The sequence below is a fragment of the Adiantum capillus-veneris genome, chromosome 6, assembly GCF_014529385.1.
Source record: "Adiantum capillus-veneris isolate H3 chromosome 6, ASM1452938v2, whole genome shotgun sequence".
NCBI lineage: Eukaryota > Viridiplantae > Streptophyta > Polypodiopsida > Polypodiales > Pteridaceae > Adiantum > Adiantum capillus-veneris.
In genome coordinates, this window is record NC_140936.1 from 40,480,711 (window position 1) to 40,552,799 (window position 72,089).

Below are 72,089 nucleotides of genomic sequence, written 5' to 3' on the forward strand. Positions count from 1 at the left end.
AAAGTGTATTATGACAGGCATAGGAGACCATTGTCTTTTGATGTAGGAGATCTGATTTTCTTAAAGGTTGTTCCCAAGCGTACTAATTTGATTCTTGGAAAGGATAGGCGATTGTCTCCTAGGTTTGCTGGTCCTTTTAAGGTGTTGAAGCGGATTGGGTCCCTTGCTTATAAACTTGAATTGCCTGCGCATGTGAAAGTTCGTCCGGTTTTCCATGTAAGTTTGTTGAAGAAGTATGTGGCTAATCCTCGTCATGTTTTGCAGGAGAGATATGATCTTCGAGATGATGGATCATTAAAAATAGAACCAGAGACAATTCTTGATCGTAGAGTTAGACAGCTTAGGAGTAGAACTCTTGTTGAAGTTTTGGTTAAGTGGGATATGTATCCCATAGAAGATGCCCCCTGGGTAGATTTAGATGTTTTGCATGCTGAATACCCCTCCTTCCAACTCTGAGGACATAGTTAATTTTGATAAGGGGAGAATGTAATAGGACTTATTTTGCAAAGTTTTGATAAATATTTTTGTTTGGAGTAAATTTTGTTCATTCCAGTGTTTTTCCACAGTACATGACTTCATTCTACTCGTTTTCGTGAAGTTTCAAATTTTAACCCGGGACACCACTCGGGAGCCAGTTTTGAGGGTGCTATGGTCAAAATTTGGAAAAGTTTTGTATTTAGCACTTGTAGTCCTCAACACGAGGAAAAATATTTGCTTCTTTGATTTTTTACAAATTCTTTCATTTTGATGCCCGTTTCAGCCCGTAGATTAGAGAAAAAGTGAGAAAATGCTGTTTTAGGCTGTTTTTGTGGAAATTGCTGACTTGCAGGTAAATTTTCGGGCAAACTGAGCAGGATATGGATTTTTTGCATCACACAACTTTCAGAGAGCTCGACAAGACGAATGAGATAGTCCCAGTCAAATCCTGAATCGTTTGGGAGTTACGGCTCACTAAAAATGGCCAAAAATTGTGGACTTGAAAAAAAAACTCTAAATTTGCTAACTCGCGAGTGTGGGTTGCGTTTTGTGGTTTTTATGCGTTTGAATGCAGGACGTCTCTTTCGGAGCCTATTTTTGGGCCGCTTTGTAAAAGACTGGAGGAAGGGCGAAAATAGCCACTTTTTTTGGCGTGATGAAGACAGCCCGTATGCAGAAGGAGGCTATTCTACTGTGATGGCGCCTTGAGATTGAGAGTGAGAGTGAGATTGAGGGTGATAGTGAGAGTGCGATTGAGAATTGTGCACAAGATTGAGAGTGAGATTGAGAGTGAGATAGCTCGGGGGTGGTCGGGAGGTTGATACGAGCTACGCTCCTCTTGTACCCGTGAATTGATATCAATACAGATCTCTGATTTCCTGCGTCTACTCTGTGTACTTGCAAATTTCTGTTATTCAGTTGTTATACTCCCGTGTCTCGTTATATCGGTGATCCTGCTGATGTCACTCTTTTTCAAAGTGATGTTGGATGCCTTATTTATGTATGCAATATAAGGCTGGATATTCAGTTTGGAGTCTCATAGGTCACCAAATCTATGCATAGTCCATGGTCTAAGCATTGGCAGGTTGATATGCAAATCTCTTTCTACTTGAGTGGCACTTTACATCTTGGGTTGTTTTATCCCAAAGGGGGATCATTGCCACCAGATTTACATGGTTTTTCAGACTCAGATTGGGCTATTTGTTATGACACGCGAGTGTCCACGAATGGTTTTTGGTTCATGCTTGTCGGCAGCTCATGCAGATCATGATTGAGCAAGAAGCAACCTACTGTGGCTACTTTCAGTTGTGAGGCTGAGTTTAGGGAAATCTTCACAGAGCAACAATTGAGTGTGTATGGATCAAACACCTTATGGATGATTTGGGTTTTGGGCTGGACACTACCAACATCATCTACATTGACAGCCAAAGGGCATTGGCGGTTGTGAGGAACCTAGTTTTTCATGCTCGCACAAAGCACATTGAGGTGCATTATCACTATGTCAGAAAGAGACTCTCAACAGGAGAGATCGGCTTGGCTTATGTGCCAACACAGGACAACCATGCAGATCTTTCACAAAGGCATTGTCTCGTGAGAAGTGAGAAGCTTTTCAAAAAGCTTTGGGCTTACTCTCCTTTGTGGATAGATCATGTCCTCAGGGCATGGCACTTCCCTATACTCTATTTTTTATTTTTGCATCCAGAGCATAGCACAAAGCAATGTATGCCATAATTATCTCCGAGGAGGTTGTCATGTGCAATTGTACGAAGTTTAGACCCTTGATTTGGAATGAAAATCCAAATTCTAAGACCACTTCAAGGCACAATGGGAGAGCAAAGGGAAAAATTCACTTCAAAGGGAGGAACATTGGCAATAGCAGCTGCACTAGATCATTTTCATCAATATAGTCCATTGAATCATTGTCATCTATGTGGTGTTGCCTTCGTGGCACCATAGTTAGTTGAGTTGTTATAGCATGTGTGGTCTGGCCTTCGTGTCAATTGAGATCTTTGTAGTGGGTCACTAGTTAGTCCAAAGTCCAAGGGGAGGTTTGTTGGGATTGGGGCCTTTGGCCTATATCAATAGCTTGTGTATGAATTGCTTCTTCTACATTCATAGCCCAATCATCATATGAGCATGTGAGGGCACATGGTCTAGTACACTTGGTAAGTTAGTTGCACAAGAGTCCAAAAAGGTATCTCCGTCACCCTAGCTTTCCACATTCTATGGAGCCACTGTTTCTCTTTGGGAGTTTTCTCTTGACCCTTAGAAAAATTACCTATGTGACCCTTGAGAGGTGCACCTAGCCACTTGCAGCTACTATATAAGTAGCCATTTATTGTACACTTCGTTGTTAGATTATCATCAATCAAGTTATCATTTGAGTCCTCTCTCTCTCTCTCTCTCTCTCTCTCTTGCATTGAGTAATTAATGTAAGAATAAGTGTGATTATCAAGTATGCTACCATAGATGCCATGCTTGCTAATCCCCCCTAATCCTTTCAGAAGATATGCTAAGGTAGAGGAGCCAGTTTAGGGACGCCAAAATCTCAACGCATTTAGCAAGAGCTTTGGTTAGCCATTTTGAGCAGGGAAGGGTGCAAAAGATGCACCATGAGCGCGTGCATCTGCATCAAAAATCAGCAGCTCGAATGGTGCTCGCTACCTCAAACGTGATGCAAAATACGATTTCTGTGTAACAAAAATGGGGGTGAGTTGCAAACTCATCAAGGGGGTAATTAGGTACAAAACTGCCAACAAGGCTTGAACACATGATCCAACGGCCAAGATTCTCTAAAAGCTATGCTAACCACAAAAGCATTCAAGCTTTCTTGTCTCTAATCTGGTGCAGTTTGGTGATATTTTTTGGGGGTAGGAAGGGTTCTAAAGAGGGGCTCGTACTTTTACTGGCACCTCTTCCCTATGAGTATATGTCAACAAGAAGCTAACAAATTGGGAAGATTGTCTTTCCATCTTGAGTTTGATTACAATTGTAAAAAGCATGCTACCAAGTTTAGTCCATTTATGCTTATGTATGGCTTTTAACCTGAGTCACTAGTTAGCCACATAAAAACTTCAACATGTCAAAGACTTCGTCCAAGCCCATATGGATATGTTACGTACGGCTCACCAAAATGCTTGGTGAGCCCAAAATGTTGGGGAAAGGCAATGTGCCTCTTACCTTGGTCGGACACGCCAAAGACATTCGATCGTCTTTCACTTGTACACACTTTGTTCTTTACTAGATAGTAGAATAAGGGGCTCTCTCACACATTGTGGTGAGCTTCTCCACCCACTTCCTATGTCTCTCTCTCTCTCTCTCTCTCTCTCTCTCTCTCTCTCTCTCTCTCTCTCTCTCTCTCTCTCCGCACACGCACCGCATTTGTACACTCAAAATTGGTATCAGAGCGCATGGTTATTGCGGAGAGCATGGAGGTGTCAAGAGCTTCAAGGCGATAGCTTGCTCGCTCTTGGCGGTGGAGAGATTCGAAAAGCTTGAAGGCTTTGTGAGAACACAATGAGAGCTCGTGAGATTAGCTCTGAAAGTGATGTATGCTCTTATGGAAGCTCACAAGAGAATGTGGAAGATAGTGTGTAAGTGAAGGTGTTGCCCTAAAAATTGTGTGTGCAGTAACATTTCTTTCAAATTTCGTTTTCTCCTTGGAGAGAGAAGATGTGAAAATTATGACCGTACGACTCCTCTGTTTTGACGTGGTCTATAGCTTTGCAAAAAAACTTTTTGCAAATTCCTCACCATTTTGTTGATATTCAACTCAGATTGACTGTATACAAAAAAATTTAGGTTTTTTATTTTTGCACAGTGTGCAAGTTTGATGCACTTTATGAAGCACGATAGGTGCTTGAATATTCCCTTTTGCCAAAATGTGAACTTGTCTACATAGGGGTGGCTATACACGAGTGTCTCTCATGAGAGAAGACAACCCATTTTGGCCTATAAAAGGAGGCCATTTCTATACACGAAACGAATTGAAGGGTGTGTGAGTTGGTGAAGTGTGAAGTGGTGTAAGAGAGTGAAGCAAGGCGGGAGTTTCGTTAAGGATTGTTGATCCCTTTGTAACCTACTTCAAGATTGAAGTGTAAAGCTATCAAGTGGCTGCTTTCCCATGGACGTGGCCCACACTTGAGTGAACCATGTATATCGCATGTGCTCTTTCTCTCTCTATTATCTCTCTTGTGTGTGAAAATTATCTCTCTCTATTAACTAAACCATTCTAATCTCTATTTAGCTATGCCTTTATTCCTAACATTTTGTGCGATATTCTTTGCAGGTGGGAGATTAGTGCGTGTATGCCTCGATATCACACTGGGTGGGCTTGGCGATTAGCTCATGTGGATATAGTCCCTATGGATGATGAGGCAGTGACGACTACCCCAAAGTCAGGCTTGACACGTTCATACATGACTAGTTTTGGTGGTGATCTGGTGATAGATTGACAGAGGTCACTGCACATGGCGTTGATGCGATAGACATGGATATGCTCACAAAGATTATGCATTTATCATTAGCCTTCGGGACTCACATGTACGACTATCATCTGTAGTGGCAACATTTACAGTTGGGTTTGTCAGTCGTTTGCTGATTGACACTAACATGATGCACCATTGAGCAATGCAGGTTATTACAGGATACCTGTAGGGTATGCATGCTGATTCTAGCAGGGATATACACTTTTGCATATCTCTAGAATCTATACAACGATATTCATCGACTTCAAGAGAGCCAATGGGTGTAGGCTAAGACGAGTTTCCTCCCTATACCTCTTGTACATACTGCTAGGTCCTATAGTAGTACCACTTGTCAACACATTTACCTTTAAGTGGAAGATTGTTGGGGTAAAGGCGGTGTGTCTCTTACTCTGGTCGAACATGCTAGAGACGTTTGAGGTCAGACATGCCAGAGACTTTGACCGCCCATCACTTGTACACACCTTATTCTTTACTAGATAGAAGAATAAGGGGTTGTCTCTCACAAATTGTGGTGAGTTGCTCCATCCATATCCTTCTCTCTCTCTCTCTCTCTCTCTCTCTCTCTCTCTCTCTCTCTCTCCCCCCGCATGCACTACATTCGCTCACACACAAAACGCTACAGAAAAAATGCAGATGAAAAGGGACATCAGGTCACTTTCAAGGAAGGTGACGAGGTCTTCTTGAAGGTTCAAGAGCACTCAAAAAGACTAAAAATTGGACCCACCCCTAAGTTATCTCCAAGATATTGTAGACCTTTAAAAGCACTCAAGTGTGCATGCCAAAATATATCTTCAAGACACTCTTGCATCCCCTTGGACTTTTATGTTATGCACTTTTATGACAATGCTTACACCAAGACAACAATGTCGTTAATGAAGATATCTTGTTTGATTTCATTGAACCTCTGTGTTTACAGCATGAACCCAAAGAATTGTGAATCCTCACAAGTTATGAACACAAAATTACGTTAGTTCGTCAAGTACTAGTTAAGTGGAAAGAAAAACTTGAAGAAGGTTCCACTTGGGAAAACATTGGTGTTCTTAAGAAGAAATTCCCACCTTTGTTTTCGAGGACAAAACATTTCTCGAGGGGGGGAAAGGGGACGTCACAACATGAGTCATAGGGAGCACGACTCCAAGATGATATGCATGGGGACCCTAGACATAGGTTCTACCTATATATATGGGTTGGACAAGAGGAGCTCATAGGTCATCGGCCTTTGTTCTCACAATTTTAGACAAGTGATTGTTTAAAATTTTCCCATTCTTCAAGAGATATATTAAAGTTACTCTCACTTGCTTTATCATAGGTTGCTCTTTTATGCCCTCTTCCTATGTTTTCCCAAATAATGAGGGTCTACCCTTCGCTTTCAAGGGTGGTAGGGGTGGTTGGTGTTAACTGAGTCAACGTCAGTTAACAGGAGCTGCTAAAGACCGAAGACATATGAATGCACATCAAGGATGAATACAAATAAGCAATGAAGATTGGAGTTACACATTTTCCCAAAATGGCCATGTATTGTAAATTCCCGATTTATTTCAAGCCATTGTAATATTTTTAATGTGTTATGGGCTCAATGGGAGTTCCAAGCTATAAAAAACAGGTCAGTTAGTGTGCCTAGGTTGCAAATTCAGTAAGTGGTGGAGTCCTAAAGGCCTTGGGCGCTCGGACATTGCATATTTTTATCCTAAGTATGTAAGGCAGTGTGTAAAAGAAATTGGTGTTCTCAAGCTCATTTGTTGGTGAAGTGGCTATGGAGTCCTTGAGCTTCTCCTTGCTCATGTGACTTGGTTAACACTAATCAATGCTTAATTCTCTTTCACTATGCCTCTCTCATGCTTCTTATGATTGCCTATGATGCTTTGATTAGCTAGATCTTAACTAATTAGTGGTTAATCTCTCTCTAATCTTGTGTGATTGCCCTCTCTTGCTTGTGTGTGCATGTAGGTTTGGTTGGAGTGTGGTGCTCGATAGATCTATTTGTGTGTGCTTGCAATTAGTGTGTTGCATGATAGGATTAGTGTTGTGTGCGTCTTGCAATCGTTAATGTGTGTGATTGGGTTGATTGGAGGTGAAGGAAAGTGGATGTGGAGATTGCCCATCATTGTGGCTTAGCTCCTCCATAGGCCAAAAAGCTCACCTCATAGAGTCACCATTCATGTTGCCATGATTAGTTCACTAATCGTGTGAGTGTTTCCATGCCCTAGCCAGGTAGCTTATCCCTCTCAATTGATAATTTTGTTGGTCATTGGAACTATGCAACGATGGAACTCCCAACATTTGGCGCCACTACAGGGGATGATGGCCTATGCTAGTGTAATTGTGGCATAATCGGATGTGTTTCCTCACTAATTTCATTTTTCATGAACACTTTTCACCAGTGCCCGAGGACGGGCACTAAAATCGGAAGGGAGAAATGTTAACTGAGTCAACGTCAGTTAACAGGAGGTGCTAAAGACCGAAGACGTACGGATGCACATCGAGGATGAATACAAAGAAGCGGTGAAGATTGGAATTACACATTTTCCACATTTTTCCAAATTGGTCATGTATTGTAAATTCCTGATTTATTTCAAGCCATTGTAATCTTTTTAATGTGTTACGGACTCAATGGGAGTTTCAAGCAGTAAAGAACAAGTTAGTTAATGTGCTTAGGTTGCAGATTCAGTAAGTGGTGGAGCCCTAAAGGCCTTGGGCGCCGGACATTGCATATTTTTACCCTATGTATATAAGGCAGTGTGTAAAAGAAATTCGGGTTCTCAAGCTCATTTGTTGAGAGCACTCTTTGGTGAGAGCTCTTGAGGGGTGTGGCTATGGATTCCTTGAACTTCTCCTTGCTCATGTGACTTGGTTAACACTAATCAATGCTTAATTCTCTTTCACTATGCCTCTCTCATGCTTCTTGTGATTGCCTATGATGCTTTGATTAGCTAGATCTTAACTAATTAGTGGTTAATCCCTATCTAATCTTGTGTGATTGCCCTCTCTTACTTGTGTGTGCATGTAGGTTTGGTTGGAGTGTGGTGCTCGATAGATCTATGTGTGTGTGCTTGTGATTAGTGTGTTGCATGATAGGATTAGTGTCGTGTGCGTCTTGCAATCGTTAATGTGTGTGATTGGGTTGATTGGAGGTGAAGGGAAGTGGATATGGAAATTGCCCATCATTGTGGCTTAGCTCCTCCATAGGCCGAGAAGCTCACCTCATAGAGTCACCATTCATGTTGCCATGATTAGCTCACTAATCGTGTGCGTGTTTCCATGCCCTAGTCGGGTAGCTCATCCCTCTTGATTGATAATTTTGTTGGTCATTGGAGCTATGCAACGATGGAACCCCCAACGGTTGGTGGTCAATATATTTGTGGTTTTATCTCTATGGACCACGTTCCCATCTCTCTAAATCATTTGGCAAAAAAATATACTTCTAAAGTTTCTTCCTAGGTCACTTTGATTTTTTGGAAACATAATGGAATCCTTGCAAAAGTAGAGGCATTTTCGAGCATTTCTCTCTTTAGTTAAAGGACAACAAATCACATATTCATCCTCAAACTTTGAGAAAAATGATATTATGAAGATTTAGAATTAACACACACTTGCTAGATAAATTTTTGGGGTGTGTGTGTGCATGTGTGTGGAGAGAGAGAGAGAGAGAGATCACCAACATGGAACAATGTGCCATTATTCATAGCATCGAAGAGAAAGAGACAATACCTTGTTCGTGTGAAGATTAGAGAGGATAAAATAGAGAAATCATTCATGGCATTAACATAGTAAGCAACACTTAATTGCACAATAGAGATTGGAGTAGAGTGTATGCTCAAACTTGATAACAGATTGATTCAAATTGAGTACAAAGAGATTCATTATATAGACCTAGAGTATGTTAAGTATGGAGTGTGATTTACCTTTGTAATTTTTATACTAGAAACGCACATTTCTAAGGCTCCTTTGTTATGAAGAGAAGACATTGTGCATGAGAAAAATCATTCACCAGAAAACTAAAAATTCATACCCATCGAAATATTCCTTTTCGTCGAAATATTACAATCGAACGACAATAAAAAAAATGATCGGAGATGTAGACACATGGTCAGTGGTCTATGTCTAGTGGCCGTAATTCAATGGCTGTTGGTTGGCGTTCAAGAGCCGATGGTCAATGTTCAACGGTCGGTGGTCGGTTTTATGGTGGACTCGTCTACACATGGGCGACTACCTCTCATGAGAAAGAGAAACCCATAGAGGCTCCTTTGCATCTATAAAAGGAGGCCTTTTCTACACATGAAAATAGAGTGAAGCAAGGAGTAGTGAGAAGAAGCAAGAAGTGCAAGGTAAGGAGAGAATCAAGCGGGATGAGCATTAAGGGGTTTAAGCCTTTTATAATTACCTAAAGTTTGAAGTGTGAATCCATAGAGTGGTTGCTTTCCTGTGGATGTACCCCGTACTTGGGTGAATCACATATATATTTTGTGTATGATCTCTATCTCTCTCGTGTATGTTTTATCTCTCTCCATTAAGTACACCACTGTAGTTGCTACTTAGTAACTTATTAATTCCAATAGGGTAGCAATTTCATATGGTATCATACATGATATCATAAACAACCTCAAGTCACTTTAAGTCCGCTTGAGAGTACGTGGGTGCTCTTTTAAGCCATTTTATGAACCCTTTTACTAAGTCTAAGTGAATTTACACCCTCTATTAATGCTCCTCATGGGTACCTACACCCTTTAAGTGTCTTTTCCTCATGCTACCACGTGATTCGCCATTTAGGTATTCAGTAGACAAGAGGCCTTACACACAAGCATAAAGAAAAGTCCATAACCTAACACCCCAAGCCCCCCCCTCCCCGCCCCCCCAACCGAACCGACATATGCCCAATGCTACTCAAGCAGTAGACAACGTCAATTTTTTTTTTCCTCAACGAATAACATTTTAAATTGATTTTTCTTCAAAAACAAGACATCTCAAGGACGTATGATAGTGCCAGAGGCGAGATGAAGAGAGAGGAGACTCAATTCATATGAAGATGCAGCTTCAACTTTCGAGATGGTGAGCACACTAAGAGAAAAGCCCCCCCCCTCCCCTCTCTCTAACATGGAGACAACAAGCACATTGCTCAGCAAAAACACGACCTCACGAATAGAAGAGAAGATGGGTTGTCGTAAAGGATAATTTCTATAGATTCAAGGTCACATTTTTGTGCATTAGAACTCGTGCCAAAATACATTCTGGGCGATTAGCAATACGTTCATTAGGTATTGAACTCTAAACGTCTCACCCCCCCTCTCTCGCTCGCACACAAAGCCCTAGCGTTCGTTTTCATTTCTCCTCTTACACCAATAGTCGAACCCCCGGAGGACACCCTGCGTGAGCGATGGCGGACGGGTATGTGCATTTTCTTTTGCTTCAAACATACATCTGTGTGCTCCAGCTAAACCCTCTTTGATCAGCTGTGAATTCTCGTTTGCCCTCTTCATGGGTGTAAACAACGACAACCCTAGGCTTACCTTTTCTGCATATCTGGTGGAGGCGAATTCACACCCTTTAGCAGAAACACTCACGCACTTGGAGCATTGTGCTTATATCTGGCGTTTTTCGAGTTTATTTAGGAATTTGACTGTCGGTGTCTGATTGATCGATTGATCTCATGGCACTGACGGACCTAGTTTGCCTCACGTAAAGTTCTACGACCACGCCCTTCAAGCAGAGCGGCAACATTACTGAAACGGCTCGCTTGCGTATTGTTCTCATCAGCAGATGCTGTCGGCTGCCTTTGTTAAAATGCCTACACTCGTGCTGGCCCAGTTTTGGTGGTGTCCGTATGCCCATGTACTATGTGGTCTATCTACTAAAGAGAAATCAAGCTGGGCAGCTGAGCTAAAGCAGTGCTTTTTTTTGGGGGTATTTCGTCGTTTGAGCCTTGCATCTCGTGTCTTATTACCCAAAAATGTGCTGTTTTTCTGTCTAATGTAGGAACGATAAATGGTTGTGTGTGTGCCTAGTTCACACCCACTATTCGGCATTGACAACGCTGGTGTTGTCGGAGTATTTAGTCAATACTATGCATGATGGATCTGATGGCTACATTGTCTTGTGGATGACTACCATGTGTCAATACCTTACACTTTTTCTCTAAAGCTGAATCTGGGCTTAACCTGGATTCATCCAGGCATATAATGTAGTAGATAAAGGGTCGATTGGATTTAATGGTGACTCGCTCCTAAATGTTTCATAGTAGAGTAAGCTACTAAGCTGTGGGGCACATGAGAAGCTTTACTTTTTTCTCCCAATTTTTCCCTTTAACTCATTCATCCTATGTTTTTGTCAGCAGCATTTTTTTGTACCATTATGAGGATGAAGCTTGTCCAGAAGTCATATTTGTTGTCTGCAGTACAAGATTGACTGAATTCTATATTTATGTACTATGTGTGTAGAGCATGCACTTCTCTTTGATGGTGAAATTGAGTTTTTTGGATATATTATGCATGTTTGTATGGGTGTGTGCGTGCGTGTGTGTATATATATATATATATATGTATGTATATATATATGTATATATATATATATATATATATGTATGTATGTATGTATGTATGTATGTATGTATGTATGTATGTATATATATATATATATATTGTATATATGCATACATATATATCTATATATGTATGTTATATATGTACTCAAGGTGTTTGTTTGATTCTTGCTGATAATGATATGCAGGGCTAGGAATTTTCTCTGCTAATCTTTTCTCGCAACTGAAACAGGGATGTTTTGGCTGAGGCTCCAACTGCGTCTGGGCCTTCACTTGGAGAGCCCATGGACATTCTAACAGGTCTACAGCATGTGCTGAAGAAGGCACTTGCCCATGATGGGCTTGCCAGGGGACTCCATGAGGCTGCCAAAGCTATTGAGAAGCATGCAGCGCAGCTGTGTGTATTGGCAGAAGATTGCAACCAGCCTGATTATAGTAAACTAGTGCAAGCCTTGTGCTCTGAGCACAATGTCAACCTAATTTCAGTTCCCAGTGCCAAAAAGCTTGGTGAATGGGCCGGGGTAATAAGCCTTGTCTGTTTCTTTGTATTGTTGTTAAGGTCTTTTTCTGCTTTTGCATATGATGACCCCCTTCTTTGTACATGCAGCTTTGTAAGATTGATTCCGAAGGAAAAGCGCGGAAGGTTGTTGGCTGCTCCTGTGTTGTTGTAAAGGTACTATGAAATTGGTTTATATGCTACTTCAGTTGCAAGTCTTACGAGCTTTGTGTCTGAAAAGAGTTGCTTTTGTGTCAGGACTATGGAGAAGAGACAGAGGGTCTGAATGTCGTCCAAGAGTACCTGAAAAGTCATTAGTCCACTGGAGTCTGGACTCTGCATGTTACATTTTCGAGGCTGTGGTTCTGATGGATGTAGAGAGAGATTCCATTTATGAAGGAAAATTTTGCAGAGGTTCTGTTCGAACCTTCTAGATTTTGTGTTTGATTACCTTCGCAATTTTGAAACTGGGCTCTAAAGTTATGTGTTAACATTGAAGCACAAGCAACTAGCTTTTATGAGTTTGCCGAAGATCGCAGTGTGCTGCCCAATACTTTTTTTCTATTAAAACAGACTTTCTACTATTGTGGTCTAGCTTGGGGTTTGCGGATTCTTTTGCCTGTGGGTGGTTATTCCTTCTGGTATTTAAGGTTGTTGAGGTTGTTCTTGCTCTAATATATGAGCCACTATTTTAATTAATTAGTTAGCATAGTGGTAGAGAAGTGTGTAGGTGCATTGCTTGAATCCTCTCTAGTTAGTGCCTTTATGGTCATTTTTCTCTTAATTTGAGCTAATGTCAATTGTGTGTGGAGAGTGGTCTTCAAGAGCTTTTGATTGAGCCCGTAGGCATCAAGGTGACCTCAACTGTAATGTCTTTGCTCTTCCTCCTTGTACAGCTTTCCAGAATGTGTTATTGGCATTGTGGTTGGAAGTTACTTCTAGTGAAGTGCATTTCGCCTGGTGCTTGAAGTGGACTGCCTGATTTCAACAGGGTTTTCTGACGTAAATGCTCCGGCAGATATTGACTTGGTTAGTCTTGTTCTTGTTGCTCTTTGCCCAGTGAGAAATTCCGACTCTCGCCTTTAAAACAGGCCAATTGAATGATTTTAGCACTACTTACACCATCAGGAGGTAATCTGCACTGCCAGCAGTATGTCATGTGCAGTGCATGTAAAAGCATTGCCAATCTATCATCTGTAGAGTCCTAAGAAAGACAATAGTTGTGTAGATTACCTCCAAATATGTGGGTATAGGTAGCTTTACTAGATGGTATGCCCCCACATTGCTAGGAGCCTGGTACAAAAGGTGCCTATTTGATGCTGAAGTCACACCTGGGGCGATGCATGCAATTGGAAGCCATGTAGGCTTTTTTCTCCAGTGGACACCAACAGTTAAGTTGGCTGTGCCACCCATGATAAAGCCACAATCACCCACTAGCTCTAGCTAAGGTTGAATAGCCCAATTTTGAAGATTATTGTAGAGGTCTCTATCCTGAGCAGTCTTGCTCTATATAACTGGCTGCCTAGCACGGTCACCTTGGAGGAACAGCAAAGGAGAGGATGGAACGAGCAAATAGTGGTTCTCTTTTGACTTGATTCTACCATTGTTAACACTCTGACTATCTTCAAGTTGGAATGAGCAATTATTTCAAGTAATCAAGGAAGACTACTCAATTGATGCGCCTCTCAAGAAGATTTTAAAATAGTGCTCTCTCTCTCTCTCTCTCTCTCTCTCTCTCTCACACACACACACACACACACACACACGCACGCACCCACCCATGCCCCTTTCGTAGATTTAGATTAGTGGATACACACATTGACTATTTGCTTTGAATTCTTTGGTTTCACCTAAGTTTATCTTACTTTGCTGCTTATTCACATTCTGTGTTACTCTCTTGTTTCAGTTTTAGACATGAAAGATGACTGGCTACTCTTGCCAGCCAAGCCCTCGTTGTCAGCTTTCTTCCCTTGTAATTTCTGTATATGGCAATTTACTACTTTTGGACGATTCTTGATTCGGTCCACGTGATAGGTAGTGGTTATAAGTAAACCTGCGTTGGGGGTATGAACACATTTGCTGTTTTTAAACGTTAATGCTCAATTTTAATTAAAATTGATGAAAGGACATGAAAACTATGAAGATCACCAACTTCACAGTTCTATTTGGTCTTCTAGAGAATGAACTAATGGATTTACTTCAATCATTGTTCATGAGATCTGTCCTTCGGTGACTAACAGTGAACACCGGTGTACGTGGTGCTTTTCTTTTTTCAAACATCTCAAAATATCACCTCCCATGTAAGGGTTCTGGTTTCCTACGATGAGGAGGTGGTGTGCAAGAAGATTTTGTGATTCGCACCTATGAAGATTCTTTTCCTTTAGGGTCTGCTACAATCTCTGCCATTCAATGATTACCTAGATGTATGAGCTTTTTGTAAAGCTAGTTGGTGTCTTGCATCTAATTTTAGCTATGAGACACACTATATCCCTTTTCATGCTCTATTTCAAGGAAAGGCCTAGGGGGGAATTAACATCTTCAATATGACTTCAGTTGCTGTGGAAGATGTTGAAAGATTGTTGGGATGAAATATATATTCTTGAGCATCTCTACTCTTCTAGAGATGGTACCTATTAAATATAGAAAGGGTATGCAAGTGTAAACCATCTCCATGCGCTTATTAGCAAGATTTTCTTGGTTTTAAATACGGGTATCCCTTTTGACAATAATTCTTGGGGATAGAAGGAATACAATGCTTTTCTTTTTTTGGGTGGGGTGGGGTGGTTGTTATTAAAGCTCCTTTCCCCACATCCTTTCTTGGTCTAATTAGGTGTTTTCACAATTTGGTAAGAAAAGGGCCAAAGGTACACGGCTTTTAGAAAGGCAAGTGTAGAATATTACTTTGACGTGTATGGAATGTCTACATACAGTGCTTTAAGTGTGCCTTCAATGTTTTGGATGCTAGGACCTTTGGTGAATCTAGCAATATTTGGTTTGATCATGCAATTTGGTATGGAATATTTATTCCTAATAAACCCTCTGAATTCCATCTACCTCCTTTTTACTCCTTATTGTGGGAGAAACCTTGCTATTCCCCAAATTGCCTTCATTTTGTTTCAACTTCATGGTTGAAGTACTTAAAGTACTCTAGGGAGGCTAAATGTGCCTTACTTAATCCATGCATTGATTGAAATACTACTTCAACTACAAATAGGTCATCTTTGGAATTGCTTCTCTCAGTGTCTACATGTACCTCTTCATCCTTTCTAGCTTTTATTTTGATTTAAGAGTGCAATAGGTGAACAGGTGTAGAGAGAAATATACTTGTAAAAATCACAATTTTTTGTCAAAGCTTATTCCACCTTGTTGAAGGAGCTACGATGTGTGTATGAGGATGCTTTGTTGTTAGGAGGAACGATTGCAAGAATTGTTTGTTCGTTTTCTCTTTGCCAACAAACGTGGCCCCAAAGACTGGCGTCCCTTCCGATATTTCTTTCTTATTAATTAAGATGGTACAATTCCCATCGAGTCCAACTTTTAACTTGATCACCCTGTATACTCTAGGAGTATGTTTTGGCAATACTTAGGATTTGAAGAGGATTAAGTTTCTCTTTACAAAAAGGAGCCGAGCTTCACTCATAGTTTTCTAAGGAAGGCAAGGATGCCATATGTTTATGCCTTGAATTTTTTTATGTGCAAGAGTGATTTTGGAGAGATAAAGGAATATTTGTGCACCTATGAACTTTATCTAATTGATAAAGAAATTATTAAATCAATGGGTGATGTGAAGGTTGCATTGCATCCCCATGAAACCTTGTAACCCACATAAAAAAGTTGTTGCAGATGGTGAATTTTTAAAAAATTGCTAAGAAAATTCCTGTTTTTAAAAAAACTTTTTTAAAAAGTAATCCTACCCCCAAAGCTTACGTTGTGTCCTTCAAACATCATAGACACATCTTTTATTCTATTGATTGTTAGGGTGTCTATTTATTATTTTGTTAGGATGGACACTCAGACTTTTAATTTGTAGACAAATTGCATGAAGAAATCATCTCTCAAAGGGCGATTTCAGATGCTCCAATGGCCAACAATTGTAGATCTTTACATTGTGGCATTGAAGTCCTCTTTGACAAGGTTTAAACATATTGAATTCTAATGAGGTTGTAGATCTTTACATTGTGGCATTGAAGTCCTCTTTGACAAAGGTTTAAACATATTGAATTCTAATGAGGTTGCATTGAAGAAGGTCAACTTGCATCAACAACTTGTATCACAATAGAACAAACTTTGCAAGTGAAAGGAGTAACATAAGGGAAGTTGTTCCCAAATAATTGTTCAAGTTTGGGTGAGTGACATATTTTAAGTGTTTATCAAATTATAGGATACAATGAGAAGGTTGTATGATGGACAATAAAGCATTGGCAACAATTTTTACAAGAAAATCTAGAAGAGCAAAGACTTCTCTAATGCTTGTACACACAAGTCTTTATGGAAAGTTGAAGAACATAGCCTTGGCCTAGTTCATGCTCTTGATTCTTTCTATCTGTTGTGGTGCATATGCCCTATCAACTACCTTATTTTTGTGCTTATTTTCCTATTTTTTTGCTTCTTCTTTATTGTGGCTAAGTCTGCCCTGCATCTCTAGAGTTATAATAGAAACTCATTGTGCAAATCTTTGTATTGATGTATGCTCATGTGTGTGTGTGTGTGTGGGAGCATATATTGGTACCTAGTTCTACACCCACTATTCGGCACCAACGACGTTTGTGGGGATGTCATAGTATGTAGTCAATAATATGCATGATGGAGCTGATGGTTGTATTGTCTTATGGGTGACTACCACGATTCAATACTATATTCCTAGTTCATGCTGCTAATTGACACAATTATGGTAGAGGGACATGCATATATTTCTCGAAGAATAAAGATCAAGCTCTTGCAAAGTTCAAAGTATGGCATGTCAAGAAACGTATATCCAATAGAGGTGGAAAATTTGATTGAATGAATTCTCTTGGTACTGCAAGGGCCACGTGATTGAGCAATAACTTACCACAATGCATACATCACAACTTAACGATGTAGCTAAATGGAAGGATCAAGTAATTGTTGAGATGCTATGGTGTATGCTCAAGGGAAAAGGTCTATCTAACACATTCTTGGCCAAAGCAATAAGGACCGTAATGTACGTCTTGAATTGTACTTGCACAAAGGTAATCACAGGAATTTCTACACTTCATTTGTGTTCTTGTAAGAAACCTCACCAAATGCTGCTAGAACCAAATGGGATGCAAAACCGAATATATGAGTAGTGTACATGGTATCGCTTTCGCAAGCTACATTTACTCTTTACACCATAAGAACTTTGCAAAAGACATTGAGAAATTCATGGTGCATGGTCTACCAAAGTAGCATACAAAAGTAAGTGGAGAGTTTGCACATCATCTCTCCAAAAATGATAAGAAATGGAGGTTGTTTCCTTCATTGTCAACAAACTTTTCTCGATTGTGTCCTTGAAGCTAGCTCCATTGGGAGAACAAAATTGCTTCATAAGGAATACTTGATGCTCAATAAAATAGATGCAAACAACAAAATCTCAAATGATATTATTTTCCAACTCAAGATTATAGTAGTTTGTCCCCAAAGAGTTGGTCTAACGCTAAGGATTGGCCTTTCAACCTACGAGTTGTGAGTTCAAATCCCCCGTTGGGTCACCTCTAGATGGACACCTTGTGCTCACGTGGCGTTCACGTTGCTAGGGCTCTTGCCCTTGGAAACACTAGAGTGCATCCTTCTCTTGGGGTGGGTCACACGAGGAGGAGGTTCCTAGCTGGTTCCTATGAGTTCTCTTTGTGATTCGCAGTACGTGGTGCATCAACTCGATGGCCATGGTGACGATCTATGGTTGTGTTTTCCTTTGTTGCACAGGTTGTTTACAAGCAAATAGTGTAGTTCTTCAAGGAATCCTGCAAAGAAGTCTATATTATATTGCAACCAGCCAAAAACTACTCCAAATCATAAGAGTCTCTTGTGGACCATTAATCTTTAACCAAATTCTTAGATAGCATCTTGAGCTTCTTCCCTATAAGGATCTACTTATGAGCATCAAGAATAGACCATCCCTATGAGGATGGTGTCGGTGCACATATCTGGGACCGAACAAGGGAAGAGCCTTGTCGACTTCTTTGCCCTACAATAGGCTGTCAAGCTTGCATAGGTGAGCACATATGGGATCATTCCCTCTACCTCTTTCTTTTGGACATGGCTAGAGCTTTTTTAATCTCTTTGATTTTTAATCTGTGATCTATCAAGCTATTTCAATGATTGTGTTTGGGGTGCATCCTTGTCCATCTCAATTATTGCGGCAAGAGCCTTGTCAAAATTTTTGGCGTTTAACAAGCTATCAATCAAACTGGTTTTATTGCGCAAATTTGGTATGCTTCCCCTGCTCCCCATCTTTCAATCAATAGGGCAAGAAGAACCTTGTTGGTTCCATTAGCCTTCAACTTCCAGTGCCATGGTTTGAAAGTTGTGGAAAGCTCTCTATGGCATGAAGCAAGCCTCTTGAGCGTGGTACCAAACGATAGACTCATTCTTCCTATGGCACTTCTTCGGTTTTTAATAGGCCGTCCCCTTTTCTCCAAGTGAGCGAACATGGCAAAATTCTTGTTGTCTTCTTTGACCTTGAAGAGGCTGTCTATTAGGCTATTAGGTGCATCAATTGGGGAATAAGGGGAGGAGGCCATGGATTTCAAGACGAACATGTCAAGAGGCAAGGAGGGAGAAGAGGTGCACGCCTACTAAAGGTAGGGCCATAAAGGTTGGGCATAAATTTGGTTCTCCCAAGGGATCAAAATTTGTAGTATATGATATTGATGTCCCTATTTTGGCTCCTAGAAGGATCATGGCAAGCACTATGCAAAATGAAGAGAATGGGAGTAGCGATAGGTCAATGAGACCAAGATGCTGGCTGAATGTTGCCAGGGATGATACTAGGGTAAAGGGGCCAATAAGGAGACAAGTACCAGAAAAAAGCTGCACCTCCCCCCAATTTAGAGCCAAAAAATTGGTGGTGTCCTTTGATTTGCTGAAAAACTGATTATTACTAGGCCTTGCCTATCTCTAAACGTGAGAAGCTTCATTTTGCATTGGAGAATGCGCTACGCTATGTATTATTCTGCAATCGTAGGCAGATTGCGCTCAGATTTTTGCGATGAAACCCTCTCTTCACCGCGCATCTTCTGCGCCTCCTCCGACTCAAATCTGATAACAGGGGAGGGAGCTATGGCCAACGCCTCTTAGCTGGCCCACCACTGGCCCCTTTACCCTAATTGAGGTGCCCAAACTTGTGACAGAGAATCCCGGAGGCTCCTCTCTGTTTGAACAAAACAACTGTCGCTCTGTCTTGTATACCCTTGTATACGGTCCTATTCAACGACTTGAGAGTGCCTACCAATATGCAAATTATAGCGACCTCGTGTGACTGATTTTTTTTTTAAGTTACAAAATGTGCTAAAACATTTAAGGAGTCCTGTTTGCTAGTTGCACTGATCAACAAGGAACCTATTATCCAAAAAGTAACTTACTTTGCTGAAAGACAAACCCTAGTTCATATCGATGATTGAAAAAATATACAAATGACTAAAACCCTTTCCAAATAGACGACTTTTGGCTTGATCATAACAAGGCATCTCCAGACAGACTTAGGCACTGGTGTTCACTCAAGAGGGAAAAAAAAATAGGAATAGCAAAATCAAAAGTTTTCCGCTATAAACGGGCTGAAATTTTCTCAGCATACACCCAAGCCCCCTTTCTGTCAGAACGAAGTGCCAATAAACAGCACACAAACAATCACATCCCTTGGTACTTGCATAATGGAAGAACACCAAAATAAAGCAAAAGCCTGTTACATGGTCGGAAAACTAGAGATCTGTTTACTCGACAATTTTCCATAAAAACTACATCCCCTCTCACAAGAACAATGTAAAGAAGTAAAGAGTTGAAACTTCCTACATAATCTTATGCAACACAAGCCATGCCATTGCTACCAATAACAATGGGTCACCAGACTTAGCAGACAACTAGATACTGAATTACAACCTCTAAAACCATTGCAACGACTTTGTCCTGCCCGGGAATAAATCATGACCATTTTGCTACGCCTTCATGCTTGCATATCTTGGGTTCTTTTTTGCTCATCTTTTGGTTGGCCAATTTCAAAGAAACTAGAGGATTTGGCTCATACTGCATTGCTTGAGCTAATGCACTGAATTACCAATTTACAACCATTAAAGCCTATGAAGCCTCAACCAATAAACACAGGCAAAGTATTATGTATCAATGCATGTGCTTTTTACAGCCCTTAGCTTTATGAAGCTGCACCTTGTTCTTTGAGAGCCTTCTCCTTCTCAAATTGCTTAATCGCCGCTTCCATCTCATCATTTCCCCCTACAGCCTTCATCGTGTAAATGTACACTGATCCTACAAATGTGACGAGGCCAGCAGCCACTGCAAAATTTTTCATCTGCAGGCGAGAGTAGTTCTGTCGCATTCCTTGCATCAGAGAAGCCTTTGTCAGCTTTGCCATTTCCTGTGTAATAAAGACAGCACTCCACATTAATCATTTTGGACAAGAAAGTTTTTATTACCTCCTTTCACTCCACTCTCTAAATGTGAGAATGGCCCCTTTTGCACGAGCGTAGAGAGAGGAGGGAGTTGCAGTGTAGAGAGAGAAAATCCGAGAGCGTAGAGAGAGAATAGGTCTGCTCACGTAGAGAGAGAGAGAGAGAGAGAGAGAGAGAGAGAACTCTTCCTCTCTCTGGTATCCCCCCCCCCCCCCCCCTTTGTCGCGGCCTCTCAATCATGAGAAAGCCGAATAGCAAGGATGACCCGGTGGAGGATGCCATCCAAAAATGCAAAGAAGAACTGAGCGAGTCCATCTGCAAGATCAACCGCCACCTCTTAGGTACTATTAACGGCCTCGACGCACGCGTGGCAGCACAGGAAAGCACGATACGTAAACTCGAAGATCGCGTGAAGGCCCAAGATGAGGAAATCGCACTACTCAAGAAAGAGCTTGCAGAGGTGCGATCGCAGAATGTCCTCGAAGAGGGAGAACTTCAACCCTCTGTCATTGAAGAGCTTAACACGATCAAGGAACAAGTACGGGCCATCAAAGGTGGTGGGGAGCAACAAAAAGAAATGACGACCTCGTGGGTAGATGTCATCACAAAGACCCAACAGAAAGCAGAAAAGGCCGAAAAATGGATCGAGATTGTCAAGAAAGGGAAAGGCAAGGAAATAACTCCCACCCCCACACCAACCATCATCAACCTGACACTCGAAGAGGAGCAAAGGAGACGTGTGCGGGCCTTACACGTAAGGGTATGTGGCCTCAGAGACCAAGATAATGTAGACAAAGAGGTGAAAGAACTCATGACCTTGGTGGGGGTCAACGAGCAGACGCATACAAGGGCTTGGAGAGTGGGCACTAAGAAAAGTGGGAGCAATGGAGAAACCTCGAAGGAAAGGGCACTCATTCTCCGCTTCCCCTCCATGGAAGCGAAGAAAGATTTCTTGAAGAAGAGAGCGACTCTAAAGAAGACGGGCATCTTTCTTGGAGATGACCTCACCCTCTCGTAGATTGCTCATATGCAAGAAGTAATGCCGGAAATAAGAGCAGCAAGGGAAAAGGGGAAGATTGCCTTTTACAAGGATGGAAAGGTGGTGATATTGGAGTGACGCCCCGCATGACGGTGCGAGACCTATGGGACCACACTAAAGATGGCAACCTGGAATTGTAACGGGTCACTCCGTCTTGATGTAGGGGCCTTTGAGGATAGCTTTATGGGGAGAGACATCATTTTCTACTCTGAGACGCATCAAGCACCGGGACAATCCATGCCACAGGTGAGCGGATATAGATGGGAGACAGCCTGCAGACAAGAGACCAGATTGGAGCATCGAGGACGGGGCTCGGGGGGAGTGGCAGTTCTATTCAGGGAGGAACTGCAGCCAATGATATATATAGCACGCAAGGATGAACAGGCTACGTACATGTGGGTGAGGCTCAGGGCAGAGACGGGCAGATACCTCTACATTGCTATTTGTTACTTTCCTCCTAGTACGTCAGTATATGCATCACCTAGAGGACAATCCCCCTTTGCTATTTTGGATAATGACATATGGGAGTTTTCCAAGGATGGTGGCATTATCATACTAGGGGATTTCAATGCTAGGACTGCCCACCACCAGACAATATTCTATGATACTTCCGAAGAGATGCTCAGGGAGCTGGACGTCACAGAGATGGGTCTATCCAGACTATCACAAGATGAGGAATACACTGAGTATGGTAGATACTTGAGATATGGGAACCGCACACAGATTGGCCATTGTGAATGGCCTACAAAGATTTTCGACAGCTAGAGGTTTTACTTGCTTTCCACACCGACATAGTGCAAGGACAGTGGATTATGTTATGGCCCAGCCAGGTCTCATCCCATTCTTTCAGGATTTCATGGTGGGCACTAGGCCAGTTGGAGTAGTAGTTGATCATGCTATCGTGTCTTTCACCCTGACCTTTCAGTTTAGCACAGCTCCATTAGGTGGGGTCCCCATACACACTCGGTATACCTTCATGAGGGAGACGGATTCTGTGTATATGGATGAGATATACAGGCAGCTATGCACCCAGGAGCCGGGACGGCCACTAGATGAACTCACTCAGATTTTGACAGAGACGCTCCATGATGCAGCATCAGAGGCATACCCCCACGGCCAGCCCACATGGAGACGATCTGGGAACATGCCCCAGAACAGTTGGTATGATGAGGAGTGCAAAGAGACGAGGATCAAACTACAGAGGGAAGTGCTCACGGGTATTACCACACATCGACAGTCACGGATTATCTTTCGCCGCCTAGTGCGACAACATAAAAGGGCCTATCTATCTCAGCTAGAGCGGGATCTATATCAGCTATTTATAAGTCAGGACTCAGGCGAAGCATGGAGGCTATTCCACGAGCATTCACCACCACCCGCGGTCACCTCAACTGAGACATGGGGGGAATATGCCACATCTCTCTACACAGCATCAGGGCAACCACCTCTGCCGGACCCACTAGAGACATGCCCAAAGAAATGTTCTTTCTTTACTGCGGAAAGGGTAAGGAAAGCCATTGATAGGATGAAGACAAGGAGAGCGCATGATCATGATGGTTTGGTAGTAGCAGAGCACTTCATCCATGCGAGGGATATGCTTGCAGAGCTCCTGGCTATGATGTTTAATCGAGCCATGTATAAAGGCTTCCCAAAGACCTGGAGTATGTCTACGATTGTGCCTATTTTCAAGTCAGGAGATCCCATGATTCCCGCGAATTATCGCACCATCATGGTTGGCCACACATTAGCTAGGTTGTCTGCATCCGTCCTTGAGCAGGAGCTGAGTAGATGGGCAGAGCGAGAGGGAATAAGAGCACTAGGACAAGCAGGTTTCAGGAGAGGTTTCTCCACTCTTGACCAGATTCTGACACTCAGAGCTATTATTGAGGAGGGTAGACACCATGGCAAGAGAATCTATTGTAGCTTTGTGGATTTCCGCAAAGCTTTTGACACAGTGCCGAGAGCCAGACTTATACACAGACTACAGGACATGGGTGTGCCTACAGAGCTGATATGGGTTATTCAGGCTCTATACAGGATAGTGATGGGACGGGTATGCACCACTGAGGGAATGTATGACATGGTCCACTCCACTATTGGAGTAAAGCAGGGATGCCCACTATCCCCAATTCTTCCCCAATTCTTTTTGGGATGTATGTGGATGAGTTTTCAGACTATGTAGAGCGGCAGGGAGATAGGATGCTCAGCTAGCAAGGACATGGATTCCACTGTTACTATATGTTGATGATATTGTGCTGATTTCAGACTCCTTAGAGGAGATGCAATGTCATTTGGTTGCTCTGCATACATTTGCTCGTGACAGTGGATTGTCGGTCAATCTGGGAAAAACCAAGGTTATGGTGTTCAACACCACACCACAGTGGGTCAAGAGGTCGGCACCCACATTTATGTATGGCCAGGAAACTGTGGAGTACACAGATGCATATACCTATATTGGGGTAGTATTCAGTGGACCGGTGTTTTCGCTAAGGAGAGCATCAGAGACTAGACTGACGAGAGCATATGCAGCTTTGGGAGGACTGGAGAGGATGTGTTCGCACGTTCAGTTTCAGGAACCGCGAACAAAGCTATGGCTCTTTGACACTCTAGTGACTCCAGCTATGCTCTATGGAGTTCAGGTATGGGGACCCTCAGTAGACCACAATGGGAGCTCTGGTAATATAGATGGATGGAGATGTGTGGAGAGGCCTCTGGTCTCTATGATCGCTCGGATGATTTGGGCTAAGGCCTCAGTACCACATGAGATTATCCGAGCCGAGCTAGCCGGCCCTCCCCTCGTGGTGGAGGCACTGACGAGATCAGTGTCCTTTATGCACGGTTTATGGGATCTCCCCAGAGACAGATACGCTCGGCTTGCCCTGGAGTCATCTCGACAACTAGCTCTACAAGGCGATACAGCATGTTGGTATGGACAGATGGCATCATGGTTCTAGTCGCATGGTCTCAATATGGATAGATTACCTCCGCTTCAATACTCCTTGGATGCACCCTCCTTGTCTCTCACACGGACAGAGATCACCAGGCTCATACGTCAGGATCTGATTCAACTAAATACCAGGAGCACATGGATACAACCGACACAGGAGTTGGGCACGAAGATGGCCTTCTACAGAGAGCATCTTCTCCAACTCACGGAGGACGGATTTGTGACTAGGCCACCATACATGGATACACACTTATCTCATGGAATAAGATGCGCTATTGGACAGATACGCACATCCTCACATAAGCTCTAGATCGAGACTGACCGATTCCGAGGGGTGCCGACGAGACAGGAGCCAGGATATGTCACCTATGTAACTCAGAGCCAGAGACAGAACTGCACTACACATGCCACTGCCCGGCATACTATGAGATACGCGGACGCTTCCACTGCTTGTTTAGAGAAGGGTTCGGACCTTTTTCTAGAGTCATGAGATACAAGGATTAGAAGTGTCTCGGATTGTTCCTGCTAGAGCTGCGCAGACTTCGGGAGAGCTTGCTGAGGACATTAGGGGAAAGACAGTCTCAGAGACGAATCACAGAGTTCTTTACACCAGACAGAGGAGAGCAAACAGAGCAGTCATTACAGCCTACTCATACTAGAGGTACACTGCTTGACAGAGCCACTGAACTTGGCAGATCCAGACGTCCACGACCTCGGGGGTGCAGGGGATCGGGGAGCACCACAAACGGAGAGTGAGAGAGAGAAGGAGACAAACGACACACAGATATGGGTGGGGAGACTCAATGAGTGAGCAGCCCCCTATACACTTATGCTATGTATAAGGTATACAAGTCAGTGGGCGCCCAGACTCTGGGCGGCCGCGCAAGGCACATGCACCTATACCCCAACAACCTCCCACTTAAAGACGACTGTGCCTTTAAGCAAGGGAACCTAGTCTAAAGACTACAAAAGGCGAGAGAAAACCGCTCTCAACCGATGCCTACTGGCTGGCTGTGATCGTGTGCATCCAGCTGTCCTGCTCCCGTGTATGTCCATACACCACCAGACGTACCGCACACGTACCGCAAGTATGTACGCAATACCTGCATATCTCCCTCGTGCACTATGCCATCATCAGTCACCAAACGACTGACAATCCCAACTGCAAATGCTTCCACTGTAGCTGCGATATCCGGTCTCAAGATCAGCATCTCATACATGAGACCACCGAATGCCGATGCAATGCTAGCGGGCCCTGCTAGCTAGCTCTACGGAGCATGCATCAACATATATATCAATGGCAATAGGCATCTCTGATTGACAAGGCGTGTCAGCCACATGCATCTCCTGACTGTCCGCAAAAGACGCATCAACCTGTCGTGAAACCTCAGAGCAAACCAGCAGCTCTAGGTGTCTGCTGGAAGACATATCCTGCACAACTATATCCCCATGCTCACTGTCAAGCATAGAAAGGAATGACTGCATAATCGTTGACATCTCATTCTCCTCTGCAATCATCCACTGCAAACATGACCACTCAATCTGCTGTGACTCACTAGAGCTCTCATGCTCTAACTCCTTATGCATAGACTCTTTCACAACGTCCTCCTGTCGTGACTCACTAGAGCAAGACTGCTCTACCTGTCTATCCTGCATAGAAGTATCTCGCACAACTAACTCTCTGCTTTGCTCAGTCACTAGCAAAGCATGCATGTCTGACTCTGTCACCTCTCTGTGTGACTGCTCAAGTCGTGCCCCAACTGTGTGCACAACGAGCTCACTACTCTGCACTCCATGCAAAGCACCATGCAACCCATGAGCAAAAGAGACTGTCCGGGTCTCTCGCTCTCTGCATGGCTGTAACAAGATTGAGACTCGACCATCTCGCACCAGTACTACGTGCAATGGGTACCATGTGCCAACTCTAGCACCTCTCGCAATCACCAACGAACCCAAATGCAACGCAAAAGATCGCTCAAGCAGCGATACACGACATCCACTATCCCTGAGCTGTCTGATTGAGATCAAATCCCGTCTCAGATCTGGCACATAACGCACGTGACGCAGGGTAAATCTCATACCACTGGGCAAGGACAAACATACGTCTCCTGCACCCTCAATGTCATACACAACACCATCAGCCATGTGCACACAACCAAGTCTCCCACTAGAAAACGTGCTAAACCACTCACGATGCGACGTGACATGGAAAGTAGCATCTGAATCTAGTAACCAATGTGAAGACAATGTGCAATCCGATATGCAATCCGTAGACATAAGATCGTCTGAAGACAAGCTAGATGTAAATGTGACATCGCCATCACAAGCATACTAAGTAACCACCGTACTGATCTCACTAGCATCTGTCATGCCCAAATATGCATCACGCATCTGTCGCCTCCGTTGTCTCAAACGCCTGAAACATCGACGTCTAATGTGCCCTCTATGTCCACAATGCCAACATGTCAAGTCTCTATACCGTCGAGACTTGCGTGTGGGACCAATCTCTCCCATGGACATAGAAGTGGGACTAGACTCCCCTGTAGACATGGATGTCGCGTACACAGCATGTAAACTCTGCCATAGAGCATGAGTTGTAGTCTCCCTCGAGACCTGCCAGTAAACAGAATCAACCAGATGCAAATGAATCGTAGACATGGCTAACTCATCAAGATCCTGCCAATCATCCTCACGCATAGACTTGGGCTTCGCCGATAAACCACGCAAGGGTTTATCCTGCCCCAAATCTGCCAATGCAACAAGCATATGCTCCTTCCAAGCAACAAAATCTGCACCATCAAACTGTGTCAGACCATAACGCTGGAAGTCAAATGAAAATCAGCCATAATGCTCACAAAAGAGCAACCAACAATGAGTAGCAAATGTCAACCAAATCAGCCCTAAACTGGCTCGAATCGCATCAACAAAAGTCTACAAATATGGCTGTAAAATATGGCTGCAAATCAGCCCCAAAATTCAGCTCTTAAACAGCTGCATAAACAAGTCACAAACGTGTCCCAGATCAGCCTACAACTGAGCCATACATGGACACCTGCAAAGAGGAAACAATGGCTGAAAATTCAGCGCCCAAATAAGCCCTCAAACCTGCCTGTAAACTTGTAAACCTGTAGCTGAAACCTGCTGAAAAACCTCAAGCCATTAGTGCTCGAATCCGGCTACCTAGCTCGTAGCCACACAAGCATACATCACAATACTCACTCCTGTGAGTGTGCCAAGATAACTGTACGCCTGTCAAACCGTGAGCTAATCACCAAGCCCACACTGTGCGGTATCGATGCATACACACGCACAAATCTCCCACCTGCAGAGAACACCGCACGCAAATGCTGAGTGCAACCCGCAATCTCTACCTAGATCGCATAAATGATACGCATAAAACTCCTGGGAAAATTTTGCCAAAGTTTCGTCAGTAAAACGGCCACAAAACCAATAACCAAACTGACTGCACGCTCAAAACCATGAGCAACCAAAGCGCATCAAACCGCACTCCAAATGCATGCACCAATCTCCACACTTTGCATACATCATTGCAAACACCTGCAAATCTAGTACACAAATATATGCTCTACCTGTGACTGCCAAAAAAACATGCTGGAGGCATACATTGCCGAGCTCAAAATGCAATCACATTAGTCTCCCTGAGCATCAAACCACATAAGGCATACATCGTATCCTCCCACCTGTGAGGAAACTTGCAGCAAATATCACTCTCACATCTGAGAGCAAACCATGTGTGGAATCCTCGACACACAATAAACAACTGCTGCTGCTGCAGAAAATTCAGCGTTCAGAATTTTAAAATTCTGATATGACGAGCGCGTCCGGAGCATGCCAAAACCCCAAGGTAGACTCTTGGATCACATGTATCCGAGTCCGGGTGTGAAAGCTATGCCAAAAAAGGCTGTTTTCGGCCCAAAAACGCAGCAAAAACTTGCTGCTGCTGCAGAAATTTCAGAGGTCAAAATTAGCTCAAATGGACATCACCATTGCGTCCGGAGCGTGCCAAAACCCCAGGTTACACCTTAACCTTGCATAAATCGCATTCCGTATGCAAAAGTTATGCAAAAAACACTGTTTTTGGGGCCCGAAAAATGACCTGCGGAAATGAAAATCTGCATTTTTCCTGCAAGTATGGTTGCAAATAACCATACACACTTGCAATACACTCTTCCCTCAAGCTTGGGAATGCCCCTCAAGCTTCCATGAGCACAGATCTGGTGGTTGCTCACCGATCTCAAGCTTCCACCGAAAGCGAGCTCACCATAGCCGAAAGCTCACTCCTCTATAGCACTCCATCTGTCGCGAAGCCAAAGCTCTGATACCAATTGAAGGGGATCGGGGAGCACCACAGACGGAGAGTGAGAGAGAGAAGGAGACAAACGACACACAGATATGGGTGGGGAGACTCAATGAGTGAGCAGTCCCCTATACACTTATGCTATGTATAAGGTATACAAGTCAGTGGGCGCCCAGACTCTGGGCGGCCGGGCAAGGCACAGGCGCCTATACCCCAACAGAGGGGTCTCCCACTACCGACGAAGGTTGCAACAGAAGATACAGATCACTCTAGCTCGACATGCAAGACGCCCAACCAGAGTTCTGACCATGGAGGAAGTCGATGAGATCCGACAACGACCGATGAGAGATTTCATCTGAACCCACAAACCCCCCCCTCCCCCCCCCTTCCCTCCCCCCCTTATTCCCTTTCTCCTTAATGCCTTAGTGTTTTAGTGTTAGTTCTTTGTAACTTGGTAATTTCCATACTTAAACATGGTATCAGATTCACCAATTGTAACTTTTTGGTCTCATAGGTCATTTTGGCCTTTTGAAGACGTTAATATAACATTTCATTTCATTTCATCTCTCTCTCTCTCTCTCTCTCTCTCTCTCTCTCTGCCGCACTTCCTCGGAGACTGATGTTCATTTTAGCTTTTATTATTTGTACCCAGACAATGTATTACATCCACCAAGGTTGTATCAGTTTGGTCTCATTGGTCATTTTGGCCTTTTGAAGACTTTTGATATAACATTTCATCTCTCTCTCTCTCTCTCTCTCTCTCTCTCTCTCTCTCTCTCTCTCTCTCAAAGAAAAGAATCTTCTATTTAGAAAAATGAACATCTCAGGAGCAGTCACTAAGTTCAATATACAAAATATGCCGATTACCACAGAGGTGTGATCCCAAAATCCACCGACTATAAGATAAATACTAGGACTACTAGTTGGTTCTCATTCGCTCACATCTCATAACATATACATGTGTCATAGGCACAACACTTGGGCGTGTTTATGCATGAGTGGGCCTGTTGAGGCCGTGAGTAAATATATGAATAAAACTTTTTATGATATACTGAAACATATGTGCAAGGACTCCAAGCTCAAGGCGGTCTATAGGAGTCACAGAGGATGAACTAGGGCGGCGGGGAATAATCCAGCCCTGTGGCACTGTAAAGAACGTAATGGTGCGTACCCATCGTCTCAAGAACATATGGTGGTGCTCCTCCACTGCCCTGGAGGAAGTATCCCGTTGACGCGGAAGAGTGCTAACTCACTCAATCCACATACCACAAAGTATATCGCAGAAATGGAAGGCTGACCACCAATAACATGCAAGCATCTAGCCTTCCAAATCATCCACAAGGGGACTGCAACTACAATAGCAAAAATCAGATCGCATGGTTGAGGCTCAAAAGCATGTATGATAATCTAACAACATATCCAATGTGCCCCGTTGATCACCGAGATCTGTCAAGAGGGTAACGGGATCCTCTCCTTTCCCCTTCAACAAGGTGAGAACCCGGGAGCTGTAACAGCCAGCAAACCATACCCCAGGAGACAAAACTTGTGCAAACACCCACATGACGAAGCCGGGCACAAACTGTACACCAAACCATATGCACACGTGGGAAAACCCAAAGGCAGTGGGTGGAAGTATCTGTCAAAAAGTGATGACGTAGCATGGCCTAAAGTATAGAAAGTGGCCGAAGGGACCAAAACCCTAGTGTAAAGAAGTAGAAGAAGTTGTGTCCAACTTGTAGGTTTTGGTCGAGAGGCCCAAAAATGGCCTTAGGTTTGAAAACCTAACCATACCAACTTACCAACTTACCAACTTGAAAGACTCGGCCGAGGGGCCTAAAACCTTAGTAAATAAAGCAAAGGCCAAAACTTGCATAGAAGTTAATGACGTGGATTTTCACGAATCGCGTTGATGACGTGGCAGGCTGTATGGAATTCCGCAAATTGCGATGAGCTTTTGGAGTGACAGTTTTTGGTCCAATTGCTTTTAGAAGAGAAGCTGGTCATGTAACTGCTTTTGAGTTTGGCTAGGGGCCTTTATAAGTGAGCCTAAGGCCTCATGTCAGGTGCAACGGCAGTGTTTAAGGATTTAGCTCGGATCTAGTACTCCGCACAAACACAAGGGACACTTTACTTGACTTGAAAGAACTGAACTGAACTGAATGAGAGAGAGAGAGAGAGAGAGAGAGAGAGAGAGAGAGAGAGAGAGAGGTCCCAAACCTCAAGGGCCCCCTTGCTCTGTTGCTAGAGCAAGTACTTTCTTTATTCTTGCACAAAGCTGATACAATGACTAAATGCTGATATGTTGATGCTAATGGGTACTGATGCTACTGATGTTGGGTACTATTGAGATACTGATGGGTATTGAGGGGTCTTGCGGGGTGTTGAGGGTACTGATGGGTTTTGTGTCGACAATGATAACAACAACGAGGAGGTACAGATGGGTTCTGTGTCGACGATGACGACGACAACAACGAGGTACTAATGGGTTCTCTGTCGACGACGACGAGGTACTGAGGGGTTCTATGTCGACGACGATGACGACAACGACAACGACGAGGTATTGAGGGGTTCTATGTCGATGACAACGACGACGACGAGGAGGTACTGCTGGGTTCTATGTCAACGACGATGATGACGAGGTACTGAGGGGTTCTATGTCGACAACGATGACCACGACGACGACGACGAGGTACTGATGGGTTCTATGTCGACGACGATGTCGAAGCTAATGGGCTGAAATCTGAATATGCTCTTGATGGTCGTGGCTGAAACCCGAAATCACTGCTGGGAATGCTGATGGGAATCTGCTAATGCGGCGAGGCTACGGGCTGTTCGGCCGTCGTCGTGGATGATGATGGCTGAAAATTGAAAAACGCTGGCTGTTCAGAGGGCTGAAAACTAAAAACAATGGTGGACACTGCGAGGACTGCGACCACGGGGAGGCTAGGGCAGGATATGTTGCGGGGTGTTAAGGGAAAAGCAAAACGATGCTGCTGGCTGAAAACACTAATGGCCGATCTTGGAAAACGCTGGAGATGATGACATCCCAGGTGCTTGGTATTGCTTGGTTCTTGAGAGGCACCTTTGCTCCTCCTCTGGCTTCTACTGGTGCACAAAGGGCTGGTTAAATAGGTACAAATGCTTGGGTCGGGCAACCATCCCAACAAGGGTAAAACGAAAAGTCACTTATTCATAAAATGCACTTTAAGAGGTGGTTCACGCGCAGTAAATGCTTAAGTGCTAAAATGTGGTCCTATGCAAGAGAGGGTATGCAACTATGACCAGCCTGGACATGCACGTCCTGCTAGAGGCTCAAAGGTGCCAAGCTAGGTCCTAAGCTAAAACTCATGCTAGACTGTAGCAGAAGCATCCACGTAGCGCAAGTGAAGTGTGCACGTGACGTCCCCCCCTTGTTAGAGGTGAGGCACATCTACCGAACTTCTATCTTTGGATTCTTTCTATGCTTCTAATGCTTGTGGATGCATAAGTGATGAAGATTCCTCCAAACGGGTAATGTAGATCGGCTGCGATGTAAACACCGACCACACGAGTTACTAGGTAGCCTTACTACTGTCGCAGAATACCAGCCATGGTGCTGACTCTGCCTTGCAAGCAAGTACTACTACTTGAATAGTCCTGTCGTGAAAACATTCCAGGTGAAGCTGAAAGGTAAGGATGTTCGGAGGTATATCCAAGGGTTGCTTGTCGACAGAAGTGGATGTACCCTACGTGTGAATGTGAATGCAGAAGAGGATCCTTTCTCCAATCCCTTTCATATCCGCATACAGAGCAAGTAGATCTTGGTACTCAAGATCTGACTTTTCGTGTATCCGATGTCGATCTTCCTTCAAAGACATGGCAATGAAGATGGGGTAATGGATGTATGATATTGAGGGTGCTCTGTCACAAGACGGGCACCACGTACCAATAGAAAAGAACAGACTGAACAGACTATTAGCACTTCAATAACAACTGAACTGAAAGAGAGACACGACACGCGACACGGAGTAGCGGAATTCCACCCCACAGAGTATTGGCCCCAAACTTTGGCGCCCCTTTCGATATTCTTTATATTGCATCAACTCAGTACAAGCCGGTACTCCAAACTCTGCACCTTTTCCAGGAAGCATGCCCAAGAATGAGCCCATGGCCTCATATTTAAAGGCCCTAGGCTCCAAAAGCAATTTACAGTGAAAAGCCTTCAAACTCAAAAGCTTCTGGTCCAAAAGCAATGCCAAAATGCTACCAGCGTAAATCACGGAATTCCGTACATCCCTGAAGCTCAAAGAGACATTAGTGACCCTAGTATTCAAAAATCGAGGCATCTGTTGACAAAGGAGCGGAGTACCCAGATCTCTGGGTAAGCCGAAATCGGGGTTCCATTTGGAGTAGACTATGCCAAACCAAAAGCTTCAAGGTAAAGTTTCACAATCTGAGGAGTATCTGCTAGGTCCTCCTCCTCCATCCACTTCACATCCAATGCAGGATAGTTCTTGAATTTAACCAAGAACCGCATTCTCACTTTACCCTTATTCTTTCTGTCCTTATGTGCCAATATCTGTTCAGGAACAAGGATCTCCTCATTTTCTTCCACTCCGGGTTGCTCATCAGGTTCCCAATCTTCGGGCACATCACCTCTTAAAGGTTTCAAGAGACTCACATGAAATGCATTGTAAATCCTCGTCGTGTCAGGCAGTTTCAATCAGAAGGAGACATCATTGATCTTTTCGGAGATCTGAAAGGTCCATAGTATAGCATACTAAGCTTTGGAAAAAGCCTCTCCTTTCCCTTTTTTTTTCACAAGCGTGTCTTCTCAAAACGTAAGAGCACCCAATCATTCTCCTTCAATTTCAAATCGCGACGATGGCGATCCGCTGCCTTTTTCTGTCTTTCCTGAGATTTATGCAAAGTCTCGTGGACCTTGGCAAAAGCCGTGTCCAAGTCGCGCGTGTACTCATCGGCTTCAAAAATCTTATCTTTCGTGCTTAGGAAGGGTGGAACTTTCGCAGCACCTTCAATAATCTCAAATGGCGCCTTCCCCGTCGAAGAGTGTATCGTTTTATTATAGGAAAATTCCACCGAAGATAGATACTTTTCCCATTGAGTAATCTAAAACCATTGAATTGGCAATCTCAGATTGCCCGTCAGTCTGTGGAAAGATGAGGAGAACTACAACTGCGTGCCAATGTTCTCCCAAATTGCCTTTCAAAACAAACTCGTAAATCTGAGGTCCCTGTCGGAGACAATCGTCTCGGGCATACCATGTAATCTGAAGATCTGGGCCACAAATAGTCTCGCTAAGTGATCCAGCTTGACTGTTTTCTTCACTGGAATGAAATGAGCATGTTTGCTAAATTTGTCAATAACAATGTTAGGTGCAGCGGAATGATTGTTTGCGCTTTGCTCAAGATGAGTGCTCCGAACTGTGCTCAAGGTTCCTTTTGTTCTTATGGAAGGTAGAGCCTTCTGTTCTTAATGAGAGAATACTATGATCACAAACAAAGTGAATGGACACTGTGTGTGCAAGTGTATGAGACTGAGAGATAGAGAGAGAAGAGAGATACGACATCAGAGACGTAAAACCCTCCTCCGAAGGCCCCACTCTCATCGGCAAGAGTGGTCTACTTAAGATTGCACAATCTGATACAAATGAATGCAAGTGACTGATGCAAGTCTAGGCTATGTCGACGATGATGACGAAGTCGACCTAAGGGCTGAAATCTGCAACCTTCTAACTGCTGTCCCAAAAACGCTATGGGTTGAAATCTGCGACTAGTCCGAAAACGCTGTTTTGAGGGGGCTGTCTCGGTGGTTCCTTAACGCTGAAAATCTGCAGTTTAATGGCTGAAAACTGAGGTCTTACTGGGGCTGAATCTGCTACTGTTTCATGGCTGAAAAACGTTGATGCAATGCCTCCAAAAACGCTAGCAAAGCTGGTCCTTGCAAAAACGCTAGGTGGCTGGGTACTGTGGCGATGCAAATCTGATGCAGAAACGCTAGTGACTGGGTACTGCTGGCGTTAGTGCTAGATGAAGAAAACGCTAGGTGCATGCTGCTTGGAGAAAACGCCAAGGCTTGGGATCTTGCTTGGAGGGGGAAACCGCCAAGGTTCTGCTGAGAAGTTGTCTGCTGAGCTTGGCTCCTGTTGCCTCTTCTGCCAAATAGTGCTAGCTTTGATTTGCTTATATATTTTCTTAGCAAAATTGCCCTACCTACTTTTGTTGGAAAGTCACTTAAATTAATAAGTGAAAAATGTCAAAAATAGGGAAAATAGGCTAAATGCACTAGAAAAATCTCCTAACTGATTCTAATGGATTCTTATGGGAATATTGATGATCATGCTATGTGCAACCAGAGGATATGCATCTACACTAAGTGACTGGGCATGCACGGTCTACAAATAGACTCACAAAAAAGTGCCAGATCACTTCTAATCTAGACTGACTGGACTTACTGCACCCTGTTCATGCTGTAGCTTGTCCACGGACACATAGGGTTGGATGTGTCACGTGACAAACAATCCAGATACCATCGTGACCACTCTCCGTTCTGGGTGATCAAAAATGAAATCCATTGCAATACTTTCCCAGGGGCGGGTGGGTATGGGCAAAGGCTGTAACAATCGCTGTGCTTTATGCATGTCAAACTTGACCTTCTGGCATACCAAGCAATTGCGCACAAACTCATCCAGTCCTTCTTGAGTCTCGGCCAAAATAAGTATCTCTCGACCCCTTTCAAGGTGGTAGCAATGCCACGGTGACCCGTAAAAGGTGGACAGTGGCATTCGATCATAACCTTTTCCCTCAACGGCTGTATAACGCAGAACATGGTTTTCCTCATCAAGTAGCCATCCGGAATTGAATATGCCGCTACTGTTTCCCCATCCTGTATCCGTGTAAAAATGTCTGTAAAATCTGTACCCGTGGCTGTAAGGTGCAGCGGAAGTGAATGTTGAACTTTGCTCAAGATGAGTGCTTTGAACTGTGCTCAAGGGTTCCTTTTACTTACAGAAGGGAGAGCCTTCCGTTCCTTTAGTGAGAGAGTGCAATGGACATAAACAAAGTGGTGAACACTGTGAATGAAGGTGCTGAGACTGAGAGATAGAGAGAGAAGAATACGACACCAGAATGTTGTCAAACCCTCCTCCGAAGGCCCCACTCTCTATGGCGAGAGCAGCCTACTTATGATTGCACAAATCTCTACAATGCTTGGACTTGCCAACGATGTCGACGACGATGAGACGGGCTGAAATCTGAAATCTCTAATGGCTGAAATCTGCAAATCTTTATCTGTTGAATTCTAACTCTAACGACGACGCGCTAAAAACGCAGATGCTGAAATCTGCGTTTTCCGGGCTGAAACTGTAAACTTCGCTGGATCTGACCGTGCGGCGAGGATCTGCTGCAGGAAGGTGAGATCTGCGAGGTTCGCGACTTGTTCTGCGATGTCTGACTGCTGAAAACTGAAAACGCTGGTCTAGGGGCTGATTCCGTCGTGAAGATCTGCAAAAACGCTGAGGTGTCTTGCAGATGCAAAAACGCTAGGGCTGAAAATATTCCTGCGGTGGGAATCTGCTAACACTGGGGCTGATATGCTGTGGTTCTGTCGCCAGGCTGATGCAGATGCAAAAACGTTGCCTGATCTGGGTACTTGTCCAAAAAACGCTAGGTCTTATGCTATGGTGCAGAAATGCTACAGATCTTTGGGGTCCTGCTGAGAAGTTTCCTGTGAACACACTAGTTCCTGCTGCCTCTTCTGCTAGAGAGTGCTAGCGCTAGGTTTCTATATATACAAACTTAGTGGATTTGCCCTACCCAGTTTCCAATAAAAGTCACTTAAAAATAATAAGTGAAAAATGTCAAAAATAGGAAAAATAGGTCTATGCACTATAAAAATGCTCTGATGGGTTATGATGGGAATGCTGATGATCATGCTGTGTGCAACCAGAGGATATGCATCTAATCTAAGTGTCTGGACATGCACGGTCTACGAACAGACTGACAAAAGTGCCAGATCACTTCCTATTCTAGAATGACTTGACTAAACTGAACCCTGGTCATGGTGTAGCTTGTTCACGGACACATAGGGTTGGATGTGTCACATGACAGCGGCATACTAGTCGACCATATCCTCGAAGCTCCTATGATGTATCGCGGAAAAATCCAGAACCAACGGCTTCCGAGACAAAGCATCTGCCACTAAATTCTTATCTCCCTGCACATGGTGTCACAAAGTGATGACGTGGCGGACAGCAGAAACCCTAATTTCTGCCAGAAACCCTAAAATTCCTGCAAACCCTAAAAACTGCCAGAAACCCTAATTCGCAGCAAACCCTAACTGCTGGCTGAAACCCTAATTTCTGGCGCCAGTGCCACGTGGCAGGGGTGTACGGATTTTCCGGAAATTGCGGCGCAATTTGCACCGGCAGCTTTTGGGCGTTGCTTTTTGCATAAAAGAGAGAGAACTTGCTTTTTTTTTAATAAAAAAAAAAGAGACTCTCTCTAAGAGAGAACTGATGCTTTTGATTTTTAAAGCTTTTGGGGCTCTGCTTTTGGGCATCCCTTGTAACCTTTAAATTAGTGGTGAGGGCCTCACTTCTCAGAGCATCTGGACCCAGAGTCTGAGAGTGAAACCCTAACCGCTCTCTTGTACTTTGATGATTGATTAATACAAAAAAGAAATACCGAAAGGAGCGCCAGTCTTTGGGGTCAATATCTCTAGGCACGGAACTCCGCCGGGCCAGTGCAAATCTATTGTGATCTGTGAATTGTTTTGAAGTGGTTATTTGGTACTGTCGCGGTTGATTCTTGACTTGGAGTGTCCAAGTTTGTTACAGTGGTATCAGAGCACGGCCAATTTCTCTTCTACGGGAAATCCGATCCCCGAATTTTTTTTTCCGCAGCACCTATGGCTTCAGGCAATGATCAGTCGACTCCCTCTGCATCTGGAGATGCGGGCTGGGATCACAACGAAGATTCAGACAAAGAGTATGGCCCGCCTCGGCCTACTCAGGCGGAGCAAAGAGAGATGGAGCGTCGTCAATTGATTGGCGATGCCAAGGACCCGAAGATGGCAAAATATATGAACCAGACCTCTTTGGAAGAGGTACAGAGGGAGTGGTAGAGAACCACAACACCACTCCTGAAACCCGCTCTCAAGAAACCTTTTGCCTCCAAGAAATATACGGAGAAGGAACTGGAGAACGTGGTTGATGCACGGATTGCTCAGCTTTTCGACGTGCAAAAGAAAGGCAAAAAGCACGGCAAAAAGCAGAACAAAGGTACTGACTTCCCGGGATATTTGGGTCGTCAGTCGACATTCGACAAAGCAAAGAAACTGAAGAAGCGCGTCAAGTTTGAAGGCCTACCCAGTTCTTCTTCTTCTACTAACAGTTCTTCTAGCTCTTCAGACTCGAGCGAAGAAGACAGGAAAAGCAAAAAACGAAGCAAGAAACAACGCTTCGGAAAGGGCAAGAAAAAGGCAAGGAAATCTAGGTCTCGCCCAGTGAGTGACACTTCTACAGAGGACTCGTCTACGGACAGTTCAGACTCTGACAACGGAAACTTTTATGCAAACAAGAGGAATTTTTACAAAGCCAACCAGTATGACTTTCTCGAAGATAAAAGCAAGAAAGTCCGAGAGTTTAAGGAAGGTGGCCAAGCACTTAAGTTTGATACTTTTTCGGGATACTCCGATGCTCCAAGGCTTTGTCTTTTATACAGCAGTTTGACATCGCTTTCGCAGGGAGGACGCTATTCAGAGCACTCCAAGATTCGGAGAGTTGCCTCTTATTTTAAGGGGAATGCTCGCACTTGGTGGTCCACGCTTCCATTTAGCAAGACTGTGCCAATTACATGGCTGAAATTCAAGAGGCTTTTTATTTCTTCTTGGTTGACTCAAGAGTTTGAGCGAGATATACGAGCTGCTTGGAACCATCTCCGGATGACCAAGAGCGATACAGTGAATTCTTACTGTGAAAGATTTTGGAACTCTTTTCTACCTGCCTCTTCATTCAAGAAGATCTCGTTCAGAGAACAGATTGAGCGGTTTACATTGGGTCTACCTACAGAGATCCGAGACCACTGCTTGGAACAGAAGTCAGCTTCTATTCAGGAGTTGATGAGTCATGCGAAGCGGGGCTTTGCAATTCACTCTAGCAGTCTGACCTACCCCACAGATGAGGTCACGACACAATGAACCGGACAGACTTCTAGGAATGAAAGTAGAAAAAGAAAGAGCAACCCAAAGAAAAAGGATGCACGACCCAGACTTACTCCTCAGGAGCGGACTCGCTACATCAGGGAGGGGAAGTGCTTTGGATGCGGGGAAACTGGACATATCTCCGCGAAGTGCCCTAAAAAGGCACAGAAAGAACACAATGACAAGGACGACGAAAGACAAGGACGACGAAAGGCCTCAGAGTTCGAGAGCAGTTGAGGACCGTGTACGAAAAGGCAAGATGAAAACAGGACTGGTTCCAGATTGTGTGGGTACTGATCCCGACACCATGGATGAGAGTACAGAACTTTGCCTCGCTAGGGGCAAAGTGAAAGAGCAAGAGGCCCAGATTTTCTTTGATGGAGGAACCAAGGCCAACTTCATTTCACCGGAATTGGCGGCGCGGCTCGAGATTACTCCCGATCGGATGGGACCACTTGCAGAGGCAGTTCTAGCGGCACCCGGCAGGGACGTAGCCATTACACCTGTCATTGGCAAACTTCGGTTGCATTGTCAGGGGTATTTGGGGCATGAGGACTTCTTCATAATGCCTTTGGAGGGTTGTGATGTTCTCTTAGGGATTCCTTGGTACCACAAGAACAACGCCATGGTCGATTATCGGGCGAGAAAAGCGACTTTGACTACAGAAAAGGACAGAACAATTGTACTTGATATTAAACTGAAGGGCGAGTCTGTCCCTATTATATCGGCTTCGGCCATTTCAAAATTAATGAAATCCAGTCTGTTTGTTTACTCGATCTTTATGAAAGAGTTGAGTGATGATGATAGGACAAATATGTCTAAACTTGATAAAGAACGCCAAGATTTTCTACACTCTCACGCCGATTGCTTCTCAGAAGGCTTGCCAGGAGAGTTACCACCTGCTCGTCCTGAAGATCATACCATTGATCTGATACCTGGTAGTACACCACCGAACCGGCCACCCTACCGTGTGAGCCGAGCACAGAATGAAGAGATTATGAACCAAGTGAAAGACCTCTTGGAAAGGGTCTTGTCCAGCCTAGTACTTCACCGTATTGCTCTCCAGTATTGTTGGTTTTGAAGAAAGACGGATCTTGGAGAATGTGCATCGATTATAGAGCTCTCAACAAAATCACCATCAAGAACAGATTTCCGATTCCTAGGATCGATGATATACTCGACAGGTTACAGGGATCCTCATGCTTTAGCAGGATTGACATGAAGAGTGGATATCATCAGATCAGAATAGCGCCGGGAGATGTCTACAAGACAGCTTTTCGAACGACTTTTGGGTTATTTGAGTTTTTGGTGATGCCATTTGGCTTAACCAATGCTCCTGCGACATTTAACCAGATGATGGATAGGATTTTTCGAGAGTACAAGCTATTTGTTGGCACTTTCTTTGACGACATCATTGTTTTCTCCAAGAATGAGGCAGAACATAGAGATCATCTGCTTCAGGTCTTTCAGGCATTACGAGATCACAAGTTAGTGATTAATGAAAAGAAAAGTGAATTTTTCCTACCAGAGATACACTTTTTGGGACACATTGTGTCAGCCGCAGGAGTGCAAATGGATCTGGCCAAGATAGAGACTATCCGTAATTGGCCCGACTTGAAGAATGTCCATGAAGTTAGAAGCTTCTTGGGACTGTGTTCGTACTACAGGCGGTTCATACGAAAGTTTGCAGAGGTTGCTTCCCCTTTGCATATCTTGACACAGAAAGGAGTACCTTTTTCGTGGGGACCCACAGAGGTGACTGCCTTTCAGACGTTGAAAGAGAAATTGACTACGAGACCTATTTTGACTTTGCCGGACTTGCAGAAGTCATTTGAAGTATTTTGTGATGCTTGTGGTCGTAGTCTGGGTGCGGTCTTGATGCAAGAAGGCCATGTCATAGCTTACGAGAGCCGTTTGTTCTCTAGGCCGGAGATGACAGCACAGATCTATGAGAAAGAGCTTTTGGCGGTTATCCATGCTCTTACTCAGTGGCGGCATTACCTACTCGGAGCGGATTTTACTGTCTTTACAGACCATCAGAGTTTGCGCTACTTCCGTTCACAGAAGCAGCTTTCGGAAAAACAGATGCGGTGGGCGAACATCTTGTCACAGTTCCACTTCCAGATTGTCCATGTGCAGGGACAGAAGAATGTGGTGGCAGATGCTTTGTCTCGGAAACCGTTGGTTCTGGCTATTTCCGTGATACATCATAGGAGCTTCGAGGATATGGTCGATCAGTATGCCACAGATACAGATTTTGCACATATTTTCACACGGATACGGGATGGGGAGATAGTAGCTGGATACTCCCTTCGAGAAGGCTACTTGATGAAAAAGACTATGTTGTGCGTTACACAGCCGTTGAGGGAAAAGGTTATGACTGAATGCCATTGTCCACCTTTTACGGGTCACCGCGGCATTGCTACAACCATGAAAGGGGTAGAGAGAGATTTCTTTTGGCCGAGACTCAAGAAAGATGTGGAAGAGTTTGTGCGCAGTTGCTTGGTATGCCAGAAGGTCAAGTTTAACAGGCATAAAGCACAGGGATTGTTACAGCCTTTACCCATACCCACCCGCCCCTAGGAAAGTATAGCGATGGATTTCATTTTTGATCTCCCGAGAACACAGAGTGGTCACGATGGTATCTGGACTGTTATTGACAGATTTAGCAAGCAGGCTCATTTCATTCCAGTGAAGAAAACAGTCAAGCCGGATCACTTAGCGAGACAGTTTGTGGCCCAGATTTTCAGATTACATGGCATGCCTGAAACAATTGTCTCCCACAGAGACCTCAGATTTACGAGTTTGTTTTGGAAGGCAATTTGGGAGAACATTGGCACGCGGTTGCAGTTCTTGTCATCGTTCCACCCGCAGACTGATGGGCAATCCGAGATTGCCAATTCAGTGGTTCTAGATTTATTGAAGTCTTATATCTCAGATCAGAAGACTCAATGGGAAAGATATTTACCTTTGGTGGAATTTGCCTACAATAACACGATACACTCGTCGACGGGGAAGGCGCCATTTGAGATCGTTGAAGGTGCTGCAAAGGTTCCACCCTTCTTGAGCACGAAAGATAAGATCTTTGAAGCGGATGAATATACGAGAGATCTGGATACGGCTTTTGCCAAGGTTCGCGAGACTTTGCAGAAGTCTAAAGAACGATAGAAAAAGGCAGCGGATCGTCATCGTCGTGACATGAAATTGAAGGAGGATGATTGGGTGCTCTTACGTTTTGAAAAGGCACGCCTACGAAAGAACAAGGGAAAGGAGAGGCTTTTTCCAAAGCTTAGTATGCGATACTACGGCCCTTTCCAGATTACTGAAAAGATAAATGAAGTCTCCTTCCGACTGAAACTGCTAGATACTTGGAGGATTCACAATGCATTTCATGTGAATCTCTTGAAACCTTTTAAAGGTGATGTGCCTCATGATGGGGAGCCTGATGAGCAACCCGAAGTGGAAGAAAACGAGGAGATCCTTGTTCCTGAACAGATTTTGGCACATAAGGATACGAAGAATAAGGGTAAAGTCCGAAGGCTGTTCTTGGTTAAGTTCAAGAATTATCCTGCACTTGATGCGAAGTGGATGGAGGAGGAGGACCTAGCAGATACTCCTCAGATTGTGAAACTTTACCTCGATGCTTTTGGTTTAGCATAGTCTACTCCAAATGGAACCCAGAATTCAGCTTGGCCGAAGATCTGGTGCAGTGGGATGCACAAGAGGGGAGTTACTCCACTCCTTTGTCAACAGATGCCGCGATTTTGATACTAAAGTCACTGATGTCTCTTTGAGCTTCAGGGATACTGAGAGCTGACAGTATTCTGCTGGATGACTTTATGAAATGGAATTCCTGATAATGATACTGATTTGTTTCTTCACTTCTTTTGAGTGCAGGAACTGATAGCCGAAATGACTGCAGCATTTTGGTCTGATTGATCTCGAATAGACATGGTTGCAATAGGGGTTAGTCAATCGGACATCGATGAGGTCCCGATTGGACCTAGATGTGATTGCTAGCTACATTGCCGATAAATCATGGTCTAAGATCCGAATGAATGTTGAATGTCATGTGATGTCCTGTAATGTCTGGTGATGTCATGTGATGTCGTGTGATGTGACTGTCGATTTTGTACATGTGCTAGATGTGTGTTCCTAGTACGTAGGTATTAACAGTCAGTGTCTGCTAAGACGGTTTATGGCTTTTGTCGGTTTTGCAGGCGTAATCGCGGTCGATTACAATGCTTTCAAGAGGGGGGTATGTCACAAAGTGATGACGTGGCGGACAGCAGAAACCCTAATTTCTGCCAGAAACCCTAAAATTCCTGCAAACCCTAAAAACTGCCAGAAACCCTAATTTCTGGCGCCAGTGCCACGTGGCAGGGGTGTACGGATTTTCCGGAAATTGCGCCGCAATTTGCGCTGGCAGCTTTTGGGCGTTGCTTTTTGCATACAAGAGAGAGAACTTGCTTTTTTTTTAATAAAAAAAAAAAAGAGACTCTCTCTAAGAGAGAGAACTGATGCTTTTGATTTTTAAAGCTTTTGGGGCTCTGCTTTTGGGCATCCCTTGTAACCTTTAAATTAGTGGTGAGGGCCTCACTTCTCAAAGCATCTGGACGCAGAGTCTGAGAGTGAAACCCTAACCGCTCTCTTGTACTTTGATGATTGATTAATACAAAAAAGAAATACCGAAAGGGGCGCCAGTCTTTGGGGCCAATATCTCTAGGCACGGAACTCCGCCGGGCCAGTGCAAATCTATTGTGATCTGTGAATTGTTTTGAAGTGGTTATTTGGTGCTGTCGCGGTTGATTCTTGACTTGGAGTGTCCAAGTTTGTTACACATGGACAATCTGAAAGTGAAACTGTGACAAGATGTTCGCCCACCGCATCTGCTTTTCCGATAGCTTCTTCTGTGACAAGAAGTAGCGTAAACTCTGATGGTCAGTGAAGACAATAAAATCCGATTCGAGTAGGTAGTGCAGCCACTGAGTAAAAGCATGGATAACCGCTAAAAGCTCTCTCTCATAAATTTGTGTTGTCAATTCCGGCCTTGAGAACAATCGGCTCTCGTAAGCAATGACATGGCCTTCTTGCATTAAGACCGCACCCAAACTACGACCACAAGCATCACAATACACTTCAAATGACTTTTGCAAGTCCGGCAAAGTCAAAACTGGTCCCGTGGTCAATTTCTCTTTCAATGTCTGAAAGGCAGTCACCTCTGTGGGTCCCCACGAGAAAGGGACTCCTTTCTGTGTCAAGATATGCAAAGGGGAAGCAACCTCTGTAAACTTTCTAATGAACTGCCTGTAGTATGAACACAATCCCAAGAAGCTTCTAACTTCATGGACATTCTTCAAATCGGGCCAATCACAGATAGTCTCTATCTTGGCCGGATCCATCTGCACTCCCGCTGATGAGACAATGTGTCCCAAAAAGTGTATCTCTAGTAGGAAAATGCCTGAAAGACCTGAAGTAGATGTTCTCTATGTGCTGCCTCATCCTTGGAGAAAACAATGACGTCGTCAAAGAAAGTGTCAACAAATAGTCTATACTCTCGAAAAATCATGTCCATCATCCGATCAAATGATTGGGCAGGAAATCCAGATACTCAGCGCTCTACTACAAGAGTAGTTTTCACACTCGGCTCGCGACCCATTTCATGGAGCAATAAGCGGCAACCCACCGTTGCGCTATCTTCTACAGAGGCGGAGTACAGAGCAGCTTGCTATGCTGCTTGTGAGGCCATATGGCTACGGAGATTACTGGGAGAGTTTTGTTTTCCCCAGACTGCTACGACTCGTCTTTTGTGCGACAATCAGAGTTGCATTGCTATTGCCAAGAACCCTATCTTTCACGCTCGGACAAAGCACATTGAGGTGCAATACCCCTATGTTCGGGAGCAGGTTTTGGCTAGAGATCTTCATTTAAAGTATGTCCCTACAACGGACAATGCAGCAGACATCTTCACGAAGGCTATACCTCAGCGGACTTTGGCTTCTCACCTTCGACTCATCTGTGTTGTCTCAGCATCCGGTGTAGAGAGGGGGTGTTAAGAGTTACACCATCATTGCTTCGCCATTTTGTACGGCTAGTGATTGTCTCGGGTTGGCCACCCATCCCACATCATGTAGATTGCATGGGCAGACATAGGACGTGTCCTGCCAGTCATTTTCTGAGCTTGGTTGGTGCACACAATTTTAGCCATTTTTAAGCTTTTATGTTTTTTGCACCAGTTACACATTTTGCCCTACCTCAACCTAAGATTCTATAAATAAAATGCTTAGGGTCTTGTAGTCATACATTGTGTATTGAGAGCATCATTTGCAGAGCACTTGTGTTCTCTCTCTCTCTCTCTCTCTCTCTCTCTCTCTCTCTCTCTCTCTCTCTCTCTCTCTCTCTCTCTCTCTCTCTCTCTCTCAAGCGTGTTCGGCGCGCGTGGCTCACACCCTCTCCGCTACTCACACTCACAAATCTCTCTCTCTCTCTCTCTCTCTCTCTCTCTCTCTCTCTCTCTCTCTCTCTCTCTCCAGCCCACACAGCCACTCTGCTACAAGCTTCAACGGCTCCTCCCAATCTCAAGAAGTCTCCCCCTTGCACCTATCCATGATCCCCATCTCTCTACCAACTTGTAAGAGATTTTAAAATGAGCGTATATGGCTCCCTTATAAAAGTCAATAAACATTTATTTATTTAAATAGCCTTAGAAATATTAGAATGTGGAGAGTTTCGACCCTCGTCGTCTCTTTAGAATATGTTTGCTCGGGCCGTGTTTAGACAGGTGGTGACAAAGAGGGGGAAAGGGGCATGCTTTCTTGGTGTTGGCTCCTAAGTAAGTGAGGTCCAATGCAAGGACGGTTACTTCATGCGCGTGCATGTTCTCCACATAGTAGCAGGCCAAAGTGCAGCCAATGCTTGCACCAACTTCAAATTGCTGCGCATAATGCAGCTTCTTGCTAGGTTTCCACAAACACGCAATTGGAACAGAGTGATAAAGCATATCAACTTTTGTTGCTAGTTGCTATCCAAATGCATTCAATAGAATAGCTAATGAGGACATACAAGATGTTTTCTACTACATCGTCACATGCGCTAAAAGGTCATAAATTCGGCCAAGTGTCCACATATCCTACTCCCAATGGCCTCCTTTAGAATTACACATGGGCAATGTCACAAGTTTACAAATCAACTTTGTCTTGGAACCTGCTATACCAACAAAACAACCTCTAGTTTACAATCCAAAACTTTTGCTTACAAGAAATCTTCACACCAAATGAAAGTGATTACACCTAAAGAGCACCAAGCAAGTATTGAACCTTAACATGTCCGACTAAGAATTTCAGCATTGTCACAGAACTTCCAAAAAGCAACATACAAACATTTGCATAAAACTTCCAGAAAAGCAACATACAAACACTATGTAATTATTCAAAAGAGTTGCATCCACCAATATGTCTCTGAAATATCACCTACAAATATAAAGACTCACAATTAGGCTTTGATTGAGTTGAAGACGTTCAAACTCCAGAGGCTCTTTGACTGCAGCACGCGCAGAAGGCAAGAGGCGGCAGATCCTGACCCCTGAGCTCTCGCGAGTCGCGGTAGCCCGTAGCAGGCAGCAGCGCAGATCACCAGGTAACCCCAACGTCCAGACTTTAAACTTCGATAACGAAATAAACAAGAGAAAAAAAGTGGGGAGGGAGAGAGAGAGAGAGAGAGACTCAAGTAGGCGCAGCCAATTTTGGTTTGGGTTGTAGAAATTCATGAAGAACCCTTCAAATTCCCAAAATATGCTGCTTAAATGTTGAGTGAATAACCATTACCTGCAATAGGGTTACATCTCTAAAATACTTGCCCAAAAAAAATAGCGTCCTAGGGTTTGCTGCAACCCTTTACCCACACTTCTTGATGTGAAGGCCTATAGAGCTTGTATTGATATCCCCCTCAAAATAGCCCATCCATCCCAAGCCTACAAGAGGCAAACAAGCACGGCATTTGAGCGTTGGTTTAGCTGGGTGTGATGTATCCTAGATTCAGTGTCTCCTTGAGTGTGGTCATATCAATGCGACTGGCCATTTAAATAAATCGTGGAACAATTCCTGCGCAAGTTCTAACTGTTGAAACCGATATTAAAATTGAAATCGAGATAGATTGCCGGATTAAAGCACAGACACACACACACACACACACACACACACACACACACACACACACACACACACACACACACACACACACACACACACACACACACAGAGAGAGTTGTTGAAGACCCGTGTTACACAGGGTGAGGGTTGAGGGAGATTAGAGTGAAGAGCGTAGCAATGTCCATAGCATTCTGTTTAGCTTTTAGGTGAAGATTGCATAGAATGCGGTGATTCTGAGGTGTCTTTTATAAATTGACACGTGTTCATGTGAGACTCGAGACACACACACACACACACACACTCACACAGTGAGAGAGAGACGACGGTTCTATAAATAGTGAGTGCATCTCTCTTCTTATTGCCGCTGACCCTGGCCTGCAAGGGGAAACCGCAAAAAAGAGAAGGGTGAAGGGGGCTTTTAAGCAGGGGGAAAGAAAGGCAATCAAAAAATTGATCGCCCGGGTATAGCAAGCCCACTACTCCGTAATACTACCCTAATTTATTACCCCGCAGGGCAGGGGCGCCGATTTACGTGTGGTACAGGGGTGGCTATATAGGATCAGGAGCGTCAGCGCCAGAAAACTGGTAGTTAGCAAGCAGCTCTAGCCCAGGCCCAGGTCCCTCCTTTCTAGAAATGGAGACTGCAAGACCATAACCTAGAAGTCGAAGGCACGAAGGCAGTTGCCCCATGATCCATTGGCGTACTACTCCTGCTTATACAACAATTAGGTTATAGGTATTGCCTGTTATAAAATCTGCAGGCTTAGCCCTTGAGTGAATCGTCATGAAGTATATTGCTCGTAGAGTGTAAGATTGAGGTCATCACCTCCTGCACAACAGTATAGATGTGAGTCTAATCCAGCTAGAAATGCAGGGTACTACTACAACGGCTACTATTGCACCTAGTATCGATAGCAAGTAATTCGGCTTCTCTCTTGCTAATAAACTTAACAGTCATTATAGTACGCCTTCAGCTATGGATCATTCCTGCTCTGACCCCCTCTCGAACCATTTGCTGCTAATACTGCTCCTGCTCATGCTTTGCACACGTCCCCCGGCTGCATGCCGACGATAGACACAAGAAGCACCTCATGCAATGGTGCAAACTACTCAACACGAGAGTGAGCACCGTGCACCTCAAAATGAGATTAAAGATTAAAGATTTTCCTCTCTAGTGGGAAACAGTCTGTCCCCCCTCCTCAGGACTCACTGTTGCCGCCCTCCATCATTCGCTCGAGTCTCAACACGAGAAAAGAGGAGCCACACTCTTATTTCAAGCACATTCAATAATATAATCTTGGAAAATATCTTATCTCGATTTCTTTTGTCACCCACTCACTGCCACTAGTAACCTTCTCATGAGTGCTCACTACATCACTAACCAATCAAACATTTTCATCCTTTATTTTAATTTCTAAAATAAATGAGATTTTTCACTAACAAAAAGGGAACACATCACTATGGCTTTAGCCCTTTGGGCGGGCCAAAAAAATTAGGGAAAATTACCAAAATACCCCTCTACTTTGTGAAAATTTCCAAAATACCCATGTATCTAATTTGGTTTGATTGTTCACGATTCCCTAATTTTTATTTCTTTTTGATAATCGAGATCCTTTTTTGAGTGCTTAGCATGTAATTTGTCACAAATTACCTCCCAAAAAAAGACAATTATGTCTAAAAGTAATGAAGCAATTCATCTCCAAAGCCTACATAACCAGCTCAAATTCTAGTTTTAGTATTTTATATTGATGGACAATCAGTCTTCTTATAAAAAGTTGCAAATTTTGTTATCTTAGGAGAAATTTACTCTCACAACCAGGGGTATTTTGGAAAATTTGGAAAGTTTGAAGAGCATTTTGGGAATTTATGACAAAATATTGGGGGTATTTTGGAAATTTTTGAATTTGAGGGGTATTCTAGGAATTTTCACAAATTAGAGGGGGATTTTGGTAATTTTCCCTAAAAATATTCATTAAACTATAAATCATCACAAAATCTATAGTTCACTTTGATGGTTTTTGAAGGGCAATTGGATCCCGGGGGATTCACTATGTATTTTCGTATGGTACCATGTGAGTGTACAAGAGGAGGTTTTTTGGAGGTCGCACATAAGCGTATACAATAGGATTGACATTTGTTTGAAGGGCAGAAGGGCGTCAAAAACTATCGATGGTCGTGGCTATTATTGCGGCTATTGTGAGTTGCATGTCAAGTGAATGTGAACTCAACAAACATTATGAAAAGTGTGCATTAATTCCCGTGTGGACTAAATGTGGACTCACTAGACATTGTGAGCTATGTGTTCATGAGTAAACTAATTGAGCTCATATGTGGATAGTATCTGAACTTTGTCGGCAAGAGGCCACAACATCCAATTTATGGTGTAACTTTCCTATATCAAATCACAAGAGCATACCAATACCAAATGGTAAAGCAATTGCCTTGGAAAGGGTAGATTATGTGAGCCAAACCTACTACATATCGACTGTGTGAAGGCATGCATACACACATCAATTGTGTTTACCATGAGGGAAATTGGGCTGACAACGGTTAGCATCTATAGCATGATCTTGTCTACCTTGGAGAGGAAGGTGTTGGTCTCTAGATGATTGGCTGCAGAGCCTTGATATAGGAGTGCAAAGGTGCATACAAAGTGGCTGGCGGATGAGTCGCAGGCATGAGACATGAGAGCGGCAAAAGCAAAAGCACAAGGGGTCTTGGGGTTGCAGGTGGACATGTAAGTAGGATGAGTTGTAGGCGGGTAGGAGTATGGTGTTTTCACACAACACATAGTAGAGAATGTTGGCGGATGAGATGTAGGTGCGAGAAATGAAAACAACAAGAGGGAAGCACAAGGGGGGTTATTTAACACGTAACCCCGGGTTTTTTGGGGCACTCATTTAGGTCCAAGACTCCAACTACTTGCTCTCCATTTGTCTACCCCCAATCTCTAGTTTGAATAAATGTTTCATTTTAACTAAACTCTTGAACCAAAAGTACTTAAAACTCCCAAGGTTTTTTCACTTAAACAATTGGAGATCCCATTTTTATTAATATCTAGACATACACATACACACACGGTTCTTTATTTTGAAAAGAAAATACCCCATTGATGATGGTTACACAAAACATCAAGCATTGGCAAAAGGGGTTAGCCAAGAGATCATGAGGCTTATACCCCTTCCCTTATACACCCCTCCCCTTATACCTGCCCCCCCCCCCCCCCCCCCCCAAAACACATACGGCATGAGCATGAGATAATAGGGGGTCACCCCTATTGTATACGCTTATGGGCGACCTCCAAAAAAACCCATCCCGCCACTAACACTGGCTCTTTCCCCTAGTTTACACGTTCATGGTTCACCTTTCCAACAACAGTCAAGAGAGCTTACAAATGAACCATGATATGCAAGAAATCTTGCATATCATGGTTGAGTAAGAAGCAACCTACTACGACTCTCTACTTGTGAAGTTGAGTGCAAGGAACATCAAAGAGTTATTGTTATGTTTGGTTGAGAAGCCTTATTGTTGATTTGGATAATGTTTGCACACCTCTATCCACATTGGTAGTTAGATTGCATTAGCACTTCCAAAGTGCTTGGTGTTTTGTGCTCACACTTTGCCACCACAATCAAATTTCATCTAAAGATTGTCACAAAGCTTTGAGCTTGCTTTTGCCTTGCAAATCAATCATTGTCCAAAGGGATTTGGCGCTATCCTATATACCAAGTAGTAACCCCATCCTTCCTAGGGGATCTTATTATCATTTCTTGGTTTAAAGATTGTCACAAAGGTTTGAGCTTTCTTTTGCCTTGCAAATCAATCATCGTCCATAGGACTTTGACACTATCCTATATATCAAGTAATAACCCCATCCTTCCTATGGGATCTTATTACCATTTCTTGGTAGTGTTATATGCTCACTCACACTTATAATTATAACTCATGTTCCCCTTATCATCACTTGATGATGGCCACTCCTTGTTGGTGATGTATTACTACAATTGGTAATGATGTGTGTGAGCACTTGAAACTAGCAAGGCACTTTTTTCAACATTAGGTTTTTTCACCACACATTGTATAGCTCTATCTGTTAGGGGCGAAAGCATGGAATGATATTTGGATTATATAGCCTTAGGTTATAGACAATTGAAGAATCCAATTTGAAAATAAATTACAAAGCTACGAGTGCAATATTGCTGCGGAAAGATGAGGGCATTAATTAAATTATATATAAAAGAGGAGTGGCATGGTAACGGGTGATGGGATCATTTTAAATCATCATTTTTTGAAACTGATTTGATAGTTGAAAGTACCTGGGAGATATAATGTACTTTGCATGCATGGGTAGCATACTAGCATCCTCTATGAATTTTAGCCATCGTCGTCTCTACATACCCTTGCTTGGCACCTCGTCTTCCTCTCGAGTCTTGGTCATTTTCCCCCATTGCAACTACTCTTCAGAGCTACTATACGCATAGTGAGCTTGTCCTTTCCACTGTAAGATGCTTTGAATACATGTTTGTTCAATTAGGGCTCACAAAGGGTATGATGCTTGGGGGAGGATTGGGGAGACTGCATCATTGAGCCAACTACCATTCTTACCTTGATGGTTTTTTTTTTTACAGATATAAGATAAGATGGGAACAACCTTTGCAATCAAGGACAAGAATGGCACCATCCTAAGAATTGAGCCCTTGTTCAATACCTCCTGCATAAAATAGGTTCTCCCTCCATTTGCAAAAGAATTTTTCCCCCTTTGCGAATGAGTTCCACGAGGAGAGAAGCTTGTCCCTTTAGGGTTTGGATCCTTGGAGTATATAGGGCCAAAAAAAAAATCAAATGAAGATTGGTCATGCATCTTCATCTTCCAAAGCCCTATCCAAGAAACTAAAAGAAGGTAAAGTCATGCACCATGAAGGAGGAGTTTTTTTGTGAGGCTGGTACACTGTCACGGGGATGTTTAGCAAGAAGGACCGTGGATGTATGAGATTGGCTAAAAATTTGCTAAGGCCTTCACTCTAAAAAACTATGGGGGTACCGAGGAATGTCCTCGAAAGAAATGTGTGATGGCTTGGGCAATATTTGCAGAGCATGCAATGAAGAGAAGTGAAGAAAGACACAACTTAACACATACATGTAAGAAGTCGGAAGCTAAGAGGTCAACTTTCAAGTGCATCATTGTACATTCGCATAGAAGGTCCAATGCATGTTTTCAAGAGGACAAATGCAGTTTGATAAAAGAGACGCGAGGAGGAGGTTCAACATATGACCAATAGAGCTACTGATAGAATGGCCTTGGCCAAAGCATATTTGATGCGAAGGTAGCTGTCAAGGGAGCCATGTGGGAGCTGCATTATGTTGAGGGTAGACAAAGCAATAATGTGATGGTCAATGCTGTACAAGGGGATATCTATTCTCTCAAGGAGGCATTTGAATGACAATGCCTCATTCTACTGATTGCAAAGCTGAGGGGAGGTGGCCAATGCGATCTACAATCATTGGAGGAAGCTCTTGTTAAAAGCAAGGTATGATGCATAGCTGTGGATAATGTCTTTCTTGCTACGGGACTATGATGTATCAATTTGCATGTTGCATGTGTCACGGCAAGGATCAGTTATGTGCATCATGCTACATTTAGTTATGTGACCTTTTGCATGATGGTTTGCATTGCATGAAGTATTTTACATTGCTCTCATCCTTACTACTTCGATAGTAAATTATGTGAAACATAATTGTACATTGATCTTTGTGCCCATGCATTGACTCTATTTGATTTTGTTCCTAAAAAGAGTAGCTCTATGCAAAATCAACAACCGATATGATGGTATCCCAAGAAAACACCTTTAAGCACTCCCTATATTGATCAACCTGGCACCTGTAGGTAAAGATGTGCTTGATGAAGATCCTGATGTGCTCTTGTAACATGTTTATGAAATCACTCACAACCACTTTCTTGAGGGACAACACTTTCTGTTGCCTATCTTGGCCAAGTCTATTCTGCACAGTGATATCTTCAAACACTTGAATTGAAACTATCTTTGTTGTCTCCAAATGCTCAAGGGGACAAAACCTAATCTTTTTGAGACCACAATTTTTGCATTGGCACATAAGACATTTGTATTGGTGAAAGTCCAAATCCTCCTCCTTTGCACAAACACATGATCCCCATCACTTTGTGGTACGCGATAGTTGAGCCTAACATTTTCCTACAACCAATGATGACATGAAAACCTCACAAGAACATAAAATGACTTCCATGCAAGCCATTGGCATCCAAACGCATTTTGTTGAAAGCATCTTTTAGAAACATAAGTTGATTGTGGTACAAACAGCAACATGTGTTTTGATCTTTAAGCTTTTTGACAAACCAAGGCTTCAACTTCTCAAATGATCTTTGATAAATCTACACCTCTTGATGAGCGTCTTTAAGCCTCAAAAATTCTTTGTCTATAAACAAAAAATGAGTTAATGTGTTGTAACCAGAACCCTTGTCGTACATGCTATGAACTAAATATATATGTGACTAAGTGATATAGCTAGAACACTTACTATATAACACTCCTAGGAAAGGTCTACATGCATATAGATAATCAAGTCCACAATGCATAAGCTACTTGCTATATAGCACAGACTATTGTTATGTAGCATGCAGACAACACAAAATAGAGAACATATACTATACAATGTGCATCACTATATGGCACACCTAGGGAAAAGGGCCACTACAAGTAATGCACATAACAAAATATTTCAACAATACGACAGGACTTGAAATTTTGGTTCTTGGATTTCCATTGAAGAAAATGTTCATTGAGGAAGGAATCAATCGTTTACAAACACACAACATGTCAAATCTAACCCAAGCATGTCTCATCATCACCATTTTTAGACAACACTGCAAATATTTAGCTTCTAGTTGTTCTCCCAACACCAATGTAGCTTTGAGATATGTATCTTTTAATGAGCTAAAAGATTAGATACTACTAAATTTTTATGGAATACCTTGGGAATCTTCTTGATTCTCTTAGACATCTTGCACATGTTAACACACATCTTCATGAAACCCCTCCGATATCAGTTAATGGAGAGAGAGAGAGAGAGAGAGAGAGAGAGAGAGAGAGAGAGAGAGAGAGACCCTTGTGCCATCACAAATTAGACTATCATAATGAAAGATACATCTTAAGCAATATAAGTTGAGGTTTCTTATCAGCATGTGTTACCTCTATTTGAAAACAAGAGAGTATGAGTAGGAGCAAGTATGCTCAGAGGGTGATGAACAATGGAAGGTGATGTACCATCAAATATTAGTACACAGAGAGAGAGAGAGAGAGAGAGAGAGAGAGAGAGAGAGAGAGAGAGAGAGAGAGAGAGAGAGAGAGAGCATGTATGTGTGTGAGCAAAGGTGAGTGTATGTGTAGAGGCAAAGAGCGAGCGGGGGACCAAGAACAGTATCTCCCCATGCAAGAATGAGCATGTCCCTCTTCATGCATTCAAATTATACGTCAAGTTCATGCTCAAAATAGTAGCAGTAATCACTTGAACATAAAATCTAAACGAGCTCACAAAAATATTAATTGTCGATTAAAAATAATAAATAATTCAATGGTAAAAAAATGTGAGCGGCATGCTCGCCACAAACAATTCCAAAATGTGGCAACACAATCTGAAAATAGAACCATCACCAATACATCATGTATCTAGCCACTCATTGATCATAATAGTCATATCAATCCTCAAAGCACCATCAATTAAACCGATTCAAAATAAACAACATACAAATATTGGAATATTTTGATTATTGTACGCCCATGATTATTGTAGCTATTTTGAGCATGAACTTGGCCTATGGAAAATACACGTAAGAGGGACCTGCTCACTTTTGCATAGATTTCGCATGGGGGAGATTGTACCCAGTGCTCGTGTCTCTCTTCTACTCTCTCCTCTACCTCTCTTGTATGCATGCATAGCACTTTGCTCTAGGAGGTGCGCATGACATGTGCTCTCTTTCTCTTTCATTCTCTCAGCCACTCTCTATTCAATTGTCTACAAGAGATGCGATCCTCAAAGTATGTAAGACGCGTTCTTGTTGTTCCGTTTATATTTTTTGGTGTTTTGTAGGTACAACGTGCCTCCAATTGTTCTAGTGGTATCAAAGTCGGAATTACTAGCTAAGGTCCAAAAGGTACTTGCATAGAACTTCAAAGACTCTACTGATCAAAAGCCTTTCGTTTATATTCAAACTATGTTGCACCACTAGCTGGTCTACATCCTTCTAGCAAGACTTGTTGTCATCCTAGCTATTGTGCCACCTAGAGATCCCTTTGTTATTGACCTTTCTTGCAACTACCCTCCAAAATGAATTCAAAGATCATCCTCCTAGCTTAGAGAGCCCAAGGGCACCAATTTAATATGGAGCACCTGAAGTATATGAATGTCTCTCTCCATTCCAATCATGGTGACACTTTACTGCATTTTCTTAGTATATCCCTTATGCAGCCCCCGAGTTTTATAAAAGTCTAGCTAGGAGCTAGAATCTTGTCATGTACTTTAGCCTCCTTCCAAGGGCCTGCTTGTGAGAAGAGTTCTACTATGTCAATCATCCAAAGCCATGATCACCTAGTTTTGCCTTCAATCCATTAATGAGACTACAAACTTTGCACATGGCTTCTGCGCGTAGTGCTTGGTCCTTCAATGTAGGACCATGAGATATTATCATATGCCTTGTCTAGATTGAGTTCCAGGAGGATGCATACGTTCTTGGTGAAATTTTCATACTCAATGCCAATCATTGATAAAATGTTGTCATAATTGATCTTCCGTTGATGAAGCCATGTTGATGGGGGGTGATCACTTTGTCCAGGGTAGGAGTCAGCCTTAGCACAATAACCTTGGCAATAATCTTTTATGTTATTGTCATCATAGAGATAGGCCACCAACGTTTTAAGAGAAAGAAACAAACTAATTTGGAAATTGGTTTGGTCAAATCTTTTTTCATGCTAGCATCCACATGTCCTTCTAACAAGGCTTAGATCCTCCCAAAACTCTTTGAAAAACTCTGCCATTAATCCATCCCCCCCAAGGGACTTTTCTTTCCCCAAGCTTTCAAGGTAGCTCGACACTCATCATTTGATATGGGTCTCTCCAGCACTTTTGCTTCTCTTGGTAGCACATTGCTCTTCACATTGTTAAGAATCAATGCTCTCACATCCTCAACCACTTGCAAACTGACTTTTGCTTATCCTATAATTTAGCTAAGATGGTCAAGCATAAGCTTGGACATATCATTCTCGTCTTGGACTAAATTTCCCTTCTCGTCTATGATTGCTACAATTGAGTCCCTTCTTCTTTTGATATTCAAAGCTTTGAGAAAATGATCTTGGTTGGCAGTCTCTATGGCCAATAGCCTATTCTTTTTTATTTCTTTGATTTTCAAATGATCATGCACAACTTTGGCTTTAAGGCGTTCCTCCTTAGAAGTGTGGACTTCTTGCTTTTTTTCATGAGCTCTTCCACTTGTTCTCAATCTTTTGTCTTTTTTATCTCGATCTTTCTTCATCCTAGGCCCAATTCCTTTTATTGTCATCTGATGCTCTTTACAAGTGTGGACCATGCTCAAGAGTCCACCGCTTTCACATCCTTCTTAAGCTTGCTTAGTGCAAGCTTAGTAAGGGATCTGAAGAGCGGGTCCTTGACTAAGTGATCCCCCAAAACTAGTTTTTTCTTCATCCTAGGCCCAATTCCTTTTATTGTCATCTAATGCTCTTTACAAGTGTGGACCATGCTCAAGGGTCCACCGCTTTCACATCCTTCTTAAGCTTGCTTAGTGCAAGCTTAGTAAGGGATCTGAAGAGTGGGTCCTTGACTAGGCGATCCCCCAAAACTAGTTTTTTCTTCTTCCCTTCTGGATATCAATCTCCCTCCTTAGCCTTGGCGATCTTTAACCTCATGGGGAAATGGTGTGACATGCTTTGGGTGGAACCTACACTCATTTCCACAGATGGTGGCAACCAATCCGTATGATGCAAGATGTAGCACCTGACTAGAATGGAGGTTGGTTGGCATACTAGAGGCTAGTGTATGTTAAGCTTGGTGAGCTAATCCAAGGCCTAATTGTCCATAGGTCACTCAATATCCATTTTTCATGGAGCGCTTCCATTTTGTTTTTTTTCACACCTGGCCAAAGGCTAGATGAGCCTATCTTTTCCTTTCTAACCTCCACCATATTGAAATCTCCCATGATGCACCAATCACATGCCAGAGCATATCCCTTAGATCTACCCATAGTTTTTGGCTCTTCCTTTGGCTTTGCATTGGTTGTAGATGATAAGAATGGTGAGAAATTGGCCTGCCCATTTAATTCTCATGCTCAAGACTCTGCCCTAAGGCATGATTTAGCACCACTTGTAGTTCTAGATCCCTATCTACAATGGTTAGTACCCCACCAGACTTAAGTGGACCCTCCCTTAGAACACCAACTTATTCCCTTTAGCTTGTTATCTGCAACTAGAGGCATCCAAGGGATGTTTTTGGATCACCTAGTAGTTCGTGTTTAATTTTCTTACCTCCTCACAAAAAGAGTGCTCTTTCTTTCCAATTTGATGCCTTTCAGATTCTAGGACTAAATATTTAAGCCTTCTATCATTGAGAGAGTGGTTCAAACTCCTCAACTTTTGGCATGGAGTTTGAGTTCTCCCTCCTCCCAATAACTCTCTAAAATTTAAAAAACTTGTCCGGATGAGCTCATGTGATACATTCATATTTTTTTGAGGTGGATCCAATGGAAAGGCTATATATAGAATTTTTTTACCAACCTTCAAATGCAAAGCAAGCTAAATTGGGAGAGAGACTCCTGAAAGGTCAAGCTATGCCAAGCGTCTCCTGCTGCATGCATGTGAGCCTTGAACTCCCGAGTCTGTCCTCATTGGCTAGGTTGGCATAGCTCTCTATCAACTGTTGCCGAATCCTTTCTAATTGAATGTTGAGTAGATAATGCTAAGTATTGAACTTTAGGAGCTCAATTCTTCCAACAAAAGTCTCAAGAGAGATGCACATATGAGTCCTCTCCTACTTTTACTTTGGTTTCTATATTGTAAATTTGCTTTATACATTTGTGGAGATCAATTGGTAGATAACTTGTTGAATGAAGTAATTCCCTAGCAAGAGTCCGTGCCACAATCCAATGTTCCATTAATAAGAGCACAATGCACGCATGTTAAAAAATTCTTTTGATGAAAATAATTTTCCACTTGGGTTTTGGTCACATTAGAGAAATATAATTTACTTAAACAATCCATAGATGACCAATATAGGTGAAACTCTTATCATAGATGGCCCCTTTTCATCAAGGACAATAAGAAAGTTTTAACTCCTAAACTATAGGTGATCATGACCCGACCACAACTCGCATGGGTAATTAATACAAAAAGTGAAATATAAAACTTGCATTCTTAGAACCATCACTAAATCCTCAATACCACCATTTGATATTTGCTTATCAAACACCTAGGATCATAGCTCGTCGATTTAAACAATGATCCCTTTTTAGTCCATATTTTTTTGTTCACACAACGCTAGTGCAAATTCACTAGTTTAAGCAGTATAACCACAATGTTGATTTCTTGGTTTATGCAACATGTCCATTGGTACAAATTCACTAATTTAGTCAATACCAATTACAAAACGATACTGCAAGTTGTTGGCCATCATTGCCGATAGTTTGGTTTTGGTAACAAGTGAGGACAATTGTCTTTTAGTTCCACATATGTTATGGAAATAAATATTTGGATATTAGAATATTGTCTGTTTGAATTTGGTTATATTGATGGTGCATTGATGATTGATACCGTTTTTATGACACATTGTATGGTGTTGTTAAATAGCAAATTAGTTAGTTGGATGAGTGATGCCTTCAAGTCTAGATTATATAGCAATATCTTCAATGTAGATGGCATGCACCAGTTATCATTAGAGCAATTATATCTTTGTTATAAACATAGCTTGAGGTAGTTTCTATTTTTACTAGATGTGGATTGTAGCTATTTTGAGCATGCCTTCTTATCTATAAATTAAATACAAACAGAAGGGAGATGCTCATTAGAAAATAGTGTACCCACTACTTGTGTCATTATTCTCATGTGCATGCGTAGTGCTCCAGCTGCAAAGGTCGCACATATTTCCTTTCTATTGTGTTTCTCCATGGAGGTTGAGGCTGTCTCAATCGTCAAGGTATGCACAATCGGTTATGTTATTTTGTATATATACTTTCCTGTATTTTTGCCATATCTTTGCACCTCTAGCTATTACAATAGTATGGTTTTGTGATTGGTGTTACCTAAACTGTCGAATCTACATCAATGAATGTGTCGCCTAAACCAACGAATCTACACTTGATCATGTTTTCTAAACCGACAAATCTGCACTAAAAGGGGACCATTGTATAAATGTGCAAATTTATGATTCTTTCAAGTGGTGGTAGGTGATACTTCTGATATCCGATGGCATTTTCCTAAGGAATGATTTTTATAGTGCACTTTGTACCTTTTGTATTGTTTAACCATATGGGTCATGCCTGGCTCTCCAAGAAAAGCATGATCTTCTCATGTTCGGTTGCTCTCTTGGAGGTTGGGGCCGTGTTGCGGACTACTAGTAGAGGGTTTTGTTGCTTGGCTCCTGAAGGTGTCTGGTTTAGGTTTGGTTGCTAATACTTTATGCTCTCTTTTTTGGTCATGTTTTGCCGGTTCCCCCAGTAGGAGTCTCGTTTCTTGGTGACAGCTGGGTCCAGGCCGCGGCGTCCTCTGTGGTCTTGGCATGGAAGACATGTAGGTGATGGAGTTCATGACTCACCCCTTTGTCAAGTGTAAGTCCTCTTGGTTGGGTGGCTCCCGGTTTAGCCAATATACTTGGTTATTCTTCACCCGTATTATTGTTGTTGCTACCTAGATTACCGTGTCTTATGTTTATGGTGGGGTGGCTCCCCTATTCTCCTTTGAAACCCTGCATATTCTTTATGGTCACTTTGTTCTCCATGGCTCATCTCTTCAGCATGGAGCTTTTTAAGGTTGTTTTTGTTTAAATATAATTGTCTCTATAGAGAGAGTACTGCAAAAAAACAAAAGCAAGAATTTTTCTGAGATTCATAATTTCCTAACGACCTTCGGTAAGGGGGGGGTCATCTATATTAGGACTATGAAGAACGAGTCTCTTATGTGTCCTTAATAAACTAACATAAAAAGAGTTTTACATCTTCCATTGTGAGGGTATGCCTAAGCAAAATGTGTCGTCATTAATCTTTTTGAGTATTCTAAAAGGACCATATAACGTAAAAGGAGTTTTACATCTTCCATTGTGAGGGTTTGCCCAAACAAAATGCATCGTTATTAATCTTTTTGAGATTCTAGGGGCCAACTTGTTTAGGATGCTCTTCTATATTTTTTAGTCTTTATATCAGAAGGGGCTTGATTTGTGGCAAAGGAGGTGTTTTATTATAAGCAAGTTGAAGCATAGGGAGGTGTTGGTCCCAATTAGCAGTGTTCTCAGTTGTGTAATATCCTAAGGAGGTCCATGATGGTACTGTTGGTTGCTTCGGTTTGGTCATTGCTCTCAGGGTGACAAGTAGTAGTGAAGTCCATCTTATGAGCTTAAGTTTGTTGTGACTACAGCCAAAAAGTGATTACAAAAACAACCATCATAGTTAGAAAGAACGACTTTAGAAAAGCCATGTTAAGGGAATATCATCTTAAGAATTAGCCTAGCAGCATGAGGTATACAAGGTCTTTTTACGAGATACAAAATATGCTTGCTTGCTAAAATGGTTTATTTTGGTCCAAATCATGTCACTTTGAGAGGAAGTGGTAGGGAGTCCCTGATAAAATCCATGAAAGAGGCATTAAAAAGTAATAAGATTTACATATTGTCTTTGAACTCTGACAAATCAAACATTCACAATTTTTTTTAGCTATATCGTTCTTCATGTCAAGCCAAAAGAAATTATCTTTGCAAATAGATGGTTTAGCATGCATTTCATTACTTGCACGTTCTCTAAATGGTGCTATAATGCAACGTTTCTTTTGAATATAGAGAAACCCATTTGAAAATATGTAACGCTTTAATGATAAATAATTATGTTGATGAATATCAATCCATGTATGACAAAGTTATTTTGCAGCCTTCCATTGGGTCTCACACAACCTTTTCGGTACGTAGGAAGAAGGTTATGGACGGTCTCCTGGAGCGGGGTACAATGCTAGGTAATGCTTTTGTGGACATGTATGCCAAGTGTGGTGCTCTTCCCCAAGCACAATGTGTCCAACTGAGAAAACATTGGGTTGTTGATGTCAATATGGCTAGAATAGATTGTATGTCATCTGCAAACGAGGCAATCCTCGTATGAAATCGCCCAATTGCATGTCTTGTGCTCTCTCTCGATTGCTCGTCTTGTGCACTCCTAGCTCTGGCACGGGCAATTGATGCACCTACGTGTGCCTCAGTGGAGAGCCTGTCAAAGAGCTTCTTTGGACTCAAGCCACTACCCTTGTTTCCGTAGGAGCGCCAACCTGCTTGCAATCTCCAACGGCAGTCGCACGAGCGCCATGCTTGTGTGGAGCCATACTACTACGATGGGCGATTTGGAAGCTGCCCATCTTCCATTGCTAGGATGCGGCTTCAGCATCTTCAGGGCGGAACATGAAGATTAGAAATCATAAGCGAGGTGGAACCTCGTCATTATCTCACGGGGGTTTGATCTTAGTTGTCCGATCGCCTAGTGACTAGGATGAACTGGGGACAAAAATGGTGCTCCGAGTTCACCCCTAGTTCACCTGCTTCGCGGGGTGTGGGTCGAATCCGAAACCTCCTAGTGGCCACACGAAAGCCCTACCATCAAGTTAGCGTGTGTCGTTGCCCATGTCGACATGGCACACAATCACATCCTAGTTTAAACGGCCATAGTTCACATTAGTTCATTGGATGATCCGACGACCGAGATAAAACCGTTTCGTCCCCTCAAATTTGGGCCCTAGATCCCATGTGAGCCATTCCCCTGTGTCGTAACGCATGTACCTATAGCACAGAAATTAGACACATGAGATAAATCTCTGAGAGCCACCAGATCTTGAACATGTCATAACAAAGATATTTTGCAGCACTCCATTGGGTCTCACACAACCTTTTCAGTATGTAGAAAGAAGGTTATGAACGGTCTCCTGGAGCAGGGTCCAGTGCTGGGTAATGCTTTTGTGGACATGTATGCCAAGTGTGGTGCTCTTCCCCAAGCACAATGTGTCCAAGTAAGAAAAACATTGGGCTGTTGAGGTCAATATGGCTAGAATATATTGTATGTCTGTCATCTGCAATCACTGGATTGCATGTCCTGTGCTCTCTCGCAATGGCTTGTCTTGTGCACTCTTTGAGCTCTAGCACGGGCAGTTGATGCACCCACGTGTGCCTCGGTGGAGAGCATGTTAAAGAGCTTCTCTGACCTCAAGCCCACTACCCTTGTTGCTCCTAGGAGCGCCAACCTGCTTGCGATCTTCAACCGCATGCTTGTGTGGAAGTCATTACATTAACAGGAAGTTTGAAACTCTACCCTACTTGCCGGATTTGACCACCAAGCAGATTGTGAAGCAGGTGGACTACATGATCCGCAAGAGCTTCACCCCCTACATCGAGTTGGACCGTATACAGAGAGCTGATACTGGGTGATTTAGAAGCTGCCCAGCTTCCATTGCTAGGATGCCGCTTCAGTGTTGCGGGAAATCACAGAATGCGCCAAGGGGTACCCAACGCCTCCATCCGAGTGGTGGCCGCGAGGCAGGTATCATATGGCAATGTACTGGGCAAAAAGCACTACACTTGTATGGTTGACCTTTTTTGGGAATGCAAAGCGTTCACAAGCTTTTCTCAACCCCGATATATTGAATGTTAGTACTAATTTGAATCATTCGCTGCAAAGTGATCACGGGCCCCAATGTTAGAAAAAAACCGGGGTCGAGTGTATTTTAACCGGCTGAAATCCTAAAATCCCTGTTAGAGTTGAGATTGCCTTGAAGAAAACCGGGAAGTTTTCACAAGTTTTAGTGTAATTACCGGTAAAAGCTTTAAATTTTGACCTAAAAACCGGGAGAATTTCAAGCTTGCCCTTATTTGCTTCGGTTAGGAAAAATGTATTTTTCTAGCCCTCCTGATCACGGCATAGCCTTCAAAAAAGCAAATCCAAGTTTAGAAGGTCTTTAGCATTCTCTAGCGGAGTCGACAGGAGTATGGGAAGAAGCCTTGAGCAAAGCAACCAAACATGAGAAGAAGTGTGTCAGCCGACAAGGTATGACTCTATTATTTATCCGAACCCATTACTGTGAGTGAACCATTTGGCAATCATGGCACACTAGTTATATGAGTTTGAGTGAAGGAAAGAAGCAACATTGTAGGCTAGGTTCCGCACGAAGCATGATCAACCATTCACAAGTCATGTTTATCAAGACCATTGCTATCAGGTAAAGCTAGAAGGTAATGTAACCACTGTAGAAAGTTGTTGGCAGCATAGATATAGGCTTGAAAATTCTTAGTGAAAATATGAAGAACCACCCCGCATGTCTTCTTCACAGTGAATGGCAAGAAGCTACACAAATATGGGGCTACCACCTTCTTTGTTGGCAAATCTTGATCATATTTTTGTATATACCCATAGCATCCCAAAGAACATTAATAGAGGAGATTCATAAAGATGATGGGGACATCAAGTGCATGTAGTTCTATATTTCAATTGATTGCAGAATGGTTCAAGGCAATCTCAATCAAAAAACATGCAAGGCTAGAGGAGTGCACAGGAAAAACTTTCGATATCTTTCTTTTAAAAAAAGCTGAATGAATGCAACAATCCTAATCCTTAGTGAGAGTTTCAAATGGAGGCATTGGCTATGTATGAGCCTCTTTTCCATATGAAACAAAACTATAGCTTGTAAGCTGCATCGTTATTATGCCAGTAATCACATTAATTTAAGCTACTTTTGCTAGGATTGCATGTGTTTCTGTTCATAAAATGTCAACTAATTACACCATGCGTGTGCTAGGAACAACAGAGAGAACTCGTAGCAACTAGCTAGGAACCTCTCCTCCTCGGGTGACCACCCCAAGAGGAGAATGCACTGGAGTGTTCAAGGGCAAGAGCCCTAGCAACGTGCACACCAGGTGAGCACAAGGTGTCCCTCTGTTAAAAAAAGAAAAGAAAAACGTTCTGCCACCACTAACAAGTGAGAAGACAGCATACCACTTGGATGCTCTCTGGAAAGGCAATGCAAATTGGACTACAAGGAATGCTTTTTGACAAGGGTGCCTATTAATCTTGAATGTGGGTCAATGTGGCAGGTTTGTTCTGAGCTTTAAAACTCTAAACACCATCTAACACATTCACACGAGCTATAAACAATTTCCACCTTTCCTAAAGCTTGGTAACAAATCATAACTGACATCACTGTCCAAGGGGTGCCTATCGTTAACAGAGATCTTAATATCAACCCAGCCTTCAACATCCGAGGAGAACATTACCAGTCTTGAAGACAAATAGAACAAATACAGATCCAAGTCATCAGATGCCTTGGATAAGAAAATGCAGTAGAAATGACGTGAACAACAGCACAGATTAAATGAGTACATTAACATCGATTACTTGGTAGGAATGATACTGTGACCCAAGCAAGTTGACAAGACCATACACTGAGGAATCATGTGCAGCAAGTATGATAAATGCCCTTCAAGCTTTATTCTATCTATCGACTGTAATAGATCAGTTGCTTCTAAAGCTGCATTCATAGGCTCAAAGAACTGAATCCCCTGATTCTACCTAATGTTTACATTAAAATCACTCCTCCTCTTCTTTGCCATCCTGACTATACGTGCGCTTTCTTCACATATCAAATACAAAACAAGCTCTTAATCCATAATGGGGTATTGCATTTTGCGAAAGCCTGAAATTCCAGATTCATACATATATTTCCAACATCTCCTCGTCTGTAGGGGGGAGGAGGAAAGGAAAGTAAGAAAAGAAAGGGGTGGGGGGGATTATAGCTGGCTGTGGCATGGCAGGACATGGTACCTGCTACCTTGACATTCTCATCAGTAAAAGCCCAAGAAGCCATCATACAACTGTTGAAATGAGGAAAAGCTCCGTGCTTTTTGGTACAAAGCAATTGACACAACTACCATCTCCAAACTACCATCTCCAGCAGTGTACAACCATACCTTCCACACCCTCCAGAAGGGAGAATGTGGCATTCTTGGCAATGGCTAAAGAGTCTGCACTGCAAGAAGCTTGCACTGTGCAAGTCTAATCCTGCCACTTATGCTGATAAAGTTGTATATCAGTATACCCCCAACTCTCCAAGGAGGATCTCCTACCTCACATGCTGCCAGTGCAGCATCCGCATCCTTGTACTGAGCTAGAAGTGCTTCCTTCTCATGTTTTAACTGCTCCAGTAATTTCGAAGCTGTGACATATGCAGGAACAATCCATCTTTCCCTTGATGTGACACGCTACTCGTCATAATCCACGGAGGCAACTTATCCAACTTCTCTTTCACTGACCTCAAAAAATCCTTAATATTCTCAATCGGCTTCCTTCCTCCGTTCTTTTTCTTCTTTTTCCTATCACACTTTGTGAAAACTATTGTCATAGGAACCTGCAAACATAGAAAGAGGCTAAGTCCTGAGGCACACTTTTCTTCCGTATAAACACCAGATATCAACATAAAAGACTATAATGTAATATCCATTAAAAAAGGCATGCTTTTCCATATATAAATGTCAATGGACTCCATCTTGCACACCAAACGCACAGACAGAACAAAGAATATGCATTCTTCACCACATGCTTTCAGAGAAAGTGACCCAGGAAGCCAGTGCGACAAGAGACCTGGCACCTCACTTGTTCACAATTACCCCTAAACATTACACATGGCCTCGACATTACATGCCTAGATGAATCCAGGATAAGTCCAGATTCACCTTTGAAGGAAAGTGCAAAGTATAGACTCATGGTAGTCATCCACAAGACAAGATAACCATCAGCTCCATCACACATAGTATTGAGTAAATACTACAACATTCCCACTAGCGTCGTCAGTACCCAATAGTGGGTGTAGAACTAGGTACTTTTACATGCTTCCCCCCCCCCCCCCCCCCCCCACACACACACACTCACACACGAGAGAGAGAGAGAGAGAGAGAGAGAGAGAGAGAGAGAGAGCATACATCAATACAAAGTCTGGCATTGACATTACCTTATTTTGATGAAGCCAATCTGCGTACTCCAGATCAATTTCTTGTGGTGGTATACTTGCATCAACTAAGAGCATGACACAAACCAGGCTCTTTGATTGTAGAAAAAAATCTTTTGTAAAATTATCCCATGTAGCTCGAACACTTCCAGGTGCTTTTGCATAACTGGGATTTCAGGAACACAAAATGTTTTAGATAAACTCTCCAAATGAATATTAACATCATGATAACCCCAGGAAAAGAGAATACCCATAGCCAGGTAGATCGACTAGGTACCAGCTTTTGTTGATGATAAAATGATTGATAAGTTGAGTCTTGCCTGCAACGAAATAACACAGCTCTTTTATTTTTCATTAAATTACTGGAAACAAGCACAATTAATAGAGCCCAAAGGAAGATGCTTGAATTTTGAAAGTATTCTGTAAGGAAAACCCATGGAGATACACTGAAAGCACCCGATCAAACACACGATTAAAGACATGATAAGTGCAATAGCTTTTGATACCAATGTCAAGCACAGCAGATGTTAAGCATGACACAAGAATTAGGCTTGGTTGCCTAGCTATGTGGGCTGGCTGCCCAAGGGATACTGGCTTGCCTCAATGGGTGACCCCTAGGGTCATGTATAGGGACTTATTGTTGGGTCGAGTAGAGGCTTCAAAAATACCCCACGACTTGGTAATTGTTGGGCATCATGTCCCTTATCAATAAGTTAATAACTCACTTATAAGAGGTGCTTCGTATGCAGATAATTTCTTAGGCTTGGCATTAATGCAATTGTATGGGAACACTTCCCAATGCCTACACCTAGCAGACATTGTTTGTGTCACAAAATGATGACGTGGCTCCCAAATTGATGACCCAAAGTTATAAGTTGTACCGGGTCCTGTCCGATGGGGCCCTTGGGACACTAGAAGATTAAAATGAGAGAAAATCGCGTGGAATTGGCTGACGTGGCAGCTATAGGGACGCTCCGCGATTTGCACTGACTGATGACATGCCATAGAGAACCCCAGATTACACGGGTTCTCGCAGAGAATATGACAGGGTTTTAACACTTCTCGGTGGGTAGGTAGAGAAAAGTTAAAATCCAGTGCGGGAAGTGAAGAAAAGAATGAAGCTTTGGACAAATTCTTGCCAGAACAAAGTACAAACGTCAACTGTAGGTTGACATATGTGTGAAAAGATTGATCAAGTACTCTAGAGACCCAAGATTTGCGAAACACCTAAAGAATTGCACGATTGATGAGATTCACTCGAGATTGCGTGAGGCCATTGATTCTCCTCTCAGGTCAGGAGGAATGTTGAAAGGAAAGAAGAATGCAACAAAGTGAAACCTGTACTTGCAAAAAGAGTTGGACAGAATTCTTGAAAAGAAGCACCAGAGGGCTACCAAAAGACAAGCCAACAAATTCCAAAGCAGCCGCAGAGCGCGGCCATCTTGAACAATGAGAAGGGCAAAGAGATTGTACTGAAGAGCAAGTCTGTCCCACTATAGTACCGGCTTCGACCGTTTCCAGATTAATGAAATCCAATCTTTTTCTTTACTTGATTTTGTTAAAAGAACTAAATGATGATCAAAGGTCAAATATGTCTGACTTCGAAAAGGAGTGACAAGAACTTCTGCAAGCTTAGGCTGACTGTTTTCCCTTGAGGCTTTACTAGGAGAGTTACCTCCTGATCGTCCGAAGATCACACAATTGATTTGATTCTTGATAATACACCATCGAACCAGTCATCTTATCGAGTTAGCCAAGCCCAAAATGAAGAAATAATTAACCAGAATAGAATACCCATTCCGAGGCCATCAGACGGGGTCCCCATAAGTTGGTAGGACTTCTTTTGGTACTTGTTCCGAGGGTTTAGGCCCCTCGGCCGGCATTTGTAAGTTGGCTCCATTCTTTAGGCTTTGACACGTCAATAGTTCGTGACATTTCCTCCCAAGTTTTATAAGAATAAAGAAATACCAAAAGGGGCACCAGTCTTTGGGGCCTACAAGGTGTCAATGTCTGCTTGGTAGCGCTCTAGCTACCAAGCCGTGGTTTGTTTGAAGTGTTAATTCCAATCACAGGTTTATTTGTGATTAGTGAAGTTCCTCTTTCTCGTAAAGTTGAAGTAAAGTTTAACGAGTGAAGAGTCAGGTGAAAGCTAAAGTCTACCACCCTATGGGCCGGTTTCAGCACAAATGCTGATACAATGGATTTGAATGCTGAGATCTTGCAGTAGATGCTTGGATCTCCAAGGCTAAGGGCTTAAAATGCAAACCGCTACGGGAATTTCTGAGATCTGCAAATGAGAACAAGGCTATGGGCTGATCTGCTATTGTCGATGTCATGGATGGGCTGAAAACTGAAAACGCTGGCTGATCTGATGGGCTAGGGCTGAAGCTGCGACGGTAGACCGATTTGGTACAAAAACCCTAATGCTAATGGCTGGTTGAAACACAAATGCTGCTGATCTGCTATTCTAAAAATGCTAGGGCTGATGTCTACTTGGCGATGATACATGGTAGAAAAATGCTAGGCTAATTGAGAGCTGCAAAAAGTTAAAATGCCAAGTACTTGCAGGTACTGCAGCACTAGCAGCTAGCTGAAAATCCCATGACTTTAAATCGTGCTCAATGTCAAGTATTAGTAACTACTTATAAGAGGTTCTTTGTATGCAGATACTACTTAGGCTTGGTACTGGTGCTAGACTATGAGAACACTCCCCAATGCCAACACCTAGCAGACATTGGTTGTGCTCATGTGCAATTAGAGGGTATGCAACTACGCTAAAGTGCATGGGCATTGGGCATGCATGCCCTGCATACATGCTCACAAAGGTGCGAGAACGCTTCCTAAGTTGTCCTAAACCCTAGGAGTAGGAGTTAGCTTGTCCACATCATAGTTACAAGGCATGGCCATTTTTCAGGTCCTCGTTCCCCATTCCCATCCTAATTTCCCGTTCCGGATCCCTGTTCCGTGTTTCAAATGTGAGTATCCGAAACAAGGAATGGCATTTCATGCATGTTGCCCCGGTATGCTAGAGTTTTCAAAGTCACAAGAGCCTTGTAAGGTTATCTAGGTGGAGTGTGTACTATCTTTGTTTTTAGGGAAAATTACCAAAATACCCCTCTAATTTGCGGAAATTCCCAAAATACCCCTCAAATTTCAAAAATTCCCAAAACACCCCCAATATTTTGTCACAAATTCCCAAAATGCCCTTCAATTTTGTCAAAATTCCCAAAGTACCCTTGGTCCTGAAATTAAATTTCTTGACAGACGAAGAAATTTGTAGCTTTTCAGAAGAAGATTGATTGTCTATCAATACAAGATGCTAAAACTAGAATTTAGGTATGTTACGTAGGCTTTGGAGATGAATTTCATCATTATTTTTAGACATAATTGCCCTTTTTGCAAGGTAATTTGTGACAAATTACATGCTAAGCACTCAAAAACTGATCTAAATTGTAAAAAAGGAATAAAGATTAGAAAATCTTGCACAATCCAACCAAAATAAATGCAAGGGTATTTTGGTAATTTTTGAAATTTGAGGGGTATTTTGGGAATTTCCACGAATTAGAGGGGTATTTTGGTAATTTTACCTGGTTTTTAATATACTGTGTGGATCCACCATAATCTGTGACTACTAATCAGTGGTTATCTCAAATACACTATTTTGACTATCTAAGTTCTTTCTATTGAGCTATAACGACTTCTCCTTACCCTTCGTTTTTCTCAATGGTGCCTTCTCAAACTTAAGAAGCACCCACTCACCTTCCTTTAGCTACAAGTAGTGTCCATGCTTAACTACTACTTTCTTGTGCCATTCTTGAGGCTTTTGCAAAGACTCATTAACCCTGGCAAAAGCGATGGCCAAATCAACAAAGTGATTATAAGGCAAAAAACAACAGCAACACGGCAAAGTGATTATAAGGCAAAAAACAACAGCAACACGGACATCCGATGGCAGACGATAGCAACCTCCGAATGTGGTTCAAGAGCAAACATCATTGCGGTGATCTCCTAGATCTACTTGGGGCAAAAGAAGGCTCAAAAGGAGAGTGATCTAGCAAAAAATGCTAGAGAGAGAAATTGGACGGACAACCTCACACACCCTAAGAGAAAAAGAAGCAAGACGAACAAGTGAAAAGTATCTTGTTATTTAGTTGCTAGGAGGGTTTGTACATATCTTGCTTGAGGACATCCTACTTTGTCTTCACACACCCTTGTTCACACACTAATTACGATAAACATCCACCCACACACAATGAGCGAAAGAGGCAAAATGTATGTGTCAAAACCACCTTGATTACTTAGTTGCTTAAGGGTTTGTCCCTCTCCCATGCTACATTCCCTTACCAAGCCCTTGTTTACTTGTACAAAGATGATACGAATACTTTAGCAATACTTTAGGTGGAGTAAAAGAATATCCATTTTTACGAGCAAAAGCTAGAGACAACGGTGTCAAAGTTGGCACTCAATACAATGGTACATCTCTAAATTGCAAATCTCTAATTGATTATGGCTATAGTAAAAAAGATTATAGCAAATTTCTCACAAGCTTTCATGAATGAAATCATAGGCTGGAATACAAACACAATAGATATAAAGCTCATGCTATACTTGCCACAAATCAAATGCGATAGAACCCCTACAAGCCCATCAAACCACCCAAAAGAAACATATTCAGTCTTGCCAACATCGAGAATTCTGATAATCATGCCCCTCACTTCAACTGATTAGACTTTGTCAACAAGGAATGACTACTAATCTCAGTATATCTGATATCTTCACAAAATGCCTTTCTGGAAAAAGCATCATCATACATAGAACGAGATATTCATAAGTTTTAACTATACTAGAACAGTATGGTGACAAAAATACAAGAAGCATGTAAATCGTAATCATCAGGCATTTCTCTTTAGTCCAAGAAGCAAGAAGCTGAAAATCCAAAGGTACATCTCTACCTGGTTTCTTGGATGTAAGAGCAAGATCTTTTCTTTGCACAAGAGAGTTAATAAGCGATGATTTCCCAACATTGGAGCGACCAACCATTGCAAACTCAGGAAGCTTACGAGGCGGGCACTCTGCTGTGCATGTGCTGCTCTTAACAAACTCTGCCTCCTTTATTCTACCACCTCTTGCATAAGGACCAAGGTAAATATTAGAACCGGGGAGCTTTGATAAAGGCTTCTCTGGGGAAAATACAGCACCAGGGGGAATGAACATCTCCATGACCTCCTCAAGCTCAGAATCATCATCTGACTCCTGCTCATCGGGGTCCTCGCTTTCCTCTGCCGCTTCCTCATCACTATCCTTATCATCATCTGCATCTTCCACTTCATCTTCCTCCTCGTCAGCACTAGTCGTTTTCACTGCTTGGACAGCTAGCTCCTCCCCCACATTCTTCTGCAAGTTTCCGTTCTTCTTCTTCTTCTTCTTCTTACCTGCTTTCTGAGGATTCATCTGGTTGGCTGCTACGACTTGCAAGAGGGTTATCTCAACCTGTTTTCCATCTATTTCTGCAGAAAAGGTAATGTTTTTGGGTGCATCACTGGGATTGGATGCTCGC

General features: G+C 42.9%; 3 protein-coding genes across 3 annotated transcripts in view; 1 reads left to right on the plus strand and 2 right to left on the minus strand.

Annotated features, from left to right (window-relative positions):
- The first annotated feature begins 10,203 nt into the window (after nt 1-10,203).
- LOC147455387 (small ribosomal subunit protein eS12-like) lies at nt 10,204-12,576 on the plus strand. Its single transcript, XM_086514165.1, has 4 exons — nt 10,204-10,346; nt 11,729-12,017; nt 12,104-12,169; nt 12,251-12,576. Exons 1-4 carry the CDS (start codon nt 10,336-10,338, stop codon nt 12,308-12,310), a joined length of 426 nt encoding a protein of 141 aa, XP_086370291.1. The 5' UTR covers nt 10,204-10,335; the 3' UTR covers nt 12,311-12,576.
- A 7,401-nt stretch (nt 12,577-19,977) lies between these two features.
- On the minus strand, nt 19,978-46,904 carry LOC147455388 (cytochrome oxidase assembly protein). The gene is made up of 2 exons (XM_086515247.1): nt 46,607-46,904; nt 19,978-20,579 (listed from the first exon to the last, which is right to left on the minus strand). The coding sequence occupies exons 1-2, from the start codon at nt 46,880-46,882 to the stop codon at nt 20,358-20,360; spliced, it is 498 nt and encodes a 165-aa protein (XP_086371373.1). The 5' UTR covers nt 46,883-46,904; the 3' UTR covers nt 19,978-20,357.
- An 18,283-nt stretch (nt 46,905-65,187) lies between these two features.
- The window catches only part of LOC147455389 (GTP-binding protein At2g22870-like), a 7,114-nt gene continuing 212 nt past the window's right edge, over nt 65,188-72,089 (minus strand). The window contains exons 1-4 of the mRNA XM_086514167.1: nt 71,485-72,089; nt 66,783-66,852; nt 66,536-66,698; nt 65,188-65,935 (exon numbers count right to left, since the gene is read on the minus strand). The exon at nt 71,485-72,089 is cut by the window's right edge and continues 212 nt beyond it. Of these exons, the coding sequence (XP_086370293.1) occupies nt 65,720-65,935; nt 66,536-66,698; nt 66,783-66,852; nt 71,485-72,089 (1,054 nt within the window). The 3' untranslated portion in view covers nt 65,188-65,719. The remainder of the gene's footprint in view (nt 65,936-66,535; nt 66,699-66,782; nt 66,853-71,484) is intronic.

What these genes read in the sequence shown, in the direction of transcription:
- LOC147455387 (XM_086514165.1), top strand. An exon ending in AGCTTGGTGAATGGGCCGGG is followed by an intron (nt 12,018 to 12,103) that starts GTAATAAGCCTT and finishes TTGTACATGCAG; the next exon opens with CTTTGTAAGATTGATTCCGA. An exon ending in GCTCCTGTGTTGTTGTAAAG is followed by an intron (nt 12,170 to 12,250) that starts GTACTATGAAAT and finishes CTTTTGTGTCAG; the next exon opens with GACTATGGAGAAGAGACAGA.
- LOC147455388 (XM_086515247.1), bottom strand. Translation starts at nt 46,882, where the DNA reads ATGAATTTCTACAACCCAAACCAAAATTGGCTGCGCCTACTTGAGTCT. An exon ending in AACTCAATCAAAGCCTAATT is followed by an intron (nt 20,580 to 46,606) that starts GTGAGTCTTTAT and finishes TTTATTACACAG; the next exon opens with GAAATGGCAAAGCTGACAAA.